This window comes from Erinaceus europaeus (genome assembly GCF_950295315.1).
Source record: "Erinaceus europaeus chromosome 6 unlocalized genomic scaffold, mEriEur2.1 SUPER_6_unloc_5, whole genome shotgun sequence".
Classification (NCBI taxonomy): Eukaryota; Metazoa; Chordata; class Mammalia; order Eulipotyphla; family Erinaceidae; genus Erinaceus; species Erinaceus europaeus.
Genome location: NW_026647158.1, coordinates 1,945,203 through 2,017,291, shown reverse-complemented (window position 1 = coordinate 2,017,291; position 72,089 = coordinate 1,945,203).

The window sequence follows — 72,089 nt, the reverse complement described above, 5'->3', positions numbered from 1 at the left end:
TTGAGAGGGAAGGGAGGGAGAGAGAGTTTGAGACACAGAGAGAGACACCTGCAGCACTTCTGCACCACTTGTAAAGATTTCCCCTGGCAGGTGGGGACCAGGGTGTTGAAGCCCAGTCCTCCTGCATTGTAACATGACTGCTTAACTGGGTGTGGCACCACCTGGTACCCTTGATGGGACACTTTTTTATAGCAATGAAAAGAAATTCTCGTGGCAAGGTAATCAATAAATGAAGATGTAAATAAAAGTGCATTTACATTAACTCAGTGGAAACACACAGAGACATATATGTCTCTGTTACCTGTATTACTTCTTCATTTATGGATTGATTGCCTCAAGGGGTTATTGCCACAGCTCAGTGCCTGCGCCATGAATATTCCACAGCTCCTGCACTCCATTTGTTCCCCTTTCGCTGCCCTTGTTGCTTGGTCACTGTGGTGGTTATTGTTGTTGTTGTTGTTACTGACCGTTCATCTGACAGACACAAAAGGAGAGAGCAGAGGAAATACAGAGCGGGAAAGAAAGATAGAGCTCCTAAAGACCTGCTTCACCCCCTGTAAAGCGACTCCCCTGCAGGTGGCGGTCTGGGGGCCAGACCCCAGATCCTTCCACCTGTCCCCTCTTTTCGTGAGTGCCACAAGCCCTTAACCCTCTGACATACCGCCAAACCTCCCTGGATTTACTTTTGAAGGCAATATGACCTGCCTCGTTTTGAATCCTCATTATCCTGAGGGTCAGTCCTGGAGACAGTGTCATGACACGACACAAGGAGATCTCTGGTATCAGAGAGCACCTGGAACAGCAGCTGGGGCTCTAGTGCCAGGGCAGGAGCAACTCCCCATCCACTCTCCACGGAGTCCACCTGCCTGCATTTTGGTCCTTTTCCCTCCAAAGAAGATTTTTCCCTTTTTTTTTTTCACTGAGAAACAGGCAGCAGACGGGTTACCCAGGCAGGGGAAAAAAAAAAAAAAAAAAGCCTTTTTTTTTTTTTTTTTTTTTACTGAAGTGAATGACCATCTTCTGGGAAGTACAGGTTTTGAACCTGAAAACTCTGTCTGTGTGTCTCCTAGTCCACAGAAAGAGCCACTAGCCCAGCCAGATCTCACGCTCAGATGGGGTGTTTTTACCAGTCAAATGTCTGCACAGCGTACTAGGGATTGGGCGGCCTGCGACCCAAATGTTACATTGTAGATGGACTGTTTTCAGTTCTTGCTCCCCAGGACATTGGACTGTCTCAACTCCCTCCCCTACAGCATGAAAAAAAAAAGACTCTTGACAACCTTGGAGCAAATGGAGTGGGGGCGAGGGGAGCTGTTTGCATGTCTGTGCTGCTCATGCCCAGGTGTCTGTGGGGGGCCGTGGCAGAGGCTGTAAGGGGACTAGGGGGCAGAAGGAGACTGTTTGAGAGGCAGGCTGCAGGCAGGGGAACCCGTGAGTGTGTGCAGGGCTGTGTGTGAGGGTGTGGTGGCAGGGGGTTAGGGCTGGTACCCCTGCTGGATGGAGAGATGGCAGCTGGGCTGGCCCTGGACCCTCAGGGCTGAAGGGCAGAAGCAGGGTGTCAGTAAAGTAGCGCAGGGAGGCACACAGTAGATGTTAGTTGGGGAGCTGGGGGACAGAGGGCAAGGGGTAAGGGGGCATCCTTGAGGAGGGGTCTGGACTAGAAAGTGGGGGGAGCTGGAGGCATGGAAGGTCCCAGGAATCAGGGACTAACAGGAACAGATTCCTGCAACCACCCACTGGATAGAAGCTGCAGCAGCCAGAGCAGCAGCCCTGGCTTGCCTAGGCCAAGGGCCCTGCGTGAGTCCCTCTGAGGATGAGGAAGAGGAGGAGGAGGAGGAGGAGGAGGAAGAAGAGAGGAAGAGGAGGAGGAAGAAGAGGAGGAGGAGGAGGGGCAGGAGGGCAGCTGTCAGTAGGCAAAGGGATTAATAGAGGTCTCCATTACGGAGGCATGTGTCCAGGCAGGCACCCACCAACCCTCAGGGGCAGCTCAGGGCACCCAGGGACCTGGGGTGGGTATCTCTGGGGCAGGGACTGTCAGTCAATCAGCAAGACTGAGTGTCAGTGCACATGGTGGGACAGGGGCCTGGCGGACCTTGGTCCCCAGCCCTGGGCTGTCAGATGCCAGCCCCATGCCCAGACACACACCTATCTGCCCATAGCCCCTTGGCCCGGCCGACAGGCACCTGCTTTGGCCTGGGGCTCTGGCTCTGGTGGCTGGCCACCACCTCTCAGGTCAAGTTCAGGGTGGAGGTCATGGCTGCTGGTCAACTGGATGGACGGTGTCCCCGTGGCCTAGCAACCACAGGAGCCCTCTGTGATGTCCTAACCCCTGGCATTCTGTGCTGGCCACACTGGCACTGGGCTGCCCAACTGCCTTGCCACTAGGTCAGGCAACAGCGCCCAGATGCCCGGGCCCTGGCACAGAGGGACGGAAGGATGGGAAGACAGTGCTGACCGACTAGGGACCTCAGGGCTGGCAGCCAAGAGAAGACAGGTGGAGGTGCGCCCGGGATCCAGGGAGCCCAGGCCAGAGCTGCCTGCATGCCTGCCTGCCTTCCTGGATGTCTGTATGCTGCCTTTGTCCAGGTAGGTTTCTCAGGTCCCCTCCACTCCTGTCCTCTCCTATCCTCTCCTGTCCTCACCATCCTCTCCCCTCTCCTCTCCTCTGCACTTTGCTTCTCTCCTTTGTCTGTCCTCTCTTCCGGGTGCCCTGCTCACCAGCTCCAGTACTTGTGATGGTTCTCCAGTGACAGCTGTTTGCAACCCCTTCCACCCCCTGCCTGCCTCTGACGTGACCCAGCTCACAGGGTCTCTGGCTCACCCCACCCACACCCACACGCCCCAACACATTCCCTGGTTCAGCCCCTCTGCCCTATTCAGCCAAACTGGCCCCTTTGCAACCTACCTGTGCATTGTTGATTGTCTTCACCATTCAAGGAGAGATCTCCTTTTGTACTTAGCTTGGGTGAATGGTGGATGGATGGATGGATGGATGGATGGATGGATGGATGGATGGATAAATGGATGGATATATAGATGGATGGGTGGATGGATGGATGGACAGGTCAATGGATTGGTTTTGTAGAGGCAGAGTACCATCTAGGAGTACTGGAGACCGCTGGTGTCAGATCCTTAGTCAGTGTCAAATGTAAAACATTAATTCATCAATAACAAAAATGAATAAGCACATAAATAAATAAATAAATATACATATAAATAAATATAAATACTGGGTTAAAAAATACATGGCGTCTTTGCCTTTCTGCATATGGAATGCTGTGAGGATCTTAACAAGGAAAGAATTGTCCTGAGTATCCCATTTGAAGTAGTGGAATATTTCCTTCTCCTTTTTCTTTTTTTACTTTCTAGTTTCTTGATTATTCACTGGAATAAATAGACAGGAATTGAGAGGGAAGGGAGGGAGAGAGAGTTTGAGACACAGAGAGAGACACCTGCAGCACTTCTGCACCACTTGTAAAGATTTCCCCTGGCAGGTGGGGACCAGGGTGTTGAAGCCCAGTCCTCCTGCATTGTAACATGACTGCTTAACTGGGTGTGGCACCACCTGGTACCCTTGATGGGACACTTTTTTATAGCAATGAAAAGAAATTCTCGTGGCAAGGTAATCAATAAATGAAGATGTAAATAAAAGTGCATTTACATTAACTCAGTGGAAACACACAGAGACATATATGTCTCTGTTACCTGTATTACTTCTTCATTTATGGATTGATTGCCTCAAGGGGTTATTGCCACAGCTCAGTGCCTGCGCCATGAATATTCCACAGCTCCTGCACTCCATTTGTTCCCCTTTCGCTGCCCTTGTTGCTTGGTCACTGTGGTGGTTATTGTTGTTGTTGTTGTTACTGACCGTTCATCTGACAGACACAAAAGGAGAGAGCAGAGGAAATACAGAGCGGGAAAGAAAGATAGAGCTCCTAAAGACCTGCTTCACCCCCTGTAAAGCGACTCCCCTGCAGGTGGCGGTCTGGGGGCCAGACCCCAGATCCTTCCACCTGTCCCCCCTTTTCGTGAGTGCCACAAGCCCTTAACCCTCTGACATACCGCCAAACCTCCCTGGATTTACTTTTGAAGGCAATATGACCTGCCTCGTTTTGAATCCTCATTATCCTGAGGGTCAGTCCTGGAGACAGTGTCATGACATGACACAAGGAGATCTCTGGTATCAGAGAGCACCTGGAACAGCAGCTGGGGCTCTAGTGCCAGGGCAGGAGCAACTCCCCATCCACTCTCCACGGAGTCCACCTGCCTGCATTTTGGTCCTTTTCCCTCCAAAGAAGATTTTTCCCTTTTTTCACTGAGAAACAGGCAGCAGACGGGTTACCCAGGCAGGGGAAAAAAAAAAAAAAAAAACCTTTTTTTTTTTTTTTTTTTTTTTACTGAAGTGAATGACCATCTTCTGGGAAGTACAGGTTTTGAACCTGAAAACTCTGTCTGTGTGTCTCCTAGTCCACAGAAAGAGCCACTAGCCCAGCCAGATCTCACGCTCAGATGGGGTGTTTTTACCAGTCAAATGTCTGCACAGCGTAGTAGGGATTGGGCGGCCTGCGACCCAAATGTTACATTGTAGATGGACTGTTTTCAGTTCTTGCTCCCCAGGACATTGGACTGTCTCAACTCCCTCCCCTACAGCATGAAAAAAAAAGACTCTTGACAACCTTGGAGCAAATGGAGTGGGGGCGAGGGGAGCTGTTTGCATGTCTGTGCTGCTCATGCCCAGGTGTCTGTGGGGGGCCGTGGAAGAGGCTGTAAGGGGACTAGGGGGCAGAAGGAGACTGTTTGAGAGGCAGGCTGCAGGCAGGGGAACCCGTGAGTGTGTGCAGGGCTGTGTGTGAGGGTGTGGTGGCAGGGGGTTAGGGCTGGTACCCCTGCTGGATGGAGAGATGGCAGCTGGGCTGGCCCTGGGCCCTCAGGGCTGAAGGGCAGAAGCAGGGTGTCAGTAAAGTAGCGCAGGGAGGCACACAGTAGATGTTAGTTGGGGAGCTGGGGGACAGAGGGCAAGGGCTAAGGGGGCATCCTTGAGGAGGGGTCTGGACTAGAGAGTGGGGGGAGCTGGAGGCATGGAAGGTCCCAGGAATCAGGGACTAACAGGAACAGATTCCTGCAACCACCCACTGGATAGAAGCTGCAGCAGCCAGAGCAGCAGCCCTGGCTTGCCTAGGCCAAGGGCCCTGCGTGAGTCCCTCTGAGGATGAGGAAGAGGAGGAGGAGGAGGAGGAGGAGGAGGAAGAGGAGAGGAAGAGGAGGAGGATGAAGAGGAGGAGGAGGAGGAGGGGCAGGAGGGCAGCTGTCAGTAGGCAAAGGGATTAATAGAGGTCTCCATTACGGAGGCATGTGTCCAGGCAGGCACCCACAAACTCTCAGGGGCAGCTCAGGGCACCCAGGGACCTGGGGTGGGTATCTCTGGGGCAGGGACTGTCAGTCAATCAGCAAGACTGAGTGTCAGTGCACATGGTGGGACAGGGGCCTGACGGACCTTGGTCCCCAGCCCTGGACTGTCAGATGCCAGCCCCATGCCCAGACACACACCTATCTGCCCATAGCCCCTTGGCCCGGCCGACAGGCACCTGCTTTGGCCTGGGGCTCTGGCTCTGGTGGCTGGCCACCACCTCTCAGGTCAAGTTCAGGGTGGAGGTCATGGCTGCTGGTCAACTGGATGGGCGGTGTCCCCGTGGCCTAGCAACCACAGGAGCCCTCTGTGATGTCCTAACCCCTGGCATTCTGTGCTGGCCACACTGGCACTGGGCTGCCCAACTGCCTTGCCACTAGGTCAGGCAACAGCGCCCAGACGCCCGGGCCCTGGCACAGAGGGACGGAAGGATGGGAAGACAGTGCTGACCGACTAGGGACCTCAGGGCTGGCAGCCAAGAGAAGACAGGTGGAGGTGCGCCCGGGATCCAGGGAGCCCAGGCCAGAGCTGCCTGCATGCCTGCCTGCCTTCCTGGATGTCTGTATGCTGCCTTTGTCCAGGTAGGTTTCTCAGGTCCCCTCCACTCCTGTCCTCTCCTATCCTCTCCTGTCCTCACCATCCTCTCCCCTCTCCTCTCCTCTGCACTTTGCTTCTCTCCTTTGTCTGTCCTCTCTTCCGGGTGCCCTGCTCACCAGCTCCAGTACTTGTGATGGTTCTCCAGTGACAGCTGTTTGCAACCCCTTCCACCCCCTGCCTGCCTCTGACGTGACCCAGCTCACAGGGTCTCTGGCTCACCCCACCCACACCCACACGCCCCAACACATTCCCTGGTTCAGCCCCTCTGCCCTATTCAGCCAAACTGGCCCCTTTGCAACCTACCTGTGCATTGTTGATTGTCTTCACCATTCAAGGAGAGATCTCCTTTTGTACTTAGCTTGGGTGAATGGTGGATGGATGGATGGATGGATGGATGGATGGATGGATGGATAAATGGATGGATGTATAGATGGATGGGTGGATGGATGGATGGACAGGTCAATGGATTGGTTTTGTAGAGGCAGAGTACCATCTAGGAGTACTGGAGACCGCTGGTGTCAGATCCTTAGTCAGTGTCAAATGTAAAACATTAATTCATCAATAACAAAAATGAATAAGCACATAAATAAATAAATAAATATACATATAAATAAATATAAATACTGGGTTAAAAAATACATGGCGTCTTTGCCTTTCTGCATATGGAATGCTGTGAGGATCTTAACAAGGAAAGAATTGTCCTGAGTATCCCATTTGAAGTAGTGGAATATTTCCTTCTCCTTTTTCTTTTTTTACTTTCTAGTTTCTTGATTATTCACTGGAATAAATAGACAGGAATTGAGAGGGAAGGGAGGGAGAGAGAGTTTGAGACACAGAGAGAGACACCTGCAGCACTTCTGCACCACTTGTAAAGATTTCCCCTGGCAGGTGGGGACCAGGGTGTTGAAGCCCAGTCCTCCTGCATTGTAACATGACTGCTTAACTGGGTGTGGCACCACCTGGTACCCTTGATGGGACACTTTTTTATAGCAATGAAAAGAAATTCTCGTGGCAAGGTAATCAATAAATGAAGATGTAAATAAAAGTGCATTTACATTAACTCAGTGGAAACACACAGAGACATATATGTCTCTGTTACCTGTATTACTTCTTCATTTATGGATTGATTGCCTCAAGGGGTTATTGCCACAGCTCAGTGCCTGCGCCATGAATATTCCACAGCTCCTGCACTCCATTTGTTCCCCTTTCGCTGCCCTTGTTGCTTGGTCACTGTGGTGGTTATTGTTGTTGTTGTTGTTACTGACCGTTCATCTGACAGACACAAAAGGAGAGAGCAGAGGAAATACAGATCGGGAAAGAAAGATAGAGCTCCTAAAGACCTGCTTCACCCCCTGTAAAGCGACTCCCCTGCAGGTGGCGGTCTGGGGGCCAGACCCCAGATCCTTCCACCTGTCCCCCCTTTTCGTGAGTGCCACAAGCCCTTAACCCTCTGACATACCGCCAAACCTCCCTGGATTTACTTTTGAAGGCAATATGACCTGCCTCGTTTTGAATCCTCATTATCCTGAGGGTCAGTCCTGGAGACAGTGTCATGACACGACACAAGGAGATCTCTGGTATCAGAGAGCACCTGGAACAGCAGCTGGGGCTCTAGTGCCAGGGCAGGAGCAACTCCCCATCCACTCTCCACGGAGTCCACCTGCCTGCATTTTGGTCCTTTTCCCTCCAAAGAAGATTTTTCCCTTTTTTCACTGAGAAACAGGCAGCAGACGGGTTACCCAGGCAGGGGAAAAAAAAAAAAAAAAGCCTTTTTTTTTTTTTTTTTTTTTTTACCGAAGTGAATGACCATCTTCTGGGAAGTACAGGTTTTGAACCTGAAAACTCTGTCTGTGTGTCTCCTAGTCCACAGAAAGAGCCACTAGCCCAGCCAGATCTCACGCTCAGATGGGGTGTTTTTACCAGTCAAATGTCTGCACAGCGTACTAGGGATTGGGCGGCCTGCGACCCAAATGTTACATTGTAGATGGACTGTTTTCAGTTCTTGCTCCCCAGGACATTGGACTGTCTCAACTCCCTCCCCTACAGCATGAAAAAAAAAAGACTCTTGACAACCTTGGAGCAAATGGAGTGGGGGCGAGGGGAGCTGTTTGCATGTCTGTGCTGCTCATGCCCAGGTGTCTGTGGGGGGCCGTGGCAGAGGCTGTAAGGGGACTAGGGGGCAGAAGGAGACTGTTAGAGAGGCAGGCTGCAGGCAGGGGAACCCGTGAGTGTGTGCAGGGCTGTGTGTGAGGGTGTGGTGGCAGGGGGTTAGGGCTGGTCCCCCTGCTGGATGGAGAGATGGCAGCTGGGCTGGCCCTGGGCCCTCAGGGCTGAAGGGCAGAAGCAGGGTGTCAGTAAAGTAGCGCAGGGAGGCACACAGTAGATGTTAGTTGGGGAGCTGGGGGACAGAGGGCAAGGGCTAAGGGGGCATCCTTGAGGAGGGGTCTGGACTAGAGAGTGGGGGGAGCTGGAGGCATGGAAGGTCCCAGGAATCAGGGACTAACAGGAACAGATTTCTGCACCCACCCACTGGATAGAAGCTGCAGCAGCCAGAGCAGCAGCCCTGGCTTGCCTAGGCCAAGGGCCCTGCGTGAGTCCCTCTGAGGATGAGGAAGAGGAGGAGGAGGAGGAGGAGGAGGAGGAGGAAGAGGAGAGGAAGAGGAGGAGGAAGAAGAGGAGGAGGAGGAGGAGGAGGGGCAGGAGGGCAGCTGTCAGTAGGCAAAGGGATTAATAGAGGTCTCCATTACGGAGGCATGTGTCCAGGCAGGCACCCACCAACCCTCAGGGGCAGCTCAGGGCACCCAGGGACCTGGGGTGGGTATCTCTGGGGCAGGGACTGTCAGTCAATCAGCAAGACTGAGTGTCAGTGCACATGGTGGGACAGGGGCCTGGCGGACCTTGGTCCCCAGCCCTGGGCTGTCAGATGCCAGCCCCATGCCCAGACACACACCTATCTGCCCATAGCCCCTTGGCCCGGCCGACAGGCACCTGCTTTGGCCTGGGGCTCTGGCTCTGGTGGCTGGCCACCACCTCTCAGGTCAAGTTCAGGGTGGAGGTCATGGCTGCTGGTCAACTGGATGGGCGGTGTCCCCGTGGCCTAGCAACCACAGGAGCCCTCTGTGATGTCCTAACCCCTGGCATTCTGTGCTGGCCACACTGGCACTGGGCTGCCCAACTGCCTTGCCACTAGGTCAGGCAACAGCGCCCAGACGCCCGGGCCCTGGCACAGAGGGACGGAAGGATGGGAAGACAGTGCTGACCGACTAGGGACCTCAGGGCTGGCAGCCAAGAGAAGACAGGTGGAGGTGCGCCCGGGATCCAGGGAGCCCAGGCCAGAGCTGCCTGCATGCCTGCCTGCCTTCCTGGATGTCTGTATGCTGCCTTTGTCCAGGTAGGTTTCTCAGGTCCCCTCCACTCCTGTCCTCTCCTATCCTCTCCTGTCCTCACCATCCTCTCCCCTCTCCTCTCCTCTGCACTTTGCTTCTCTCCTTTGTCTGTCCTCTCTTCCGGGTGCCCTGCTCACCAGCTCCAGTACTTGTGATGGTTCTCCAGTGACAGCTGTTTGCAACCCCTTCCACCCCCTGCCTGCCTCTGACGTGACCCAGCTCACAGGGTCTCTGGCTCACCCCACCCACACCCACACGCCCCAACACATTCCATGGTTCAGCCCCTCTGCCCTATTCAGCCAAACTGGCCTCTTTGCAACCTACCTGTGCATCGTTGATTGTCTTCACCATTCAAGGAGAGATCTCCTTTTGTCCTTATCTTGGGTGAATGGTGGATGGATGGATGGATGGATGGATGGATGGATGGATGGATGGATGGATAAATGGATGGATGTATAGATGGATGGGTGGATGGATGGATGGACAGGTCAATGGATTGGTTTTGTAGAGGCAGAGTACCATCTAGGAGTACTGGAGACCGCTGGTGTCAGATCCTTAGTCAGTGTCAAATGTTAAACATTAATTCATCAATAACAAAAATGAATAAGCACATAAATAAATAAATAAATATACATATAAATAAATATAAATACTGGGTTAAAAAATACATGGCGTCTTTGCCTTTCTGCATATGGAATGCTGTGAGGATCTTAACAAGGAAAGAATTGTCCTGAGTATCCCATTTGAAGTAGTGGAATATTTCCTTCTCCTTTTTCTTTTTTTACTTTCTAGTTTCTTGATTATTCACTGGAATTAATAGACAGGAATTGAGAGGGAAGGGAGGGAGAGAGAGTTTGAGACACAGAGAGAGACACCTGCAGCACTTCTGCACCACTTGTAAAGATTTCCCCTGGCAGGTGGGGACCAGGGTGTTGAAGCCCAGTCCTCCTGCATTGTAACATGACTGCTTAACTGGGTGTGGCACCACCTGGTACCCTTGATGGGACACTTTTTTATAGCAATGAAAAGAAATTCTCGTGGCAAGGTAATCAATAAATGAAGATGTAAATAAAAGTGCATTTACATTAACTCAGTGGAAACACACAGAGACATATATGTCTCTGTTACCTGTATTACTTCTTCATTTATGGATTGATTGCCTCAAGGGGTTATTGCCCCAGCTCAGTGCCTGTGCCATGAATATTCCACAGTTCCTGCACTCCATTTGTTCCCCTTTCGCTGCCCTTGTTGCTTGGTCACTGTGGTGGTTATTGTTGTTGTTGTTGTTACTGACCGTTCATCTGACAGACACAAAAGGAGAGAGCAGAGGAAATACAGAGCGGGAAAGAAAGATAGAGCTCCTAAAGACCTGCTTCACCCCCTGTAAAGCGACTCCCCTGCAGGTGGCGGTCTGGGGGCCAGACCCCAGATCCTTCCACCTGTCCCCCCTTTTCGTGAGTGCCACAAGCCCTTAACCCTCTGACATACCGCCAAACCTCCCTGGATTTACTTTTGAAGGCAATATGACCTGCCTCGTTTTGAATCCTCATTATCCTGAGGGTCAGTCCTGGAGACAGTGTCATGACACGACACAAGGAGATCTCTGGTATCAGAGAGCACCTGGAACAGCAGCTGGGGCTCTAGTGCCAGGGCAGGAGCAACTCCCCATCCACTCTCCACGGAGTCCACCTGCCTGCATTTTGGTCCTTTTCCCTCCAAAGAAGATTTTTCCCTTTTTTCACTGAGAAACAGGCAGCAGACGGGTTACCCAGGCAGGGGAAAAAAAAAAAAAAAAAGCCTTTTTTTTTTTTTTTTTTTTTTTACCGAAGTGAATGACCATCTTCTGGGAAGTACAGGTTTTGAACCTGAAAACTCTGTCTGTGTGTCTCCTAGTCCACAGAAAGAGCCACTAGCCCAGCCAGATCTCACGCTCAGATGGGGTGTTTTTACCAGTCAAATGTCTGCACAGCGTACTAGGGATTGGGCGGCCTGCGACCCTAATGTTACATTGTAGATGGACTGTTTTCAGTTCTTGCTCCCCAGGACATTGGACTGTCTCAACTCCCTCCCCTACAGCATGAAAAAAAAAGACTCTTGACAACCTTGGAGCAAATGGAGTGGGGGCGAGGGGAGCTGTTTGCATGTCTGTGTTGCTCATGCCCAGGTGTCTGTGGGGGGCCGTGGCAGAGGCTGTAAGGGGACTAGGGGGCAGAAGGAGACTGTTAGAGAGGCAGGCTGCAGGCAGGGGAACCCGTGAGTGTGTGCAGGGCTGTGTGTGAGGGTGTGGTGGCAGGGTGTTAGGGCTGGTCCCCCTGCTGGATGGAGAGATGGCAGCTGGGCTGGCCCTGGGCCCTCAGGGCTGAAGGGCAGAAGCAGGGTGTCAGTAAAGTAGCGCAGGGAGGCACACAGTAGATGTTAGTTGGGGAGCTGGGGGACAGAGGGCAAGGGGTAAGGGGGCATCCTTGAGGAGGTGTCTGGACTAGAGAGTGGGGGGAGCTGGAGGCATGGAAGGTCCCAGGAATCAGTGACTAACAGGAACAGATTCCTGCACCCACCCACTGGATAGAAGCTGCAGCAGCCCTGGCTTGCCTAGGCCAAGGGCCCTGCGTGAGTCCCTCTGAGGATGAGGAAGAGGAGGAGGAGGAGGAGGAGGAAGAGGAGAGGAAGAGGAGGAGGAAGAAGAGGAGGAGGAGGAGGAGGAGGAGGGGCAGGAGGGCAGCTGTCAGTAGGCAAAGGGATTAATAGAGGTCTCCATTACGGAGGCATGTGTCCAGGCAGGCACCCACCAACCCTCAGGGGCAGCTCAGGGCACCCAGGGACCTGGGGTGGGTATCTCTGGGGCAGGGACTGTCAGTCAATCAGCAAGACTGAGTGTCAGTGCACATGGTGGGACAGGGGCCTGGCGGACCTTGGTCCCCAGCCCTGGGCTGTCAGATGCCAGCCCCATGCCCAGACACACACCTATCTGCCCATAGCCCCTTGGCCTGGCCGACAGGCACCTGCTTTGGCCTGGGGCTCTGGCTCTGGTGGCTGGCCACCACCTCTCAGGTCAAGTTCAGGGTGGAGGTCATGGCTGCTGGTCAACTGGATGGGCGGTGTCCCCGTGGCCTAGCAACCACAGGAGCCCTCTGTGATGTCCTAACCCCTGGCATTCTGTGCTGGCCACACTGGCACTGGGCTGCCCAACTGCCTTGCCACTAGGTCAGGCAACAGCGCCCAGACGCCCGGGCCCTGGCACAGAGGGACGGAAGGATGGGAAGACAGTGCTGACCGACTAGGGACCTCAGGGCTGGCAGCCAAGAGAAGACAGGTGGAGGTGCGCCCGGGATCCAGGGAGCCCAGGCCAGAGCTGCCTGCATGCCTGCCTGCCTTCCTGGATGTCTGTATGCTGCCTTTGTCCAGGTAGGTTTCTCAGGTCCCCTCCACTCCTGTCCTCTCCTATCCTCTCCTGTCCTCACCATCCTCTCCCCTCTCCTCTCCTCTGCACTTTGCTTCTCTCCTTTGTCTGTCCTCTCTTCCGGGTGCCCTGCTCACCAGCTCCAGTACTTGTGATGGTTCTCCAGTGACAGCTGTTTGCAACCCCTTCCACCCCCTGCCTGCCTCTGACGTGACCCAGCTCACAAGGTCTCTGGCTCACCCCACCCACACCCACACGCCCCAACACATTCCCTGGTTCAGCCCCTCTGCCCTATTCAGCCAAACTGGCCCCTTTGCAACCTACCTGTGCATCGTTGATTATCTTCACCATTCAAGGAGAGATCTCCTTTTGTACTTATCTTGGGTGAATGGTGGATGGATGGATGGATGGATGGATGGATGGATGGATGGATAAATGGATGGATGTATAGATGGATGGGTGGATGGATGGATGGACAGGTCAATGGATTGGTTTTGTAGAGGCAGAGTACCATCTAGGAGTACTGGAGACCGCTGGTGTCAGATCCTTAGTCAGTGTCAAATGTTAAACATTAATTCATCAATAACAAAAATGAATAAGCACATAAATAAATAAATAAATATACATATAAATAAATATAAGTACTGGGTTAAAAAATACATGGCGTCTTTGCCTTTCTGCATATGGAATGCTGTGAGGATCTTAACAAGGAAAGAATTGTCCTGAGTATCCCATTTGAAGTAGTGGAATATTTCCTTCTCCTTTTTCTTTTTTTACTTTCTAGTTTCTTGATTATTCACTGGAATTAATAGACAGGAATTGAGAGGGAAGGGAGGGAGAGAGAGTTTGAGACACAGAGAGAGACACCTGCAGCACTTCTGCACCACTTGTAAAGATTTCCCCTGGCAGGTGGGGACCAGGGTGTTGAAGCCCAGTCCTCCTGCATTGTAACATGACTGCTTAACTGGGTGTGGCACCACCTGGTACCCTTGATGGGACACTTTTTTATAGCAATGAAAAGAAATTCTCGTGGCAAGGTAATCAATAAATGAAGATGTAAATAAAAGTGCATTTACATTAACTCAGTGGAAACACACAGAGACATATATGTCTCTGTTACCTGTATTACTTCTTCATTTATGGATTGATTGCCTCAAGGGGTTATTGCCACAGCTCAGTGCCTGCGCCATGAATAATCCACAGCTCCTGCACTCCATTTGTTCCCCTTTCGCTGCCCTTGTTGCTTGGTCACTGTGGTGGTTATTGTTGTTGTTGTTGTTACTGACCGTTCATCTGACAGACACAAAAGGAGAGAGCAGAGGAAATACAGAGCGGGAAAGAAAGATAGAGCTCCTAAAGACCTGCTTCACCCCCTGTAAAGCGACTCCCCTGCAGGTGGCGGTCTGGGGGCCAGACCCCAGATCCTTCCACCTGTCCCCTCTTTTCGTGAGTGCCACAAGCCCTTAACCCTCTGACATACCGCCAAACCTCCCTGGATTTACTTTTGAAGGCAATATGACCTGCCTCGTTTTGAATCCTCATTATCCTGAGGGTCAGTCCTGGAGACAGTGTCATGACACGACACAAGGAGATCTCTGGTATCAGAGAGCACCTGGAACAGCAGCTGGGGCTCTAGTGCCAGGGCAGGAGCAACTCCCCATCCACTCTCCACGGAGTCCACCTGCCTGCATTTTGGTCCTTTTCCCTCCAAAGAAGATTTTTCCCTTTTTTCACTGAGAAACAGGCAGCAGACGGGTTACCCAGGCAGGGGAAAAAAAAAAAAAAAAAACTTTTTTTTTTTTTTTTTTTTTTTTACTGAAGTGAATGACCATCTTCTGGGAAGTACAGGTTTTGAACCTGAAAACTCTGTCTGTGTGTCTCCTAGTCCACAGAAAGAGCCACTAGCCCAGCCAGATCTCACGCTCAGATGGGGTGTTTTTACCAGTCAAATGTCTGCACAGCGTACTAGGGATTGGGCGGCCTGCGACCCAAATGTTACATTGTAGATGGACTGTTTTCAGTTCTTGCTCCCCAGGACATTGGACTGTCTCAACTCCCTCCCCTACAGCATGAAAAAAAAAGACTCTTGACAACCTTGGAGCAAATGGAGTGGGGGCGAGGGGAGCTGTTTGCATGTCTGTGCTGCTCATGCCCAGGTGTCTGTGGGGGGGCCGTGGCAGAGGCTGTAAGGGGACTAGGGGGCAGAAGGAGACTGTTAGAGAGGCAGGCTGCAGGCAGGGGAACCCGTGAGTGTGTGCAGGGCTGTGTGTGAGGGTGTGGTGGCAGGGGGTTAGGGCTGGTCCCCCTGCTGGATGGAGAGATGGCAGCTGGGCTGGTCCTGGGCCCTCAGGGCTGAAGGGCAGAAGCAGGGTGTCAGTAAAGTAGCGCAGGGAGGCACACAGTAGATGTTAGTTGGGGACCTGGGGGACAGAGGGCAAGGGGTAAGGGGGCATCCTTGAGGAGGGGTCTGGACTAGAGAGTGGGGGGAGCTGGAGGTATGGAAGGTCCCAGGAATCAGGGACTAACAGGAACAGATTCCTGCACCCACCCACTGGATAGAAGCTGCAGCAGCCAGAGCAGCAGCCCTGGCTTGCCTAGGCCAAGGGCCCTGCGTGAGTCCCTCTGAGGATGAGGAAGAGGAGGAGGAGGAGGAGGAGATAGAGGAGAGGAAGAGGAGGAGGAAGAAGAGGAGGAGGAGGAGGAGGAGGGGCAGGAGGTCAGCTGTCAGTAGGCAAAGGGATTAATAGAGGTCTCCATTACGGAGGCATGTGTCCAGGCAGGCACCCACCAACCCTCAGGGGCAGCTCAGGGCACCCAGGGACCTGGGGTGGGTATCTCTGGGGCAGGGACTGTCAGTCAATCAGCAAGACTGAGTGTCAGTGCACATGGTGGGACAGGGGCCTGGCGGACCTTGGTCCCCAGCCCTGGGCTGTCAGATGCCAGCCCCATGCCCAGACACACACCTATCTGCCCATAGCCCCTTGGCCCGGCCGACAGGCACCTGCTTTGGCCTGGGGCTCTGGCTCTGGTGGCTGGCCACCACCTCTCAGGTCAAGTTCAGGGTGGAGGTCATGGCTGCTGGTCAACTGGATGGGCGGTGTCCCCGTGGCCTAGCAACCACAGGAGCCCTCTGTGATGTCCTAACCCCTGGCATTCTGTGCTGGCCACACTGGCACTGGGCTGCCCAACTGCCTTGCCACTAGGTCAGGCAACAGCGCCCAGACGCCCGGGCCCTGGCACAGAGGGACGGAAGGATGGGAAGACAGTGCTGACCGACTAGGGACCTCAGGGCTGGCAGCCAAGAGAAGACAGGTGGAGGTGCGCCCGGGATCCAGGGAGCCCAGGCCAGAGCTGCCTGCATGCCTGCCTGCCTTCCTGGATGTCTGTATGCTGCCTTTGTCCAGGTAGGTTTCTCAGGTCCCCTCCACTCCTGTCCTCTCCTATCCTCTCCTGTCCTCACCATCCTCTCCCCTCTCCTCTCCTCTGCACTTTGCTTCTCTCCTTTTTCTGTCCTCTCTTCCGGGTGCCCTGCTCACCAGCTCCAGTACTTGTGATGGTTCTCCAGTGACAGCTGTTTGCAACCCCTTCCACCCCCTGCCTGCCTCTGACGTGACCCAGCTCACAGGGTCTCTGGCTCACCCCACCCACACCCACACGCCCCAACACATTCCCTGGTTCAGCCCCTCTGCCCTATTCAGCCAAACTGGCCTCTTTGCAACCTACCTGTGCATCGTTGATTGTCTTCACCATTCAAGGAGAGATCTCCTTTTGTCCTTATCTTGGGTGAATGGTGGATGGATGGATGGATGGATGGATGGATGGATGGATAAATGGATGGATGTATAGATGGATGGGTGGATGGATGGATGGACAGGTCAATGGATTGGTTTTGTAGAGGCAGAGTACCATCTAGGAGTACTGGAGACCGCTGGTGTCAGATCCTTAGTCAGTGTCAAATGTTAAACATTAATTCATCAATAACAAAAATGAATAAGCACATAAATAAATAAATAAATATACATATAAATAAATATAAATACTGGGTTAAAAAATACATGGCGTCTTTGCCTTTCTGCATATGGAAAGCTGTGAGGATCTTAACAAGGAAAGAATTGTCCTGAGTATCCCATTTGAAGTAGTGGAATATTTCCTTCTCCTTTTTCTTTTTTTACTTTCTAGTTTCTTGATTATTCACTGGAATAAATAGACAGGAATTGAGAGGGAAGGGAGGGAGAGAGAGTTTGAGACACAGAGAGAGACACCTGCAGCACTTCTGCACCACTTGTAAAGATTTCCCCTGGCAGGTGGGGACCAGGGTGTTGAAGCCCAGTCCTCCTGCATTGTAACATGACTGCTTAACTGGGTGTGGCACCACCTGGTACCCTTGATGGGACACTTTTTTATAGCAATGAAAAGAAATTCTCGTGGCAAGGTAATCAATAAATGAAGATGTAAATAAAAGTGCATTTACATTAACTCAGTGGAAACACACAGAGACATATATGTCTCTGTTACCTGTATTACTTCTTCATTTATGGATTGATTGCCTCAAGGGGTTATTGCCACAGCTCAGTGCCTGCGCCATGAATATTCCACAGCTCCTGCACTCCATTTGTTCCCCTTTCGCTGCCCTTGTTGCTTGGTCACTGTGGTGGTTATTGTTGTTGTTGTTGTTACTGACCGTTCATCTGACAGACACAAAAGGAGAGAGCAGAGGAAATACAGAGCGGGAAAGAAAGATAGAGCTCCTAAAGACCTGCTTCACCCCCTGTAAAGCGACTCCCCTGCAGGTGGCGGTCTGGGGGCCAGACCCCAGATCCTTCCACCTGTCCCCTCTTTTCGTGAGTGCCACAAGCCCTTAACCCTCTGACATACCGCCAAACCTCCCTGGATTTACTTTTGAAGGCAATATGACCTGCCTCGTTTTGAATCCTCATTATCCTGAGGGTCAGTCCTGGAGACAGTGTCATGACACGACACAAGGAGATCTCTGGTATCAGAGAGCACCTGGAACAGCAGCTGGGGCTCTAGTGCCAGGGCAGGAGCAACTCCCCATCCACTCTCCACGGAGTCCACCTGCCTGCATTTTGGTCCTTTTCCCTCCAAAGAAGATTTTTCCCTTTTTTCACTGAGAAACAGGCAGCAGACGGGTTACCCAGGCAGGGGAAAAAAAAAAAAAAAAAACTTTTTTTTTTTTTTTTTTTTTTTTACTGAAGTGAATGACCATCTTCTGGGAAGTACAGGTTTTGAACCTGAAAACTCTGTCTGTGTGTCTCCTAGTCCACAGAAAGAGCCACTAGCCCAGCCAGATCTCACGCTCAGATGGGGTGTTTTTACCAGTCAAATGTCTGCACAGCGTACTAGGGATTGGGCGGCCTGCGACCCAAATGTTACATTGTAGATGGACTGTTTTCAGTTCTTGCTCCCCAGGACATTGGACTGTCTCAACTCCCTCCCCTACAGCATGAAAAAAAAAGACTCTTGACAACCTTGGAGCAAATGGAGTGGGGGCGAGGGGAGCTGTTTGCATGTCTGTGCTGCTCATGCCCAGGTGTCTGTGGGGGGGCCGTGGCAGAGGCTGTAAGGGGACTAGGGGGCAGAAGGAGACTGTTTGAGAGGCAGGCTGCAGGCAGGGGAACCCGTGAGTGTGTGCAGGGCTGTGTGTGAGGGTGTGGTGGCAGGGGGTTAGGGCTGGTCCCCCTGCTGGATGGAGAGATGGCAGCTGGGCTGGTCCTGGGCCCTCAGGGCTGAAGGGCAGAAGCAGGGTGTCAGTAAAGTAGCGCAGGGAGGCACACAGTAGATGTTAGTTGGGGACCTGGGGGACAGAGGGCAAGGGGTAAGGGGGCATCCTTGAGGAGGGGTCTGGACTAGAGAGTGGGGGTAGCTGGAGGTATGGAAGGTCCCAGGAATCAGGGACTAACAGGAACAGATTCCTGCACCCACCCACTGGATAGAAGCTGCAGCAGCCAGAGCAGCAACCCTGGCTTGCCTAGGCCAAGGGCCCTGCATGAGTCCCTCTGAGGATGAGGAAGAGGAGGAGGAGGAGGAGGAGGAAGAGGAGAGGAAGAGGAGGAGGAAGAAGAGGAGGAGGAGGAGGAGGAGGGGCAGGAGGGCAGCTGTCAGTAGGCAAAGGGATTAATAGAGGTCTCCATTACGGAGGCATGTGTCCAGGCAGGCACCCACCAACCCTCAGGGGCAGCTCAGGGCACCCAGGGACCTGGGGTGGGTATCTCTGGGGCAGGGACTGTCAGTCAATCAGCAAGACTGAGTGTCAGTGCACATGGTGGGACAGGGGCCTGGCGGACCTTGGTCCCCAGCCCTGGGCTGTCAGATGCCAGCCCCATGCCCAGACACACACCTATCTGCCCATAGCCCCTTGGCCCGGCCGACAGGCACCTGCTTTGGCCTGGGGCTCTGGCTCTGGTGGCTGGCCACCACCTCTCAGGTCAAGTTCAGGGTGGAGGTCATGGCTGCTGGTCAACTGGATGGGCGGTGTCCCCGTGGCCTAGCAACCACAGGAGCCCTCTGTGATGTCCTAACCCCTGGCATTCTGTGCTGGCCACACTGGCACTGGGCTGCCCAACTGCCTTGCCACTAGGTCAGGCAACAGCGCCCAGACGCCCGGGCCCTGGCACAGAGGGACGGAAGGATGGGAAGACAGTGCTGACCGACTAGGGACCTCAGGGCTGGCAGCCAAGAGAAGACAGGTGGAGGTGCGCCCGGGATCCAGGGAGCCCAGGCCAGAGCTGCCTGCATGCCTGCCTGCCTTCCTGGATGTCTGTATGCTGCCTTTGTCCAGGTAGGTTTCTCAGGTCCCCTCCACTCCTGTCCTCTCCTATCCTCTCCTGTCCTCACCATCCTCTCCTCTCTCCTCTCCTCTGCACTTTGCTTCTCTCCTTTGTCTGTCCTCTCTTCCGGGTGCCCTGCTCACCAGCTCCAGTACTTGTGATGGTTCTCCAGTGACAGCTGTTTGCAACCCCTTCCACCCCCTGCCTGCCTCTGACGTGACCCAGCTCACAGGGTCTCTGGCTCACCCCACCCACACCCACACGCCCCAACACATTCCCTGGTTCAGCCCCTCTGCCATATTCAGCCAAACTGGCCCCTTTGCAACCTACCTGTGCATCGTTGATTGTCTTCACCATTCAAGGAGAGATCTCCTTTTGTACTTAGCTTGGGTGAATGGTGGATGGATGGATGGATGGATGGATGGATGGATGGATGGATAAATGGATGGATGTATAGATGGATGGGTGGATGGATGGATGGACAGGTCAATGGATTGGTTTTGTAGAGGCAGAGTACCATCTAGGAGTACTGGAGACCGCTGGTGTCAGATCCTTAGTCAGTGTCAAATGTAAAACATTAATTCATCAATAACAAAAATGAATAAGCACATAAATAAATAAATAAATATACATATAAATAAATATAAATACTGGGTTAAAAAATACATGGCGTCTTTGCCTTTCTGCATATGGAATGCTGTGAGGATCTTAACAAGGAAAGCATTGTCCTGAGTATCCCATTTGAAGTAGTGGAATATTTCCTTCTCCTTTTTCTTTTTTTACTTTCTAGTTTCTTGATTATTCACTGGAATAAATAGACAGGAATTGAGAGGGAAGGGAGGGAGAGAGAGTTTGAGACACAGAGAGAGACACCTGCAGCACTTCTGCACCACTTGTAAAGATTTCCCCTGGCAGGTGGGGACCAGGGTGTTGAAGCCCAGTCCTCCTGCATTGTAACATGACTGCTTAACTGGGTGTGGCACCACCTGGTACCCTTGATGGGACACTTTTTTATAGCAATGAAAAGAAATTCTCGTGGCAAGGTAATCAATAAATGAAGATGTAAATAAAAGTGCATTTACATTAACTCAGTGGAAACACACAGAGACATATATGTCTCTGTTACCTGTATTACTTCTTCATTTATGGATTGATTGCCTCAAGGGGTTATTGCCACAGCTCAGTGCCTGCGCCATGAATATTCCACAGCTCCTGCACTCCATTTGTTCCCCTTTCGCTGCCCTTGTTGCTTGGTCACTGTGGTGGTTATTGTTGTTGTTGTTGTTACTGACAGTTCATCTGACAGACACAAAAGGAGAGAGCAGAGGAAATACAGAGCGGGAAAGAAAGATAGAGCTCCTAAAGACCTGCTTCACCCCCTGTAAAGCGACTCCCCTGCAGGTGGCGGTCTGGGGGCCAGACCCCAGATCCTTCCACCTGTCCCCTCTTTTCGTGAGTGCCACAAGCCCTTAACCCTCTGACATACCGCCAAACCTCCCTGGATTTACTTTTGAAGGCAATATGACCTGCCTCGTTTTGAATCCTCATTATCCTGAGGGTCAGTCCTGGAGACAGTGTCATGACACGACACAAGGAGATCTCTGGTATCAGAGAGCACCTGGAACAGCAGCTGGGGCTCTAGTGCCAGGGCAGGAGCAACTCCCCATCCACTCTCCACGGAGTCCACCTGCCTGAATTTTGGTCCTTTTCCCTCCAAAGAAGATTTTTCCCTTTTTTCACTGAGAAACAGGCAACAGACGGGTTACCCAGGCAGGGGAAAAAAAAAAAAAAAAAGCCTTTTTTTTTTTTTTTTTTTTTTTTTACTGAAGTGAATGACCATCTTCTGGGAAGTACAGGTTTTGAACCTGAAAACTCTGTCTGTGTGTCTCCTAGTCCACAGAAAGAGCCACTAGCCCAGCCAGATCTCACGCTCAGATGGGGTGTTTTTACCAGTCAAATGTCTGCACAGTGTACTAGGGATTGGGCGGCCTGCGACCCAAATGTTACATTGTAGATGGACTGTTTTCAGTTCTTGCTCCCCAGGACATTGGACTGTCTCAACTCCCTCCCCTACAGCATGAAAAAAAAAGACTCTTGACAACCTTGGAGCAAATGGAGTGGGGGCGAGGGGAGCTGTTTGCATGTCTGTGCTGCTCATGCCCAGGTGTCTGTGGGGGGCCGTTGCAGAGGCTGTAAGGGGACTAGGGGGCAGAAGGAGACTGTTAGAGAGGCAGGCTGAAGGCAGGGGAACCCGTGAGTGTGTGCAGGGCTGTGTGTGAGGGTGTGGTGGCAGGGGGTTAGGGCTGGTCCCCCTGCTGGATGGAGAGATGGCAGCTGGGCTGGCCCTGGGCCCTCAGGGCTGAAGGGCAGAAGCAGGGTGTCAGTAAAGTAGCGCAGGGAGGCACACAGTAGATGTTAGTTGGGAACCTGGGGGACAGAGGGCAAGGGGTAAGGGGGCATCCTTGAGGAGGGGTCTGGACTAGAGAGTGGGGGGAGCTGGAGGTATGGAAGGTCCCAGGAATCAGGGACTAACAGGAACATATTCCTGCACCCACCCACTGGATAGAAGCTGTAGCAGCCAGAGCAGCAGCCCTGGCTTGCCTAGGCCAAGGGCCCTGCGTGAGTCCCTCTGAGGATGAGGAAGAGGAGGAGGAGGAGGAGGAGGAAGAGGAGAGGAAGAGGAGGAGGAAGAAGAGGAGGAGGAGGAGGAGGAGGGGCAGGAGGGCAGCTGTCAGTAGGCAAAGGGATTAATAGAGGTCTCCATTACGGAGGCATGTGTCCAGGCAGGCACCCACCAACCCTCAGGGGCAGCTCAGGGCACCCAGGGACCTGGGGTGGGTATCTCTGGGGCAGGGACTGTCAGTCAATCAGCAAGACTGAGTGTCAGTGCACATGGTGGGACAGGGGCCTGGCGGACCTTGGTCCCCAGCCCTGGGCTGTCAGATGCCAGCCCCATGCCCAGACACACACCTATCTGCCCATAGCCCCTTGGCCCGGCCGACAGGCACCTGCTTTGGCCTGGGGCTCTGGCTCTGGTGGCTGGCCACCACCTCTCAGGTCAAGTTCAGGGTGGAGGTCATGGCTGCTGGTCAACTGGATGGGCGGTGTCCCCGTGGCCTAGCAACCACAGGAGCCCTCTGTGATGTCCTAACCCCTGGCATTCTGTGCTGGCCACACTGGCACTGGGCTGCCCAACTGCCTTGCCACTAGGTCAGGCAACAGCGCCCAGACGCCCGGGCCCTGGCACAGAGGGACGGAAGGATGGGAAGACAGTGCTGACCGACTAGGGACCTCAGGGCTGGCAGCCAAGAGAAGACAGGTGGAGGTGCGCCCGGGATCCAGGGAGCCCAGGCCAGAGCTGCCTGCATGCCTGCCTGCCTTCCTGGATGTCTGTATGCTGCCTTTGTCCAGGTAGGTTTCTCAGGTCCCCTCCACTCCTGTCCTCTCCTATCCTCTCCTGTCCTCACCATCCTCTCCCCTCTCCTCTCCTCTGCACTTTGCTTCTCTCCTTTGTCTGTCCTCTCTTCCGGGTGCCCTGCTCACCAGCTCCAGTACTTGTGATGGTTCTCCAGTGACAGCTGTTTGCAACCCCTTCCACCCCCTGCCTGCCTCTGACGTGACCCAGCTCACAGGGTCTCTGGCTCACCCCACCCACACCCACACGCCCCAACACATTCCCTGGTTCAGCCCCTCTGCCCTATTCAGCCAAACTGGCCTCTTTGCAACCTACCTGTGCATCGTTGATTGTCTTCACCATTCAAGGAGAGATCTCCTTTTGTCCTTATCTTGGGTGAATGGTGGATGGATGGATGGATGGATGGATGGATGGATGGATGGATGGATAAATGGATGGATGTATAGATGGATGGGTGGATGGATGGATGGACAGGTCAATGGATTGGTTTTGTAGAGGCAGAGTACCATCTAGGAGTACTGGAGACCGCTGGTGTCAGATCCTTAGTCAGTGTCAAATGTTAAACATTAATTCATCAATAACAAAAATGAATAAGCACATAAATAAATAAATAAATATACATATAAATAAATATAAATACTGGGTTAAAAAATACATGGCGTCTTTGCCTTTCTGCATATGGAAAGCTGTGAGGATCTTAACAAGGAAAGAATTGTCCTGAGTATCCCATTTGAAGTAGTGGAATATTTCCTTCTCCTTTTTCTTTTTTTACTTTCTAGTTTCTTGATTATTCACTGGAATAAATAGACAGGAATTGAGAGGGAAGGGAGGGAGAGAGAGTTTGAGACACAGAGAGAGACACCTGCAGCACTTCTGCACCACTTGTAAAGATTTCCCCTGGCAGGTGGGGACCAGGGTGTTGAAGCCCAGTCCTCCTGCATTGTAACATGACTGCTTAACTGGGTGTGGCACCACCTGGTACCCTTGATGGGATACTTTTTTATAGCAATGAAAAGAAATTCTCGTGGCAAGGTAATCAATAAATGAAGATGTAAATAAAAGTGCATTTACATTAACTCAGTGGAAACACACAGAGACATATATGTCTCTGTTACCTGTATTACTTCTTCATTTATGGATTGATTGCCTCAAGGGGTTATTGCCACAGCTCAGTGCCTGCGCCATGAATATTCCACAGCTCCTGCACTCCATTTGTTCCCCTTTCGCTGCCCTTGTTGCTTGGTCACTGTGGTGGATATTGTTGTTGTTGTTGTTACTGACCGTTCATCTGACAGACACAAAAGGAGAGAGCAGAGGAAATACAGAGCGGGAAAGAAAGATAGAGCTCCTAAAGACCTGCTTCACCCCCTGTAAAGCGACTCCCCTGCAGGTGGCGGTCTGGGGGCCAGACCCCAGATCCTTCCACCTGCCCCCCCTTTTCGTGAGTGCCACAAGCCCTTAACCCTCTGACATACCGCCAAACCTCCCTGGATTTACTTTTGAAGGCAATATGACCTGCCTCGTTTTGAATCCTCATTATCCTGAGGGTCAGTCCTGGAGACAGTGTCATGACACGACACAAGGAGATCTCTGGTATCAGAGAGCACCTGGAACAGCAGCTGGGGCTCTAGTGCCAGGGCAGGAGCAACTCCCCATCCACTCTCCACGGAGTCCACCTGCCTGCATTTTGGTCCTTTTCCCTCCAAAGAAGATTTTTCCCTTTTTTCACTGAGAAACAGGCAGCAGACGGGTTACCCAGGCAGGGGAAAAAAAAAAAAAAAAAGCCTTTTTTTTTTTTTTTTTTTTTTTACTGAAGTGAATGACCATCTTCTGGGAAGTACAGGTTTTGAACCTGAAAACTCTGTCTGTGTGTCTCCTAGTCCACAGAAAGAGCCACTAGCCCAGCCAGATCTCATGCTCAGATGGGGTGTTTTTACCAGTCAAATGTCTGCACAGCGTACTAGGGATTGGGCGGCCTGCGACCCAAATGTTACATTGTAGATGGACTGTTTTCAGTTCTTGCTCCCCAGGACATTGGACTGTCTCAACTCCCTCCCCTACAGCATGAAAAAAAAAGACTCTTGACAACCTTGGAGCAAATGGAGTGGGGGTGAGGGGAGCTGTTTGCATGTCTGTGCTGCTCATGCCCAGGTGTCTGTGGGGGGCCGTGGCAGAGGCTGTAAGGGGACTAGGGGGCAGAAGGAGACTGTTAGAGAGGCAGGCTGCAGGCAGGGGAGCCCGTGAGTGTGTGCAGGGCTGTGTGTGAGGGTGTGGTGGCAGGGGGTTAGGGCTGGTCCCCCTGCTGGATGGAGAGATGGCAGCTGGGCTGGTCCTGGGCCCTCAGGGCTGAAGGGCAGAAGCAGGGTGTCAGTAAAGTAGCGCAGGGAGGCACACAGTAGATGTTAGTTGGGGACCTGGGGGACAGAGGGCAAGGGGTAAGGGGGCATCCTTGAGGAGGGGTCTGGACTAGAGAGTGGGGGGAGCTGGAGGTATGGAAGGTCCCAGGAATCAGGGACTAACAGGAACAGATTCCTGCACCCACCCACTGGATAGAAGCTGCAGCAGCCAGAGCAGCAGCCCTGGCTTGCCTAGGCCAAGGGCCCTGCGTGAGTCCCTCTGAGGATGAGGAAGAGGAGGAGGAGGAGGAGGAGATAGAGGAGAGGAAGAGGAGGAGGAAGAAGAGGAGGAGGAGGAGGAGGAGGGGCAGGAGGTCAGCTGTCAGTAGGCAAAGGGATTAATAGAGGTCTCCATTACGGAGGCATGTGTCCAGGCAGGCACCCACCAACCCTCAGGGGCAGCTCAGGGCACCCAGGGACCTGGGGTGGGTATCTCTGGGGCAGGGACTGTCAGTCAATCAGCAAGACTGAGTGTCAGTGCACATGGTGGGACAGGGGCCTGGCGGACCTTGGTCCCCAGCCCTGGGCTGTCAGATGCCAGCCCCATGCCCAGACACACACCTATCTGCCCATAGCCCCTTGGCCCGGCCGACAGGCACCTGCTTTGGCCTGGGGCTCTGGCTCTGGTGGCTGGCCACCACCTCTCAGGTCAAGTTCAGGGTGGAGGTCATGGCTGCTGGTCAACTGGATGGGCGGTGTCCCCGTGGCCTAGCAACCACAGGAGCCCTCTGTGATGTCCTAACCCCTGGCATTCTGTGCTGGCCACACTGGCACTGGGCTGCCCAACTGCCTTGCCACTAGGTCAGGCAACAGCGCCCAGACGCCCGGGCCCTGGCACAGAGGGACGGAAGGATGGGAAGACAGTGCTGACCGACTAGGGACCTCAGGGCTGGCAGCCAAGAGAAGACAGGTGGAGGTGCGCCCGGGATCCAGGGAGCCCAGGCCAGAGCTGCCTGCATGCCTGCCTGCCTTCCTGGATGTCTGTATGCTGCCTTTGTCCAGGTAGGTTTCTCAGGTCCCCTCCACTCCTGTCCTCTCCTATCCTCTCCTGTCCTCACCATCCTCTCCCCTCTCCTCTCCTCTGCACTTTGCTTCTCTCCTTTGTCTGTCCTCTCTTCCGGGTGCCCTGCTCACCAGCTCCAGTACTTGTGATGGTTCTCCAGTGACAGCTGTTTGCAACCCCTTCCACCCCCTGCCTGCCTCTGACGTGACCCAGCTCACAGGGTCTCTGGCTCACCCCACCCACACCCACACGCCCCAACACATTCCCTGGTTCAGCCCCTCTGCCCTATTCAGCCAAACTGGCCTCTTTGCAACCTACCTGTGCATCGTTGATTGTCTTCACCATTCAAGGAGAGATCTCCTTTTGTCCTTATCTTGGGTGAATGGTGGATGGATGGATGGATGGATGGATGGATGGATGGATGGATGGATAAATGGATGGATGTATAGATGGATGGGTGGATGGATGGATGGACAGGTCAATGGATTGGTTTTGTAGAGGCAGAGTACCATCTAGGAGTACTGGAGACCGCTGGTGTCAGATCCTTAGTCAGTGTCAAATGTTAAACATTAATTCATCAATAACAAAAATGAATAAGCACATAAATAAATAAATAAATATACATATAAATAAATATAAATACTGGGTTAAAAAATACATGGCGTCTTTGCCTTTCTGCATATGGAAAGCTGTGAGGATCTTAACAAGGAAAGAATTGTCCTGAGTATCCCATTTGAAGTAGTGGAATATTTCCTTCTCCTTTTTCTTTTTTTACTTTCTAGTTTCTTGATTATTCACTGGAATAAATAGACAGGAATTGAGAGGGAAGGGAGGGAGAGAGAGTTTGAGACACAGAGAGAGACACCTGCAGCACTTCTGCACCACTTGTAAAGATTTCCCCTGGCAGGTGGGGACCAGGGTGTTGAAGCCCAGTCCTCCTGCATTGTAACATGACTGCTTAACTGGGTGTGGCACCACCTGGTACCCTTGATGGGACACTTTTTTATAGCAATGAAAAGAAATTCTCGTGGCAAGGTAATCAATAAATGAAGATGTAAATAAAAGTGCATTTACATTAACTCAGTGGAAACACACAGAGACATATATGTCTCTGTTACCTGTATTACTTCTTCATTTATGGATTGATTGCCTCAAGGGGTTATTGCCACAGCTCAGTGCCTGCGCCATGAATATTCCACAGCTCCTGCACTCCATTTGTTCCCCTTTCGCTGCCCTTGTTGCTTGGTCACTGTGGTGGTTATTGTTGTTGTTGTTGTTACTGACCGTTCATCTGACAGACACAAAAGGAGAGAGCAGAGGAAATACAGAGCGGGAAAGAAAGATAGAGCTCCTAAAGACCTGCTTCACCCCCTGTAAAGCGACTCCCCTGCAGGTGGCGGTCTGGGGGCCAGACCCCAGATCCTTCCACCTGTCCCCTCTTTTCGTGAGTGCCACAAGCCCTTAACCCTCTGACATACCGCCAAACCTCCCTGGATTTACTTTTGAAGGCAATATGACCTGCCTCGTTTTGAATCCTCATTATCCTGAGGGTCAGTCCTGGAGACAGTGTCATGACACGACACAAGGAGATCTCTGGTATCAGAGAGCACCTGGAACAGCAGCTGGGGCTCTAGTGCCAGGGCAGGAGCAACTCCCCATCCACTCTCCACGGAGTCCACCTGCCTGCATTTTGGTCCTTTTCCCTCCAAAGAAGATTTTTCCCTTTTTTCACTGAGAAACAGGCAGCAGACGGGTTACCCAGGCAGGGGAAAAAAAAAAAAAAAAAACTTTTTTTTTTTTTTTTTTTTTTTTACTGAAGTGAATGACCATCTTCTGGGAAGTACAGGTTTTGAACCTGAAAACTCTGTCTGTGTGTCTCCTAGTCCACAGAAAGAGCCACTAGCCCAGCCAGATCTCACGCTCAGATGGGGTGTTTTTACCAGTCAAATGTCTGCACAGCGTACTAGGGATTGGGCGGCCTGCGACCCAAATGTTACATTGTAGATGGACTGTTTTCAGTTCTTGCTCCCCAGGACATTGGACTGTCTCAACTCCCTCCCCTACAGCATGAAAAAAAAAGACTCTTGACAACCTTGGAGCAAATGGAGTGGGGGCGAGGGGAGCTGTTTGCATGTCTGTGCTGCTCATGCCCAGGTGTCTGTGGGGGGGCCGTGGCAGAGGCTGTAAGGGGACTAGGGGGCAGAAGGAGACTGTTTGAGAGGCAGGCTGCAGGCAGGGGAACCCGTGAGTGTGTGCAGGGCTGTGTGTGAGGGTGTGGTGGCAGGGGGTTAGGGCTGGTCCCCCTGCTGGATGGAGAGATGGCAGCTGGGCTGGTCCTGGGCCCTCAGGGCTGAAGGGCAGAAGCAGGGTGTCAGTAAAGTAGCGCAGGGAGGCACACAGTAGATGTTAGTTGGGGACCTGGGGGACAGAGGGCAAGGGGTAAGGGGGCATCCTTGAGGAGGGGTCTGGACTAGAGAGTGGGGGTAGCTGGAGGTATGGAAGGTCCCAGGAATCAGGGACTAACAGGAACAGATTCCTGCACCCACCCACTGGATAGAAGCTGCAGCAGCCAGAGCAGCAACCCTGGCTTGCCTAGGCCAAGGGCCCTGCGTGAGTCCCTCTGAGGATGAGGAAGAGGAGGAGGAGGAGGAGGAGGAAGAGGAGAGGAAGAGGAGGAGGAAGAAGAGGAGGAGGAGGAGGAGGAGGGGCAGGAGGGCAGCTGTCAGTAGGCAAAGGGATTAATAGAGGTCTCCATTACGGAGGCATGTGTCCAGGCAGGCACCCACCAACCCTCAGGGGCAGCTCAGGGCACCCAGGGACCTGGGGTGGGTATCTCTGGGGCAGGGACTGTCAGTCAATCAGCAAGACTGAGTGTCAGTGCACATGGTGGGACAGGGGCCTGGCGGACCTTGGTCCCCAGCCCTGGGCTGTCAGATGCCAGCCCCATGCCCAGACACACACCTATCTGCCCATAGCCCCTTGGCCCGGCCGACAGGCACCTGCTTTGGCCTGGGGCTCTGGCTCTGGTGGCTGGCCACCACCTCTCAGGTCAAGTTCAGGGTGGAGGTCATGGCTGCTGGTCAACTGGATGGGCGGTGTCCCCGTGGCCTAGCAACCACAGGAGCCCTCTGTGATGTCCTAACCCCTGGCATTCTGTGCTGGCCACACTGGCACTGGGCTGCCCAACTGCCTTGCCACTAGGTCAGGCAACAGCGCCCAGACGCCCGGGCCCTGGCACAGAGGGACGGAAGGATGGGAAGACAGTGCTGACCGACTAGGGACCTCAGGGCTGGCAGCCAAGAGAAGACAGGTGGAGGTGCGCCCGGGATCCAGGGAGCCCAGGCCAGAGCTGCCTGCATGCCTGCCTGCCTTCCTGGATGTCTGTATGCTGCCTTTGTCCAGGTAGGTTTCTCAGGTCCCCTCCACTCCTGTCCTCTCCTATCCTCTCCTGTCCTCACCATCCTCTCCTCTCTCCTCTCCTCTGCACTTTGCTTCTCTCCTTTGTCTGTCCTCTCTTCCGGGTGCCCTGCTCACCAGCTCCAGTACTTGTGATGGTTCTCCAGTGACAGCTGTTTGCAACCCCTTCCACCCCCTGCCTGCCTCTGACGTGACCCAGCTCACAGGGTCTCTGGCTCACCCCACCCACACCCACACGCCCCAACACATTCCCTGGTTCAGCCCCTCTGCCATATTCAGCCAAACTGGCCCCTTTGCAACCTACCTGTGCATCGTTGATTGTCTTCACCATTCAAGGAGAGATCTCCTTTTGTACTTAGCTTGGGTGAATGGTGGATGGATGGATGGATGGATGGATGGATGGATGGATGGATAAATGGATGGATGTATAGATGGATGGGTGGATGGATGGATGGACAGGTCAATGGATTGGTTTTGTAGAGGCAGAGTACCATCTAGGAGTACTGGAGACCGCTGGTGTCAGATCCTTAGTCAGTGTCAAATGTAAAACATTAATTCATCAATAACAAAAATGAATAAGCACATAAATAAATAAATAAATATACATATAAATAAATATAAATACTGGGTTAAAAAATACATGGCGTCTTTGCCTTTCTGCATATGGAATGCTGTGAGGATCTTAACAAGGAAAGCATTGTCCTGAGTATCCCATTTGAAGTAGTGGAATATTTCCTTCTCCTTTTTCTTTTTTTACTTTCTAGTTTCTTGATTATTCACTGGAATAAATAGACAGGAATTGAGAGGGAAGGGAGGGAGAGAGAGTTTGAGACACAGAGAGAGACACCTGCAGCACTTCTGCACCACTTGTAAAGATTTCCCCTGGCAGGTGGGGACCAGGGTGTTGAAGCCCAGTCCTCCTGCATTGTAACATGACTGCTTAACTGGGTGTGGCACCACCTGGTACCCTTGATGGGACACTTTTTTATAGCAATGAAAAGAAATTCTCGTGGCAAGGTAATCAATAAATGAAGATGTAAATAAAAGTGCATTTACATTAACTCAGTGGAAACACACAGAGACATATATGTCTCTGTTACCTGTATTACTTCTTCATTTATGGATTGATTGCCTCAAGGGGTTATTGCCACAGCTCAGTGCCTGCGCCATGAATATTCCACAGCTCCTGCACTCCATTTGTTCCCCTTTCGCTGCCCTTGTTGCTTGGTCACTGTGGTGGTTATTGTTGTTGTTGTTGTTACTGACCGTTCATCTGACAGACACAAAAGGAGAGAGCAGAGGAAATACAGAGCGGGAAAGAAAGATAGAGCTCCTAAAGACCTGCTTCACCCCCTGTAAAGCGACTCCCCTGCTGGTGGCGGTCTGGGGGCCAGACCCCAAATCCTTCCACCTGTCCCCTCTATTCGTGAGTGCCACAAGCCCTTAACCCTCTGACATACCGACAAACCTCCCTGGATTTACTTTTGAAGGCAATATGACCTGCCTCGTTTTGAATCCTCATTATCCTGAGGGTCAGTCCTGGAGACAGTGTCATGACACGACACAAGGAGATCTCTGGTATCAGAGAGCACCTGGAACAGCAGCTGGGGCTCTAGTGCCAGGGCAGGAGCAACTCCCCATCCACTCTCCACGGAGTCCACCTGCCTGCATTTTGGTCCTTTTCCCTCCAAAGAAGATTTTTCCCTTTTTTCACTGAGAAACAGGCAGCAGACGGGTTACCCAGGCAGGGGAAAAAAAAAAAAAAAACTTTTTTTTTTTTTTTCTTTTTTACCTAAGTGAACGACCATCTTCTGGGAAGTACAGGTTTTGAACCTGAAAACTCTGTCTGTGTGTCTCCTAGTCCACAGAAAGAGCCACTAGCCCAGCCAGATCTCATGCTCAGATGGGGTGTTTTTACCAGTCAAATGTCTGCACAGCGTACTAGGGATTGGGCGGCCTGCGACCCAAATGTAACATTGTAGATGGACTGTTTTCAGTTCTTGCTCCCCAGGACATTGGACTGTCTCAACTCCCTCCCCTACAGCATGAAAAAAAAAGACTCTTGACAACCTTGGAGCAAATGGAGTGGGGGCGAGGGGAGCTGTTTGCATGTCTGTGCTGCTCATGCCCAGGTGTCTGTGGGGGGCCGTGGCAGAGGCTGTAAGGGCCTAGGGGGCAGAAGGAGACTGTCTGAGAGGCAGGCTGCAGGCAGGGGAACCCGTGAGTGTGTGCAGGGCTGTGTGTGAGGGTGTGGTGGCAGGGGGTTAGGGCTGGTCCCCCTGCTGGATGGAGAGATGGCAGCTGGGCTGGCCCTGGGCCCTCAGGGCTGAAGGGCAGAAGCAGGGTGGCAGTAAAGTAGCGCAGGGAGGCACACAGTAGATGTTAGTTGGGGAGCTGGGGGACAGAGGGCAAGGGGTAAGGGGGAATCCTTGAGGATGGGTCTGGACTAGAGAGTGGGGGGAGCTGGAGGCATGGAAGGTCCCAGGAATCAGGGACTAACAGGAACAGATTCCTGCACCCACCCACTGGATAGAAGCTGCAGCAGCCAGAGCAGCAGCCCTGGCTTGCCTAGGCCAAGGGCCCTGCGTGAGTCCCTCTGAGCATGAGGAAGAGGAGGAGGAGGAGAAGGAGGAGGAAGAGGAGAGGAAGAGGAGGAGGAAGAAGAGGAGGAGGAGGAGGAGGGGCAGGAGGGCAGCTGTCAGTAGGCAAAGGGATTAATAGAGGTCTCCATTACGGAGGCATGTGTCCAGGCAGGCACCCACCAACCCTCAGGGGCAGCTCAGGGCACCCAGGGACCTGGGGTGGGTATCTCTGGGGCAGGGACTGTCAGTCAATCAGCAAGACTGAGTGTCAGTGCACATGGTGGGACAGGGGCCTGGCGGACCTTGGTCCCCAGCCCTGGGCTGTCAGATGCCAGCCCCATGCTCAGACACACACCTATCTGCCCATAGCCCCTTGTCCCGGCCGACAGGCACCTGCTTTGGCCTGGGGCTCTGGCTCTGGTGGCTGGCCACCACCTCTCAGGTCAAGTTCAGGGTGGGGGTCATGCCTGCTGGTCAACTGGATGGGCGGTGTCCCCGTGGCCTAGCAACCACAGGAGCCCTCTGTGATGTCCTAGCCCCTGGCATTCTGTGCTGGCCACACTGGCACTGGGCTGCCCAACTGCCTTGCCACTAGGTCAGGCAACAGCGCCCAGATGCCCGGGCCCTGGCACAGAGGGACGGAAGGATGGGAAGACAGTGCTGACCGACTAGGGACCTCAGGGCTGGCAGCCAAGAGAAGACAGGTATCCAGGGAGCCCAGGGATACCAGGGATCCAGGGAGCCCAGGCCAGAGCTGCCTGCATGCCTGCCTGCCTTCCTGGATATCTGTATGCTGCCTTTGTCCATGTATGTTTCTCAGGTCCCCTCCACTCCTGTCCTCTCCTATCCTCTCCTGTCCTCACCATACTCTCCCCTCACCTCTCCTCTGCACTTTGCTTCTCTCCTTTGTCTGTCCTCTCTTCCAGGTGCCCTGCTCACCAACTCCAGCACTTGTGATGGTTCTCCAGTGACAGCTGTTCGCAACCCCTTCCACCCCCTGCCTGCCTCTGACGTGACCCAGCTCACAGGGTCTCCGGCTCACCCCACCCACACCCACTCGCCCCAACACATTCCCTGGTTCAGCCCCTCTGCCCTATTCAGCCACACTGGACCATTTGCAACCTACCAGTTCATCTTGATTGTCTTCACCATTCAAGGAGAGATCTCCTTTTGTACTTAGCTAGGTTGACTGGTGGATGGATGGATGGATGGATGGATGGATAAATGGAAGGATGGATAGATGGATGGGTGGATGGATGGATGGACAGGTCAATGGATCGGTTTTGTAGAGGCAGAGTACCATCTAGGGGTACTGGAGACCGCTGGTGTCAGATCCTTAGTCAGTGTCAAATGTAAATCATTAATTCATCAATAACAAAAATGAATAAGCACATAAATAAATAAATAAATAAATAAATAAATATAAAAACTGGGTTAAAAAATAAATGGCGTCTTTGCCTTTCTGCATATGGAATGCTGTGAGGATCTTAACAAGGAAAGCATTGTCCTGAGTATCCCATTTGAAGTAGTGGAATATTTCCTTCTCCTTTTTCTTTTTTTACTTTCTATTTTCTTGATTACTCACTGGAATAAATAGACAGGAATTGAGAGGGAAGGGAGGGAGAGAGAGTTTGAGACACAGAGAGAGACACCTGCAGCACTTCTGCACCACTTGTAAAGATTTCCCCTGGCAGGTGGGGACCAGGGTGCTGAAGCCCAGTCCTCCTGCATTGTAACATGACTGCTTAACTGGGTGTGGCACCACCTGGACCCTTGATGGGACACATTTTTTTAGCAATAAAAAGAAATTCTCGTGGCAAGGTAATCAGTAAATGAAGATGTAAATAAAAGTGCATTTACATTAACTCAGTGGAAACACACAGAGACATATACGTCTCTGTTACCTGTATTACTTCTTCATTTATGGATTGATTGCCTCAAGGGGTTATTGCCACAGCTCAGTGCCTGCGCCATGAATAATCCACAGCTCCTGCACTCCATTTGTTCCCCTTTCGCTGCCCTTGTTGCTTGGTCACTGTGGTGGTTATTGTTGTTGTTGTTGTTACTGACCGTTCATCTGACAGACACAAAAGGAGAGAGCAGAGGAAATACAGAGCGGGAAAGAAAGATAGAGCTCCTAAAGACCTGCTTCACCCCCTGTAAAGCGACTCCCCTGCAGGTGGTGGTCTGGGGGCCAGACCCCAGATACTTACACCTGTCACCTCTTTTCGTGAGCGCCACAAGCCCTTAACCCTCTGACATACCGCCAAATTTCCCTGGATTTACTTTTGAAGGCAATATGACCTGCCTCGTTTTGAATCCTCATTATCCTGAGGGTCAGTCCTGGAGACAGTGTCATGACACGACACAAGGAGATCTCTGGTATCAGAGAGCACCTGGAACAGCAGCTGGGGCTCTAGTGCCAGAGCAGGAGCAACTCCCCATCCACCCTCCACGGAGTCCACCTGCCTGCATTTTGGTCCTTTTCCCTCCAAAGAAGATTTTTCCCCTTTTTCACTGAGAAACAGGCAGCAGATGGGTTACCAAGGCAGGGAAAAAAAAAAAAAAGCCTTTTTTTTTTTTTTTTTTTACCAAAGTGAATGACCATCTTCTGGGAAGTACAGGTTTTGAACCTGAAAACTCTGTCTGTGTGTCTCCTAGTCCACAGAAAGAGCCACTAGCCCAGCCAGATCTCACGCTCAGATGGGGTGTTTTTGCCAGTCAAAAGTCTGCACAGCGTACTAGGGATTGGGCGGACTGCGACCCAAATGTTACATTGTAGATGGACTGTTTTCAGTTCTTGCTCCCCAGGACATTGGACGGTCTCAACTCCCTCCCTTACAGCATGAAAAAAGACTCTTGACAACCTTGGAGCAAATGGAGTGGGGGCGAGGGGAGCTGTTTGCATGTCTGTGCTGCTCATGCCCAGTTGTCTGTGGGGGGCCTTGGCAGAGGCTGTAAGGGGGCTCGGGGGCAGTAGGAGACTGTTTGAGAGGCAAGCTGAAGGCAGGGGAACCCGTGAGTGTGTGCAGGGCTGTGTGTGAGGGTGTGGTGGCAGGGGGTTAGGGCTGGTCCCCCTGCTGGATGGTGAGATGGCAGCTGGGCTGGCCCTGGGCCCTCAGGGCTGAAGGGCAGAAGCAGGGTGGCAGTAAAGTAGCCATGGATGCACACAGTAGATGTTAGTTGGGGAGCTGGGGGACAGAGGGCAAGGGGAAAGGTAGCATCCTTGAGGAGGGGTCTGGACTAGAGAGTGGGGGGTTGGTGGAGGCATTGAAGGTCCCAGGAACCAGGGACTGACAGGAACAGATTCCGGCCCCCACCCACTAGATAGAAGCTACAGCAGCCAGAGCACCAGCCCTGGCTTGCCTAAGCCAAGGGCCCTGAGTGAGTCCCTCTGAGTATGCGGAAGTGGAGGAGGAGGTGGAGAAGGAGGAGTAGGAGGAGGAGGAGGAGGAAGAGGTGGAGGAAGAAGAGGGGGAGGAAGAGGACGAGGAGAAGGAGGAAAAGGAGGGCAGCTGTCAGTAGGCAAACGGGATTAATAGAGGCCTCAATTAAGGAGGCATTTGTCCAGGCAGGCACCCACCAACTCTCAGGGGCAGCTCAGGGCACCCAGGGACCTGGTGTGGGTATCTCTGGGGCGGGGACTGTCAGTCAGTCAGCAAGACTGTGTGTTAGTGCACATGGTGGGACAGGGGCCTGGCGGAACTTGGTCCCCAGCCCTGGGCTGTCAGATGCCAGCCCCTTGCCCAGACACACACCAATCTGCCCATAGCCCCTTGGCCAGGCCGACCTGCACCTGCTTTGGCCTGGGGCTCTGGCTCTGGTGGCTGGCCACCAAACCTCAGGTCAAGTTCAGGGTGGGGGTCATGGCTGCTGATCAACTGGATGGGCGGGATCCCCATCGCCTAGCAACCACAGGAGCCATCTGTGATGAATTAGCCCCTGGCGTTCTATGCTGGCCACAGTGGCACTGGGCAGCCCAAATGCCATGCCAGTAGGTCAGCCAGCAGCGCCCGGACGCCTGGGCCCTGGTACAGAGGGACAGATGGATGGGAAGACAGTGCTGATCGACGGGGGACCTCAGGGACCTCTGGCAGCCAAGAGAAGACAGGTGGAGTTGTGTCCGGGATCCAGGGAACCCAGGCCAGAGCTGCCTGCATGCCTGCCTGCCTTGCTGGATGTCTATATGCTTCCTTTATCCAGGTAGGTTTCTCAGGTCCCCTCCACTCCTGTCCTCTCCTGTCCTCTCCTGTCCTCACCATCCACTCCCCTGTCCTCTCCTCTGCACTTTGCTTCTCTCCTTTGTCTGTCCTCTCTTCCGGGTGTCCTGCTCAACAGCTCCAGAACTTGTGATGGTTCTCCAGTGACAGCTGTTCGCAACCCCTTCCACCCCCTCCCTGCCCCTGAAGTGACCCAGCTCACAGGGTCTCCGGCTCACCCTACCCACTCCCACACCCCCCAACACATTCCCTGGTTCAGCCCCTCTGCCCTATTCAGCCGAACTGGCCCCTTTGCAACCTACCTATGCATCATTGTTTCTCTTCACCGTTCAAGGAGAGATCTCCTTTTGTACTTAGCTTGGTTGACTGGTGGATGATGGATAGATGGATGGATGCATGGATGGATAGATAGCTGGATGGATAGCTGGATGGATGGACAGGTCAATGGATTGGTTTTGTAGAGGCAGAGTACCATCTATGGGTACTTGAGACCGTTGGTGTCAGAGACCTAGTCTATGTCAAATGGAAAACATGAATTCATCTATAACAAAAATGAATAACCACCTAAATGAATAAATAAATATAAAAACTGGGTTAAAAAATACATGGCGTCTTTGCCTTTCTGCATATGGTATGCTGTGAGGATATTAACAAGGATAGCATTGTCCTGAATAGCCCCTTTGAAGTAGTGGAATATTTCATTTTCCTTTTTCTTTCTTGACTTTCTATTTTCTTGATTATTTACTTGAATAGATAGACAGGAATTGAGAGGGAAGGGAGGGATAGAGAGTTTGAGACACAGAGAAAGACACCTGTATCACTTCTGCACCACTTGTAAAGCTTTCCCCCGGCAGGTGGGGACCATGGTCTTGAAGCCCAGTCATCCTGCATTGTAACATGATTGCTTAACTGGGTGTGGCACTACAGAGAAAGGAGAAATCTAAATTGCCAGGGTGGGGATAAATAGCATAACGGTTATTGAAAGAGACTCTTATGTCTGAGGTTTCAAAAGTCTCAGGTTCAATCACTCGACACCATGTCCCCCCCCAACCACCATCTGGTGACAGAGAGAGATTGAGAGAGAGAGAGAGAGAGAGAGAGAGAGAGAAATCTACACACAGAGACCAACCAGAGCACTACTCAGCTCTGGTTTGTGGCCTGATGTGGAATGAATCTGGCTGGCACTTTGAGGCCTCAGGGGGAAAAAGTGAAGGTCTTTTGTATAACCAAAGGTTATACAACTTCTTTTGTATAAACCAAACCCCCCCCTGTCCTCCCTTAACTTCTCCCCCCCATCAGGGTCTTGTTTTTTCCATAAAACAACAAGAGCTGAGACAGCATTGACAAGAATAACATTAACAACAACAACAACAACGGTAACAACAAGGGCAAAAAAATGGGTAAAACAACCTCCAGGAGCAGTGGATTTGTAGTGCAAGCAGGCACTGAGCACCAGCCATAATACAAACAAACAGGCAAAAAAAGAAGAAAGAGAAAAGTAAAGAAAACAAGAGCTGAGCAGTGCTCTGGTAAAAATTAAAACATAACATCACTGGGAGTCCGGCAATAGCGCAGCAAGTTAAGCGCGCTTGATGCAAAGCTCAAGGACAGGAGGAAGGATCCCGGTTCGAGCCCCCGGATCCCCACCTGCAGGGGAGTCGCTTCACAGGAGGTGAACACCCTCCTAGAATGGCAATAACAGCAACAGCAACAGTAAAAGCATTGCAGGGGGAGTGTTCTAGGAAAGGAAAAGTAAACCTAAGCATCCTTCCTCTCCCCCCCCCCCGGCACCCACCCAGGTTTATGTCTGTGGTTCAGTGCCTACAGTATGAATCCACTGCTCCTAGAGGCCATCCCCGCCCCCCTGCTTTGTATGGCCCTGGTTGTTCATCATTACCGTTGTTATTATTGCTGTCGTTGTTGTTGGATAGGACAGAGAGAAATCCGGAGAGGAGGGGAAGACAGAGAGGGGGAGAGAAAGATAGACACCTTGGGGTGTGGGTTGGGAGGGGGCTTGACTGTAGCGCTGCGGTTTGGGAGCACATGGTACAAAGTGCAAGGATCAGGGTGGGCATGCCAGGTCGAGAGCCTCTCGAATGGCGGTGGGCGTGGGGGGCAGCTCGAAGAAGCGGTGAAGAGGGTCTCAGGTCTGCTCCCTGCCATGTGTACTTAACCCTCTGCACTACCACCCGGGCCTCCCCAGTCGCTCCATTCTTTCCAGAGAGAGAGAGACAGAGACAGAGAGACAGAGAGAGACAGAGACAGAGTACAGGGTGTGAGAAAGACATGAAAACAACACACCACTGCCTTTGGAGTTCCATCTCTTTTCTTTTTTTTTAATATTTATTTTATTTATTTATTCCCTTTTGTTTCCCTTGTTGTTTTATTGTTGTAGTTATTATTGTTGTTGGATAGGACAGAGAGAAATGGAGAGACGAGGGGAAGACAGAGAGGAGAGAAAGATAGACTCCTGAAGACCTGCTTCACAGCCTGTGAAGCGACTCCCCTGCAGGTGGGGAGCTTTGGTTCGAAACAGGATCCTTATGCTGGTCCTTGTGCTTTGTGCCACCTGCGCTTAACCCACTGCGCTACAGCCCGACTCCCAGTTCCATCTCTTTTCATCCTCAGTGGTTCTCACTGTGGTTTCTTAGATTTCTTCCTATGAAATGAAAAGTTACATTGTGGTGGTCCAGAAGGTTGTGCGGTGGATAAATAAAGTATTGGACCTTCAAGGACGAGGAGGTCCTGAGTTCGACCCCTGGCAGCACAGTACCAGAGTGATGTCTGGCTCTTTCTCTGTCTCCTGTCGTATCTTTCTGCTTCAGAAATAAGTACAATCTTAAATAAAATAAAATTAAATGAAAATAAAGTGACAAACCTTTGTGTCCTGAACCCTATCACCATGTAAATGGATAGTTTTAGTGATGCCTCCATCAGAGGGGCATGTGTCACGTGGTGAGGGGACTCAAGGCAAGAAGGGAGAGAGTGAGAAAATAAATAATTTAAAAAGGGATGGTAGTGGTGGTCTTACAGCAGGAGGAGGAGGAGGAAGGGGGGGCCCAGTCAATAAATTAAAGTGAGGCAGTCAATTAATTACTCAAAAATCAATTTTTTTCCGGGCTCGGGGTAGGTGTATTTAGGAAACTATATACCACTCCCAAAGGGGAGAGGGGTGAATTCTTATAAAAGAAAGGAGAGGCCTAATCCCTCCACCTTTTCTGTGTGTGTATGCCTGTGTGTGTGTGGGGGATGCGTAAATGGCCTTTATACACACATGCACACACACGCGCGCGCACACACGCACCAACATCTGTGGAGTTCCACCTATTTTCATCTTTGTTGCTGTCTCGTACACTCTTAGATGTTCTCATTTTAAATGTAAAATGATGTTTTAGTCTGAACCTTTTCTGATCACATGCAAAGAAATGGCATTTTTCCGGGTTACTCTCATCCATCTCTCTCTCTCTCCCTCCCTCCCTCCCTCCCTGCCCCCCCAAAGTATTTTATTAGAGATGGGACTTAGAACAAAAAAGTGTGTGTGAGAGAGAGAGAGAGAGAGAGAGAAGAGAGAGTTGTGTATATGCCTGTCTTCCACACTTTTCACCATTAACAAAGGAATAGGTTTATCACAGAGACTCTCATGCATGAGTCTCCCAAGTACCAGGTTCGATTCTTCACCCCACCAACATAAAGGAGAGTTGAACAGTGCTGGGGTGGGGGGCAAGAAGGAGGATAAACAAGGGCAACAAAAGGGGGAAAAATGGACCCCGGGAGCAGAGATTCATGGTGCTGGCACGGAGCCCAGCAATAACCCTGGAGGGATAAGAAGGAGAAGGAGAAGGAGAAGGAGGAGAAGGAGAAGGAGAAGGAGAAGGAGGAGAAAGATAAATAGATATAATTTATATATATATATATATATATATATATATTTCATTTCAATCATAGGAACGGAGGCATTGAAATAGGCAGATGGGAACACTGGTCTTTTCTGGTTTGACAGTGGTGTGCTTTGCCTTGGGACATCTGGGGCCTCTAGCCAGAAAAGGCATGGTGGTATGCAGCAGGATCACAGGAGACCTTTCTCTCTCTCTCTCTCTCTTTCTCTGTTTCCTTCCTTCCTCCCTTCCTTCCTTCCTTCATGGGGGGTGTTGTTAATGGTTTACAGTCCACAGAAAAATACAACAGTTTGTACATGTACAACATGTCTCATCTTTCCACATAACTCTTCAACCCCCTCTAGGTTCTCCTCTCCCATCATGTCCCAAGAGCTGAACACTCCCCCCCACCCCGACCCCGACCCCCACCCCAGAGTCTGTTACTTCCATTCCATAGATGACAGACTGACATCTTTCTCTCATTAGTATTTCAACGCTGGAAGCAAAGAGCTTGTTCATGGCTCAGCCTCCTCCGCCTCCGCCTCCGCCTGCATCTGTAGCCTCAGGTTCCCCCTCCCCCGCGGAAGAAATTTCTTTTATTCATTTATTTTATTTTTCATGGGGAAATGACCACTGACCACAAGTTGGGGAGATGGAGAGCAGGAGGTGTGTCCTTTCTAGAAACAGATAGTGTTTTTGTAAGGAGAATGAATGAGTGAAGGAAGGAAGGAACTGGATCTTGCCAGTGTGGACCATCCTTTCAAAGGCTTCATTCAGATGCAGATAGTCCCAGCTTTGGGGCGGGATGGTCTTTTTTATCTTCCCTCAACACTCAATGGTTATTATTGTTGTTGTTGTTGTTTCCAAGCTGCAGAGAGAGGGGGGAGGGGGGAAATGAAATGTGCTTTCTTTTTTCTTTTCTTTTCTTTCGTTCTTTTTTTTTGTTTTTTTGTTTTTTGTTTGTTTTGTTGTTGCTTTCAAGTTGAGGTAGCTCGAACTGTTTTCCTGAGGCCAAAGTAGTCCAGCATGAAATTTAGTGGGGGGGTGGGTGTTTGTAGAGGGAGGAGAAGGAAAAATTAAAAGGGAAAGCAAGCAAGCAAGCAAGCAAGCAAAGAAAGGGTGAGTGAAAGAGCATAATGTTTATGCAAACAGACTCAAGCACTGAGACTCCAAGGTCCCAGGTTCCAGCCCCCACACCACCATAAGCCACAGCTGAGCAGTGCTGTTGGGAGAAGGAGAAGGAGGAGGATGAGGAGGAGGAGGAGGAGGAGGAGGAGAAGGACACACCCTGCTTTCTGTATTCTTTCCTCTTCTTTCACAAGTAGTGAAGCAGGGCTGCAGGTGTCTCTCTTTCTCTCCCCCACTCCCCCCACCCCTTCCCTCTCAATTTCTGGCTATCTCTATCCAAGACGTAAAGATAATTTAGTGATCCGGGAGGTGGCCTGATGGATAGAGCATGAGGCCCCCGAGTTCAACCCCCCAGTAACATATGTACCCGGGTGATGTCTGGTTCTTTCTGTCTCCTCCTGTCATTCTCATAAATAAATAAATAAATAAATAAATAAGGGAGTCAGTCAGGCATGAGCACAGCAGGTCAAGCGTGCACGTGGCACAAAGGGCAAGGACCACCGGTGTGAGGATCCTGGTTCAAGCACCTGGCTCCCTACCTGCAGGGGAGTTAGTTGCTTCACAAGCAAGCAGTGGTGAAGCAGGTCTGTCTGCAGATGTCTATCTTTCTCTCTCTGTCTTTCCCTCCTCTCTGTCCTATCCAACAATGGCGACGAAAATAAACCAAAGACAACAAAAGGGAATAAATAAGTAAATAAATAAAATATTTTGAAAAGATAATTTGTTTATCTTGAGAGAGAGAGATGCACAGCCTTCTCTTCTCCTCTGAAGCCCCACCCCCCAACACACACACACACACACACACACACACACAATCTGTTAAGCTCTCTCAGGCATGTAATAGACAATGAATATACTAAAATAGAATCAGACACGAGAGAAAGGGACCCCGGTGATACCAAGATTATGCAAAAGACTTTCATGTATTGGACTCCTCTGAGGTTACAACTTCAGTCAGTCCCTGGTGCCTTCACAAAACCTGTACGTGCAAGACAGGGAATCCTGTTCCTCAGTAGCTCTTGAGATGAACAACAGCAGAAATAAGGCTTTGTGACACACAACCCCCAGCTTTATTCATTCATACATTCAGCAAGCAAGCAAGCAAGCAATGTGTGTTGTTCCCCTCCCCCAGTTTTATTTTCTAAAGGAATGTGTGTGTGGTCTTGGACAGACATGATACATATTATATACAGACATTTATTTTCTGCTCATATATAAAAATATATAGATATATAAATCCAGTGAATAAAAATGGCGGGGGGTGAGGCAAAGGAAATTGGGGGCGGTGGCTACCTACCAGGTACCCTTTCTCTGAGGAATCCCCAACACTCTGCTCACCACCACCCTTCACCCTTCACTTCAGTCCACTCCACTCCACTCCACCCCAACCCACCCACTCATTTACAATGCAAATTTCTGGCCAGAATGATACAAAGTGTTGCCGAGCAGGGGTAGAGAGGATAATAGTTATGCTAAGAGACCCTCATTCCTGAGGCTCCACAACCATGGCCAGGAAGCCTGTGGCGATTCAAGGAGCCAGAGTGCAACATCATTCAGACTTCCATTCCAACTCGCAAATTCTTCTGCCAGAGACTAAGTCCCAGGGGAGTGCTGGTCGACCCGCCTGCTCCACAAGGCGGCAGTCCAGGAAACGGGTGGCGGGGTGGCGGGGTGGCGGGTGGCGCGGTGGCGGGATCCTGGGATCCTAAGGCCGACTTCATCCAGCGATTAAGTCCCAAGGGAGTTCTGGTCGACCCGTCAGCTCCACAACGAAGGCAGTCTGAGATTCGGGATCCGGGGGTGCCATGGCGGACTTCATCCAGACGCACAGTCGACCCTCGAGCCACTGCGTCAGCGACCAAGTCCCAAGGGACTGCTGGTCGACCCTCGAGCCGCTCCGCCAGCGACCAAGTCCCAAGGGACTGCTGGTTGACCCGCCGCCTCCACAACCGCGGCCCTATGATCCATCCAGTGGCCGCGCTGTGACAGCGGACTCTGCCGCCATCCGGAGTCGGGAGCGGGCTGCTGGTCGACCCCACGGCCGGTCTGGGAGGACGGGCGCGAGCACCGCGCCGACGCCTCGAGGCGCTTTGCCACCCCCCCCACACCCGCCTCCCGGGCAGCGGGTGGGCGGGTGGGCAAGAGCGCCCGCGAGGGCCCGGCGGCGGGCTGGGCGTTTGCGCGAACGCGCCGCCGCACTCGCGGAGTGCGCCGCATCCCCCCCCCTCCTCCTGAGCCCGGACACCCAGGCGGAGATGGATGGGAGAAGGCAGGGCAGGGCAGGGGCCGGACGGGATGGATGGATGGACCGACCCCGCCCCTCCACCTCCCCCCCCCCGAGAGTGTGGGAGAGAGCGAGACAAACACTTGTGTCAAGGGCTGACTTTCAATAGATCGCAGCGAGGGAGCTGCTCTGCTACATAAGAAACCCTGACCCAGAAGCAGGTCGTCTACGAATGGTTTAGCACCAGGTTCCCCACGAACGTGCGGTGCGTGACGGGCGAGGGGGCGGCCGCCTTTCCGGCCGCGCCCCGCTTCCCAGGACGAGCGGCTCTCCGCACCGGTCCCCGGTCCCGAACGCGCGGCGGCGGCGGCGACGACCGGCCGGTCCGACTGGCTGGCCTCAAGCCGCCCGCCGAACGCCTGCCCGGGCAGCGCCGCGGCGGTGTCGCCAGGCTGGCAACACTCACTCCCCTAGTAAACTGCAGCTACGGCATGCGTCCAGAGAGTGGTATGCGCACAGGCCACCAGGGGTGCGACAGACCGGCTCGACAGCCGGGCTCCTGTAACTCTCGCGGATCAAGCTCAGCCAGATCTCTCCCCTCTGCCTCTGCAGCCGGAACTCGGGAGGAGGCGGCGGCAATATAGAAGCGGCCGCCAGGGGGCACCCTACACTCATCCCCTTGAGCCGAGAAAGTGAAAGTCAGGCCGCCCGCGGCAGTGGCGGCGGCGGCGGACCCTGGCAGGATCAGGGCGCGCGCGCGCGCGCGCACACACACACACACACACACACACACACACACACACACACACACACACACACACACACGGCCAAGCCGGACATGCATTCCTCAGTGCGTGACTAAGTGACAGAGGGAGGGAGTGCATGGAGGGCAGGGAAACGGGGGAGGAACTCCCAGTTCCATCTCTTTTCATCCTCAGTGGTTCTCACTGTGGTTTCTTAGATTTCTTCCTATGAAATGAAAAGTTACATTGTGGCGGTTCAGAAGGTTGCGAGGTGGATAAATAAAGTATTGGACTTTCAATGACGAGGAGGTCCTGAGTTTGACCCCTGGCAGCACATGTACCAGAGTGATGTCTGGCTCTTTCTCTGTCTCCCGTCATATCTTTCTGCTTCAAAAATAAGTACAATCTTAAATAAAATAAAATTAAATGAAAATAAAGTGACAAACCTTTGTGTCCTGAACCCTATCACCATGTAAATGGATAGTTTTAGTGATGCCTCCATCAGAGGGCATGTGTCACATGGTGAGGGGACTCAAGGCAAGAAGGGAGAGAGTGAGAAAATAAATAATTTAAAAAGGGATGTTAGTGGTGGTGGTAGAGGAGGAGGAGGAGGAGGAGCAGGGGGAGGAAGGGGGGCACAGTCAATGAATTAAAGTGAGGCAGTCAATTAATTAATTACTCAAAAATCAATTTTTTTCCGAGCTCGGGGTAGGTGTATTTAGGAAACTATATACCCCTCCCAAAGGGGAGAGGTGTGAATTCTTAGAAAAGAAAGGAGAGGCCTAATCCCTCCACCTTTTCTGTGTGTGTATGCCTGTGTGGGGGGAGATGCGTAAATGGCCTTTATACACAAATGCACACACACGCGCACGCACACACGCACCAACATCTGTGGAGTTCCACCTATTTTCATCTTTGTTGCTGTCTCGTACACTCTTAGATGTTCTCATTTTAAATGTAAAATGATGTTTTAGTCTGAACCTTTTCTGATCACATGCAAAGAAATGGCATTTTTTCCGGGTTACTCTCATCCATCTCTCTCCCTCCCTCCCTCCCTGCCCCCCCAAAGTATTTTATTAGAGATGGGACTTAGAACAAAAAAGTGTGTGTGTGTGTGTGTGTGTGTGTGTGTGTGTGTGTGAGAGAGAGAGAGAGAGGAGAGAGAGTTGTGTATATGCCTGTCTTTTGGTAGGTCACCCTCTTCCACACTTTTCACCATTAACAAAGGAATAGGTTTATCACAGAGACTCTCATGCCTGAGTCTCCCAAGTACCAGGTTTGATTCTCCACCCCCCCAACATAAAGGAGAGTTGAGCAGTGCTGGGGTGGGGGGCAAGAAGGAGGATAAACAAGGGCAACAAAAGGGGGAAAAATGGACACTGGGAGCAGTGGATACATGGTGCAGTCATGGAGTCCAGCAATAACCCTGGAGGGATAAGAAGGAGAAGGAGAAGGAGAAGGAGGAGAAAGATAGATATAATATATATATATTTCATTTCAATCATAGGAACGGAGGCACTGAAATAGGCAGATGGGAACACTGGTCTTTTCTGGTTTGACAGAAAAATACGACAGTTTGTACATGTACAACATGTCTCATCTTTCCACATAACTCTTCAACCCCCTCTAGGTTCTCCTCTCCCATCATGTCCCAAGAGCTGAAAACTCCCCCCGCCCTGACCCCGACCCCCACCCCAGAGTCTGTTACTTCAGTGCCATAGATGACAGACTGACATCTTTCTCTCATTAGTATTTCAATGCTGGAAGCAAAGAGCTTGTTCATGACTCCGCCTCCTCCACCTCCACCTCAGCCTGTGTCTGTAGCCTCGGGTTCCCCCTCCCCCGCGGAAGAAATTTATTTTATTCATTTATTTTATTTTTCATGGGGAAATGACCACTGACCACAAGTTGGGGAGATGGAGAGCAGGAGGTGTGTGCTTTCTAGAAACAGATAGTGTTTTTGTAAGGAAAATGAATGAATGAATGAATGGATGGATGAATGAATCAACTGGATCTCACCAGTGTGGACCATCCTTTTAAAGGCTTCATTCAGATGCAGATATTCCCAGCTTTGGGGCGGGATGGTCTTTTTTATCTTCCCTCAACACTCAACTGTTGTTGTTGTTGTTTCCAAGCTGCAGAGAGAGGGGGAGGGGGGGAATGAAATGCGCTTTCTTTTTTCTTTTCTTTCTTTTTTTTTGTTTTTTGGTTTTTTTTTGTTTGTTTGTTTTGTTGTTGTTTTCAAGTTGAGGTAGCTCGAACTGTTTTCCTGAGGCCAAAGTAGTCCAGCATGAAATTTAGTGGCGGGAGGGTGTTTGTAGAGGGAGGAGAAGGAAAAATTAAAAGAGAAAGCAAGTAAGCAAGCAAGCAAAGAAAGGGTGAGTGAAAGAGCATAATGTTTATGCAAACAGACTCAAGCACTGAGACTCCAAGGTCCCAGGTTCCAGCCCCCCACAACACCATAAGCCACAGCTGAGCAGTGCAGTTGGGAGAAGGAGAAGGAGAAGGAGGAGGAAGAGAAGGACACACCCTGCTTTCTGTATTCTTTCCTCTTCTTTCACAAGTAGTGAAGCAGGGCTGCAGGTGTCTCTCTTTCTCTCCCCCACTCCCCCCACCCCTTCCCTCTCAATCTCTGTCTATCTCTATCCAAGACATAAAAATAATTTAGTGATCCGGGAGGTGGCGTGATGGATAGAGCACTGAACTCTCAAGCATGAGGCCCCCAAGTTCAACCCCTGGTAACATATGTACCGGTGTGATGTCTGGTTCTTTCTGTCTCCTCCTGTCATTCTCATAAATAAATAAATAAATAAGGGAGTCAGTCAGGCCTGAGCACAGCAGGTCAAGTGTGCACGTGGCACAAAGGGCAAGGACCACCAGTGTGAGGATCCCGGTTCAAGCACCCAGCTCCCCACCTGCAGGGGAGTTAGTTGCTTCACAAGCAAGCAGTGGTGAAGCAGGTCTGTCTGCAGATGTCTATCTTTCTCTCTGTCTTCCCCTCCTCTCTGTCCTATCCAACAATGGTGACGAAAATAAACCAAAGACTACAAAAGGGAATAAATAAGTAAATAAATAAAATATTTTTAAAAGATAATTTGTTTATCGAGAGAGAGAGATGCACAGCCTTCTCTTGTCCCCTGACGCCCCACCCCCCCCAACACACACACACACACACACACAATCCGTTAAGCTCTCTCAGGCATGTAATAGACAATGAATATACTAAAATAGAATCAGACACGAGAGAAAGGGACCCCGGTGATACCAAGATTATGCAAAAGACTTTCATGTATTGGACTCCTCTGAGGTTACAACTTCAGTCAGTCCCTGGTGCCTCCACAAAACCTGTAGGTGCAAGACAGGGAATCCTGTTCCTCAGTAGCTCTTGAGATGAACAACAGCAGAAATAAGGCTTTGTGACACACAACCCCCAGCTTTATTCATTCATACATTCAGGAAGCAAGCAAGCAAGCAAGCAAGCAATGTGTGTTCTTCCCCTCCCCCAGTTTTATTTTCTAAAGGAATGTGTGTGTGGTCTTGGACAGACATGATACATATTATATACAGACATTTCTTTTCTGCTCATATATAAAAATATATAGATATATAAATCCAGTCAATAAAAAATGGCAGGGGCGTGAGGGAAAGGAAATTGGGGGCGGTGGCTACCTACCAGGTACCCTTTCTCTGAGGAATCCCCAACACTCTGCTCACCACCACCCTTCACCCTTCACTTCACTCCACTCCACTCCACCCCAACCCATCCACTCATTTACAATGCAAATTTCTGGCCAGAAAGATACAAAGTGTTGCCAAGCAGGGGTAGAGAAGATAATGGTTATGCTAAGAGACCCTCATTCCTGAGGCTCCACAACCATGGCCAGGAAGCCTGTGGTGATTCAAGGAGCCAGAGTGCAACATCATTCAGACTTCCTTTCCAACTTGCAAATTCTTCTGCCAGAGACTAAGTCCCAGGGGAGTGCTGGTCGACCCTCCTGCTCCACAAGGCGGCGGTCCAGGAAATGGGTGGCTGGCTGGCAGGGTGGCGGGGTGGCGTGGTGGTGGGATCCTGGGATCCTAAGGCTGACTTCATCCAGAGATTAAGTCCCAAGGGAGTTCTGGTCAAGCCGCCGGCTCCACAATGAAGGCAGTCTGAGATTCGGGATCCGGGGTCCAGGGGTGCCAAGGCGGACTTCATCCAGACGCCCGGTTGATTCGCGAGCCACTCCTCCAGCGACCAACCCACTGGCTCCACAACGAAGGCGGTCCTGGGTCCGGGGTCCGGGGTCCAGGGGTGCCACGGCTGACTTCATCCAGAAGTCAGTAAAATAAGTATATAAGTAAAATATTAATGATTGAAGACAGAGTGTGTGAGAGCATGTGAGAGTTAGAGACAGAGAAGGCGAGAAGAGAAATAGATGAGTTGGAAAGACACCAGAATTCAAAAACCTCCTACACTGTGTTCACTGATGACAAATTCAAAGCTGGCTTGTAGAGATTGTAAGGCAGCAGCTCTCATGCCCACAGACCCCAGACAGCCCCAGCCTTCACCAATGATGTACTACCAGACCTGACAGTAATGTGTGTGTGTGTGTGTGTGTCTGTCTGTCTGTCTGTCTGCGTCTGTGTGTGCTCAGAGCTCACCTATAGTAGTCTCAGAGCATGGGTGGGAAGGTAGCCAGCCTCAACTGCAACTTATGTACCAAGAACCTAGCTGGTCAGGGCAAGCCAGCAAGCCCAGATTTTGGCTAAGCAAGAATGCAAATGCAAAGCGACCCTCATGTCTCCCTTTCCTGAGTTCCCGATTCAATACCATGCCTCACTATCATCCAAACACTGCCAATGGAGGAAGGTGGGGCACCCCTCAGAATTCAGGGGCAGGAGCCAGTCCAGTCACGTTTGGCTGCCTACTCAGCCTCCAGACTCTCAGTCCACTGCTCAGGGCTGCAGATTACAAGCCCAGAATGAACCCAGAAAGAGCTGTGTTTCACCATTGATGGGAATGGTTTTTGACCAAACAATAGTGGATGAACCCGGCCCCTCACACCTACCCAGTGGGTCCAGCTAAGGCAATTGCTCCTGTGGCCTCACAATCCCTGATCACGGTGTCCTGGTGTCCACACATCACACTCAGAGAGATTCCCAGAAGTAGGCATGCATGAGTGTCCCATACAAAGTCCCTCTGCTTGCAGGAAGCACAAACTCCCTGGGCCCTTGCTATGGAGAGACAAAAGGAAGATGGATGCCTCCATTGGCTGAATTAGGTGTTTCCAGTGGAGATCGCAGCCCCGCCCCTCACCTGAGGGCCTGGCTGCTGCTAATAAAGGCAATTGAAAGCACCTGTTACCACTTGGGGCCAGAGGACATACTCAGGAATCCCTCCAGGAGCTAGCAGGCTGGCAGACCTACTGAACCCTGGAAAGCTGTGCTCCTAGTTGGGAGGGCCTTCGGGCCAGAGATGAGAATATTCCCTAGATACAAGAACGAACTTCAGGTTTCAAAAGGATTTGAAACCCCAGGAGGCACTTGGAAAAGACATTTCACAGCCATCAAAACACCCTCTTTCAGAACCCTGGAAGCTTCCGTTTTGCGTGGAAAATCTGAACACCGGTTTGGCCATCAGTACCACAGATCCTTTACATTAGGCCCAATAGAGGGAAAGCACAATGTGTGTGCCAGGGGGATAGAATTTCACTTCTCTTGACCTGGGCTCTCATGGAATAAGGACAAGGATGCATTGCAGGAAATTGAGGATAGTTGCATTTAGTGTGAGTGCCAGCCACAGGGCCCTGGAGAATGGGAGTCAAGCACAGAGGGCCTGGACAGCTGCAGCTGGAGATGGACATATGCCTGTTACCTGCAGCAGGAACGCTGTCTCCTCAGTTCCCCAGTGTACTACGCCATATGCAGGAGACGGAATAATCCAAAGGGCAAAGAAAGGAAAATTTCAACACCAGGAAGTCTGAGTTAACGATGCATGCACTGAATTCCAGTAAGGGCCCAGTGAAGAAGGCACGTAGAGACAGTCAGAGAGACAGGATGACAGAGACAGAAAAGGACTGAAATTCTGGCCCTGTGTTGATCAGTGCCAGAGCACTGAAGACAAACCCTCCATGCCCATGCATACTTCTAACAAGTGGCATTGTTATTTTATGTTTGTGAGGAAAGGTTACACTTAGAACATCTAGTTCTTAGCCCACTCTGAGAAGCAACAATTGGCCTGTAGCCCACTCTCCAAAACTGCCCTCGCCTCACCAATTTGGAAGTAGTCTTAGTGATGCTCCAGCCAAGATGCAGGCTGGCTTATTGCATCTCCCTGCTCCAGCCTCAGACTGTCCTGTGTGCAGAGAACTGCACTATGTCTATTTCTTCTTTGATTTACAGTGTTGGTATAGGACTCGGTGGACAAAAAGAGCAAGAGGGAAGTAGATGATTTGGCAGCTGTAGTTTTTGCTGATTGAGATTTGTAGAGTGATAAGAGGTATACGAATGGCTCTGTGAGATGTCTCTCATGACTGTGGCTCAGAAGGGCGAGGTGTATCCTCATTACTACCCTAATCCAGAGCTGTGCAGGTCTCTAGCAAAAAAAAATATTTTCAGATCTCTACAGGATATATATATATATATATATATATATATATATATATACATATATATATAGAGAGAGAGAGACAGTGAGACACTGATGTAGTCAACTTCTACAATGGATTCGATATGACATTCAGACAATTGATTGCTAAAACCTGTATAGAAACTGTGCATCAGGAAAAGAATTGTCCAAAGGAGTAAACTCTCAAAATCATTAGCTATATGCAGCTCCAACGGGACTGAGTGAAAAAGCTTGAGAAGGAACTCATCAAGGAGACTCTCCACATGGACAGGCACCACAAGGTTCCTAGTCTGGCAACAGACACAGGGCAGCTGGTAGTTCCCAGTGCAAGACTCAGGGCAAAAACCTCTCCCTCTTCAGTGTTTTTACATCTGAAATGAAGAAAAGTGACCATGGCCAAAGAGAGCTACAATGGTGTCAATATTGAGCTGTAAATCACAATGTACCAAGTGTTTTGCAAAAAAATCACTTTATTATAAACTCTGAGTGATACTAGCATGGAAATGAGGAGACAGAATATGGATTGTGTCAGAAAGACTAACAAACTGAGGATCCTGTAGCCTAGGTGAAATCGCCAACACAACAAGCCAGAGCTCAGCAGTGTTCTGGTAACTCTCTTTGTATATCTGGACCTGTCAGTAAAATAAGTATATAAGTAAAATATTAATGAGTGAAGACAGCATGTGTGAGAGCATGTGAGAGTTAGAGACAGAGAAGGCGAGAAGAGAAATAGATGAGTTGGAAAGAGACCAGAATTCAAAAACCTCCACACTGTGTTCATTGATGACAGGTTCAAACCTGGCTTGTAGAGATTGTAAGGCAGCAGCTCTCATGCTCACAGACCCCAGACAGCCCCAGCCTTCACCATATGCTGTACTACCAGACCTGACAGTAATGTGTGTGTGTGTCTGTCTGTCTGTCTGTCAGTGTGTGTCTGTGTGTGCTCAGAACTCACCTATAGTAGTCTCAGAGCATGGGTGTCAAGGTAGCCAGCCTCACAAGCAACTTATGTACAGAGAACCTAGCTGGCTAGGGAAAGCCAGCTAGCCCAGATTCTGGCAAAGCAAGAATGCATATGCAAAGGGACTCTCATGTCTCCCTCTCCTGATTTCCCAATTCAATCTCATGCCTCACTATCATCCAAACACTGCCAACGGGGGAAGCTGGGGTACCCTTCAGAATTCAGGGGCAGGACCCTGTCTATTCACGTTTGGCTGCATACTCAGCCTCCAGGCTCCCAGTCCACTTCTCAGGGCAGCAGATTACAAGCCCAGAAAGAACCCAGGAAGAGTTCCAACACAGATGGGAACTGAGTTTGACCAAACAATAGTGGATGAACCCGGCCACTTACACCTCCCCTTTGGGTCCAGCTAAGTCAATTTCACCTATTTCCTCACAATCCCTGATCATGGTGTCCTGGTGACCAAAATCACACTCAGAGAGATTCCCAGAAGTAGGCATCCATGAGTGTCCCCTACAAAATTGCTCTGCTTGCAGGAAGCTCAAACTCCCTGGACCCTTGCTATGCAGAGACAAAAGGAAGATGGATGACTTTAGGAGTTTCCAGTGGAGATCACAGCCCTGCCCCTCACCTGAGGGCCTGGCTGCTGCTAATAAAGGCTATTGGAAACACCTGTTACCACTTGGGCCCTGAGGACATACTCAGGAATCCCTCCAGGAGCTATCAGGCTGTCAGACCTCCTGACCCCGGGATAGCTGTGCTCCTAGTTGAGAGGGCCTTCTGGCCAGAGGTGAGAATATTCCCTAGATACAAGAAAGAACTTCAGGTTTCAAAAGGATTTGAAACCCCATAAGGCACTTGGAAAAGACATTTCACAGCCATCAAAACACCCTCTTTCAGAACCCTGGAAGCTTCTGTTTTGCGTGGAAAATCTGGACACTGGTGTGGCCATCAGTACCACAGATCCTTTACATTTAGCCCAATAGAGGGAAAGCACAATGTGTGTTCCAGGGGGATAGAGTTTCACTTCTCTTGACCTGGGCTCTCATGGAATAAGGACAAGGATTCGGTGCAGGAAATTGAGGAGGGCTGCATATAGACTGAGTGTCAGCCTCAGGGCCCTGGAGAATGGGAGTCAAGCACAGAGGGCCTGGACAGCTGCAGTTGGAGATGGACATATGCTTGTTACGTGCAGCAGGGTCGCTGTATCCTCAGTTCCCCAATGTACTACGCCATATGCAGGAGACTAAATAATCCAAAGGGCAAAGAAAGGAAAATTTCAACACCAGGAAGCCCGAGTTCTCGATGCATGTACTGATTTCCAGTAAGGGCCCAGTGAAGAAGAGACAGTCAGAGAGACAGAATGACAGTGACAGAAAAGGACTGAAATGCTGGCCCTGTGTTTATCAGTGCCAGAGCACTGAAGACAAACCCTCCATGCCCATGCATATTCTTACAAGTGGCATTGCTATTTTATGTTTGTGAGGAAAGGTAACACTTAGAACATCTAGGTCTTTGCCCACTCTGAGAAGCAACACTTGGCCTGCATCCCACTCTACAAAACTACCCTCGCCTCACCAATTTGGAAGTAGTCTTAGTGATGCTCCAGCCAAGATGCAGGCTGGCATATTGCATCTCCCTGGCCCAACCTCAGACTGTCCTGTGTGCAGGGAACTCCATTATGTCTATTTTCATTGATTTACAGTTTTGGGATAGGACTTGGTGGACAACAAGAGCAAGAGGGATGTAGATGATTTGGCAGCGGTAGTTTGTGCTGAGAGAGATGTATAGAGTGATAAGAGGTATACACATGACTCTGTGAGATGTCTCTCATGACTGTGGCTCAGAAGGGCCAGGTGTATCCACATTACTACCCTAATCCAGAGCTGTTCAGGTCTCTAGCTAAAAAAATATTTTCAGACCTCTACATGTTACATATATATATATATATGTATATATATGTGTGTATATATATATATATATATATATATATATATATATATATATAGAGAGAGAGAGAGAGAGAGAGAGGGAGAGAGACACTGATGTAATCATTTTATACAATGGATTCGATATGACATTCAAACAATTGATTGCTAAAACCTGGAGAGGAGCTGTGCATCAGGGAAATAATTGTCCAAAGGAGTAAAATCTCCAAATCATTAGCTATATGTAGCTCCAACGGGACCGAGCGAAAAAGGCTCGAGAAGGAACTCACCCAGGAGACTCTCCACATGGACAGGCACCACAAGTTTCCTAGTCAGGCAACACACACAGGGTATCTGCTAGTTCCCAGTAAAAGCCTCAGGGCAAAAACATCTCCCTCTTCAGTGTCTTTAGATCTGAAAAGAAGAAAAGCGACCAAGGGCCAAGGAGGGCTACAATGGTGTCAATATTGTCAATGGTGTCTGGCTTTTGCCAGACAGACTTACAAACTTAGGCTCAAGAAACCTAGGCGAAATCGCCAACAAAACAAGAGCTCAGCAGTGGCCTGGTGACTCACTTTGTATATCTGGGCCTGTCAGTAAAATAATATATAAGTAAAATATTAATGAGTGCAGACAGAGTGAGGTAGAGCCTGTGATAGTCAGAGACAGAAAAGGGAAGAAGAGAAATAGAAGAGTTGGAAAGAGACCAGAAGTCAAAAACCTCCCGCACTGTATTCATACATGACAGTTTCAATCCTGGGTTGTAGAGACTGTAAGGCAGCAGTCTCATGTCCACAGACCCCAGACAACCCCAGCCTTCACCATATGTGTGTAGTATTTATGACAGGAAATGTATTGTGAGTGTAAACTTCCCTTCAATTATAAGAGAAAAATCTATCAAACAGAAGAAATGACCTCTCATGGAATATAGGAGTAAATAAATAAATATGCAAATAAATGGGGATGATCGAGGAGGATTTGAAAAAAATAATAATAAATAAAGCACAAGAAGACCTGATTACAGCAGAAACATAGAAACCATCTGCTTAGAAACAGAGGGCTGCTTCAAAAATTCTGAGACACTTCAGAGTCCAGGGAAATTAAGATGTCAGGAGAATGAAAAGAAACACATATGTATTCAAGCTTACACTAGAGAAAGGAGGCAAGTTCTGTACTTTGATAATTTCAATAAGGATGCTGATAGAAATGCTAATAGAAGTGCTACTGGAAAGTTCTATTATATATAATTGTATTGAATCCTGCTCCAACTATGTGGCCAATTATTCATAAAAAAAGAAGCTGTTATAAATGTGTTAATTTGGATTAAGACCAATTACATAGTTTGGCAATTCCAAAAATGACAGATATATATATATATATATGTATATTTATATATGTATATTTATATATGTATATGGATGTATATCTTTATTATAAAGTCTGAGAGATACTGCCATGGATATGAGGTGACAGAATATGGCTTGAGTCAAAGAGACTTACAAAGCTGAGGCTCAAGTAGCCTAGGTGAAAACACCAACAAAAAAGCCAGAACTCAGCAGTGCTCTGGCAACTCTCTTTGTATATCTGGGACTGTCAATAAAATAAGGATATCAGTAAGATACTACTGAGTGCAGACAGAGTGAGTGAGAGCCTGTGAGAGTCAGAGACAGAGAATGCAAGAAGAGAAATAGAAGAGATGAAAAGAGACCAGAATTCAAAAACCTCCTACACTGTGTTCATTAATGATAGGCTCAAACCTGGCTTGTAGAGATTGTAAGGTAGCAGCTCTCATGCCCACAGACCCCAGACAGCCCCAGCCTTCACCATATGCAGTACTATCAGACCTGACACTAATGTGTGTGTGTGTGTGTGTGTCTGTCTGTCTGTCTGTGTGTGTCTGTGTGTGCTCAGAGCTCACATGTAGTAGTCTCAGAGCATGGGTGTCAAGGTAGCCAGCCTCACCTGCAACTTATGTACAGAGAACCGATCTGGTCAGGGCAAGCCAGTTAGCCCAGATTCTGGCTAAGCAAGAATGCCAGAGAAATATGTGGAAGCCCAGGACCCCATTTTGAGCCCCTGGTCACCACTTACCCAGCTAGGGAAAAGCTGGGCTAGTGGCAAATCAGAGCTGCAGCTGTCTCTCTTTCTCTCTTCCTGCTTGGGCCCTGCTCTCTCAATTTATGACTGTTTCCTTCTTCTCAATAAGAAAGTTACAAATGATGTACAGAAATACAGGGAAATTGGGAAAAATCACCCCCGTAGCCTCTATTACATGTAACTGTGGACTGTAAACCATTCATCCCCCAAGAAAGAACAGAATAAATATTTGTGAGGTTAAAAACACTGTAGGTTAAATAGGGAACATTTATTAGAGCCATGCAATACTAATCCATTGTGCATTGGATGTCACTGTCAAAAACAGTGCAGTAGTAGTTGTAGTAGTGTGTAGTATCTGCAAAAGGAAATGTATTGTGTGTCCAAAGTTCCCTTCAGTTATAAGAGAAAATCTATCAGGCAGAAGAAATGACCCCTCATGTGATATCGGAATAAATATATAAATAAATATGAAAATATATGGGGATGATCTAGGAGGATTTGAAAAAAATAAAAAATAAAAACAAAAACCACAGGAAGACCTGATTACAGCAGAAATATAGAAAATGTCTGCTGAGAAACAGAGGGCTGCTTCAAAAATTCCCTGACAATTCAGGGTCCAGGCAAATTAAGAATTCCCATGAATGAAAAAAACACATACATATTGAAATTTACACTAGAAATTGGAGGCAAGTTCTGTGCTATGATAATTACAATAAGGATACTGATAGAAAGGCTATTGGAAATGCTCCTGGAGGTTTATAATTTATATCTGTATTGAAACCTGCTCCAACTATGTGACCAATTATTTATGAATAAAAGGCTGTTATAAATGTGGTAATTCTGTATTAAGATCAAATAAAAAGGTCAACAATTCTAAAAATGACTGATTGATATATATATATATATATATATATATGTGTGTGTGTGTGTGTGTGTGTGTGTGTGTGTGTATGTACATATATGTATGTGTTTCTTTATTAAAACTATGAGGTATACTGGCATGGCTATGAGGAGACAGAGTATGGCTTGTGCCAGAGAGACTTACAAAGCTGAGACTCCAGAAACCTAGGTGAAATCGCCAACAAAACAAGCCAGAGCTCATCAGTGCCCTGGTGACTCTCTTTGTATATCTGGGCCTGTCAGTAAAATAATGTATAAGTAAAATATTAATGAGTGCAGACAGAGTGAGTGAGAGCCTGTAAGAGTCAGAGACAGAGAAGGCAAGAAGAGAAGTAGAAGAGTTGGAAAGAGACCAGAAGTCCAATACCTCCCACACTGTGTTCATACACGACAGGTTCAAACCTGGGTTGTAGAGATTGTAAGGCAGCAGCTCTAATGCCCACAGACCCCAGAAAACCCATGCCTTCACCATATGTATGTAATATTTTCCCCAGGAAATGTAATGGGCGTCAAAACTTCCCTTCAATTATAAGAGAAAATCTATCAAGCAGAAGAAATGACCCCTCATGTGATACTGACCAAATAAATAAATATGCAAATAAATGGGGATGATCTAGGAGGACTTCAAAAAATAAAAAAAATGAAAACAAAAACCACAAGAAGACCTGGTTACAGCAGAAACATAGAAACCATCTGTTGAGAAACAGAGGGCTGCTTCAAAAATTCCCTAACACTTCAGGATCCAGGGAAATTAAGATTTCCAGAAAAAGAAAACAAACACATAAGTATTGAGGCTTACACTAGAAAAAGAAGGGAATTTCTGGGCTATGATAATTACAATAAGGATGCTGATAGAAACACGATTAGAAATGCTACTGGAAGGTTCTATTATTTATATTTGTATTGAATGCTGCTCCAACTGTATGGCCAATTATTTCTGAAAAACTAGGCTGTTATAAATGTGGTATTTCTGAATTAAGGTCAAATACATATGTCAACAATTCTAAAAATGACAGATATATAAATATATATGTATATATATTTATATATGTATATATATCTTTAATATAAACTCTGAGTGATACTGGCATGGAAATGAGGAGACAGAATATGGCTTGTGTCAGAAATACTTACAAACTGAGGCTCCAGTAGCCAAGGTGAAATCGCCAACACAACAAGCCAGAGCTCAGCAGTGCTCTGGTAACTCTCTTTGTATATCTTGGCCTGTCAGTAAAATAAGTATATAAGTAAAATATTAATGAGAGAAGACAGAGTGTGTGAGAGCATGTGAGAGTTAAAGACAGAGAAGGCGAAAAGAGGAATAGATGTGTTGGAAAGAGATCAGAATTCAAAAACCTCCTACATTGTGTTCAGTGATGACAGGTTCAAACTTGGCTTGTAGAGATTGTAAGGTAGCAGCTCTCATGTCCATAGAACCCAGATGACCAATCCTTCACCATATGCTGTACTACCAGACCTGACAGTAATGTGTGTGTGTGTGTGTGTGTGTGTGTGTGTGTGTGTGTGTGTGTGTGTGTGTCTGTCTGTGTGTGTCTGTGTGTGCTCAGAACTCACGAATAGTAGTCGTGGAAAATCTGGACACTGGTGTGGCCATCAGTACCACAGTTTCTTTACATTTGGCCCAATAGAGGGAAAGCACAATGTGTGTGCCAGGGGGATAGAATTTCACTTCTCTTGACCTGGGCTCTCATGGAATAAGGACAAGGATGCAGTGCAGGAAATTGAGGAGGGCTGCATTTAGGCTGAGTGTCAGCCTCAGGGCCCTGGAGAATGGGAGTCAAGCACAGAGGGCCTGGACAGCTGCAGCTGGAGATGGACATATGCCTGTTACCTGCGGCAGGATTGCTGTCTCCTCAGTTCCCCAATGTACTACACCATATGCAGGAGACTGAATAATCCAAAGGGCAAAGAAAGGAAAATTTCAACACCAGGAAGTCCAAGATCATGATGCATGCACTGACTTCCAATAAGGGCCCAGTGAAGAAGGCACATAGAGACAGTCAGAGAGACAGAATGACAGTGACAGAAAAGGACTGAAATTCTGGCCCTGTGTTGATCAGTGCCAGAGCACTGTAGACAAACCCTCCATGCCCATGCATACTTCTTATAGGTGGCATTGCTATTTTATGTTTTTGAGGAAAGGTTACACTTAGAACATCTAGGTCTTAGCCCACTCTGAGAAGCAACACTTGACCTGCAGCCCAGTCTCCAAAATTGCCCTCACCTCTCCATTTGGAAATAGTCTTAGTGATGCTCCAGCCAAGATGCAGGCTGGTGTATTGCATCTCCCTGGTCCAGCCTCAGACTGTGCTGTGTGCATGGAACTGCACTCTGTCTATTTCTTCTTTGATTTACAGTTTTGGGATTGGACTCGGTGGACAAAAAGAGCAAGAGGGCAGTAGATGATTTGGCAGTGGTAGTTTGTGCTGAGAGAGATTTGTAGAGTGATAAGAGGTATATGAATGGCTCTGTGAGATGTCTCCCATGACTGTGGCTCAGAAGGGCCAAATGTATCTGCATTCTTACCCTAATCCAGAGTCGTGTAGGTCTCTAGCTAAAAAATATTTTCAGACCTGTACATGTTACATATATATATATATATATATATATATATATATGAGAGAGAGAGACACTGATGTAGTCATTTTCTACAATGGATTCGATATGACATTCAGACAATTGATTGCTAAAAACTGGAGAGAAACTGTGCATCAAGAAAAGAATTGTCCAAAGGAGTAAAATCTCAAAATCATTAGCTAGATGCAGCTCCAACGAGACAGAGCGAAAAAGGCATGAGAAGGAACTCATCAAGGAGACTCTCCACATGGTCAGGCACCACAAGGTTCCTAGTCTGGCAACACACACAGGGCAGCTGTTAGTTCCCATTGCAAGCCTCAGGGCAAAAACCTGTCCCTCTTCAGTGTTTTTACATCTGAAAAGATGCAAAGTGACCAAGGGCCAAAGAGAGCTACAGTGGTGTCAATATTGATCTGTAAATCAGAATGTACCAAGTGTTTCGCAAAAAAATCACTTTATTATAAACTGTGAGTGATACTGGCATGGAAATGAGGAGACAGAATATGGCTTGTATCAGAAAGACTTAAAAACTGAGGCTTCAGTAGCCTAGGTGAAATCGCCAACACAACAAGCCAGAGATCAGCAGTGCTCTGGTAACTCTCTTTGTATATATGGGCCTGTCAGTAAAATAAGTATATAAGTAAAATATTAATGAGTGAAGACAGAGTGTGTGAGAGTTAGAGACAGAGAAGTCGAGAAGAGAAATAGATGAGTTGGAAAGAGACCAGAATTCAAAAACCTCCACACTGTGTTCATTGATGACAGGTTCAAACCTGGCTTGTAGAGATTTTAAGGCAGCAGCTCTCATGCCCACAGACCCCAGACATCCCCAGCCTTCACCATATGCTGTACTACCAGACCTGGTACTAATGTGTGTGTGTGTGTCTGTCTGTCAGTGTGTTTCTGTGTGTGCTCAGAACTCACCTATAGTAATCTCAGAGCATGGGTGGCAAGGTAGCCAGCCTCACCTGCAATTTATGTACAGAGAACCTAGCTGTTTAGGGAAAGCCAGCTAGCCCAGATTCTGGCTAAGCAAGAATGCATATGGAAAGGGACTCTCATGTCTTGCTCTCCTGAGTTCCCGATTCAATCTCATGCCTCACTATCATCCAAACACAGCCAACGGGGTAAGCTGGGGCACCCCTCAGAATTCAGGGGCAGGACGCTGTCCAGTCAAATTTGACTGCATACTCAGCCTCCAGGCTGCCAGTCCACTTCTCAGGGCAGCAGATTACAAGCCCAGAAAGAACCCAGAAAGAGTTCCAACATAGATGGGAACTGTGTTTGACAAAACAATAGTGGATGAACCCGGCCCCTTATGCCTCCCCTTTGGGTCCTGCTAAGGCAATTGCTCCTGTGGTCTCACAATCCCTGATCATGGTGTCCTGGTGTCCAAACATCACTCTCAGAGAGATTCCCAGAAGTAAGCATCTATGAGTGTCCCATACAAAGTCGCTCTGCTTGCAGGAAGCACAAACTCCCCGGGCCCTTGCTATGGAGAGACAAAAGGAAGATGGATGCCTCCATTGGCTGAATTAGGAGTTTCCAGTGGAGATCACAGCCCTGCCATCACCTGAGGGCCTGGCTGCTGCTAATAAAGGCTATTGGAAACACCTGTTACCACTTGGGCTCTGAGGACATACTCAGGAATCCCTCCAGGAGCTAGCAGGCTGGCAGACCTCCTGACACTGGAATAGCTGTGCTCCTAGTTGGGAGGTCCTTCTGGCCAGAGGTGAGAATATTCCCTAGATACAAGAAAGAACTTCAGGTTTCAAAAGGATTTGAAACCCCATGAGGCACTTGGAAAAGACATTTCACAGCCATCAAAACACCCTCTTTCAGAATCCTGGAAACTTCCGTTTTGCGTGGAAAATCTGGACACTGGTGTGGCCAACAGTACCACAGATCCTTTACATTCGGCCCAACAGAGGGAAATCACAATGTGTGTGCCAGGGGGATAGAGTTTCCTTCTCTTGACCTGGGCTCTCATGGAATAAGGACTAGGATGCTGTGCAGGAAGGTGAGGAGGGCTGCATTTAGGCTGAGTGTCAACCTCAGGGCCCTGGATAATGGGAGTCAAGCACAGAGGGCCTGGACAGCTGCAGCTGGAGATGGACATATGCCTGTTACCTGCAGTAGGAATTGCTGCCTCCTCAGCTCCACACTGTACCACGCCATATGCACGAGATTAAATAATCCAAAGGGCAAAGAAAGAAAATTTCAACACCAGGAAGACCGAGTTAACTATGTATGCACTGACTTCCAATAAGGGCCCAGTGAAGAAGGCATGTAGCAACAGTCAGAGAGACAGAATCACAGTGACAGAAAGTACAGAAATTCTGGCCCTGTGTTGATCAGTGCCAGAGCACTGAAGACAAACCCTCCATGCCCATGCATACTTCTTACAAGTGGCATTGTTATTTTATGTTTGTGAGGAAAGGTTACACTTAGAGCATCTAGGTCTTAGCCCACTGTGAGAAGCAACACCTGGCCTGCAGCCCACTCTCCAAAACTGCCCTCGCCTCTCCAATTTGGAAGTAGTCTTAGTGATGCTCCAGCCAAGATGCAGGCTGGCGTATTGCATCTCCCTGGTTCAGCCTCAGACTGTCCTGTGTGCAGGGAACTGCACTATGTTTATTTCTTCTTTGATTTACAGTTTTGGGATAGAACTCGGTGGAAAAAAGAGCAAGAGGGAAGTAGATCATTTGGCAGCAGTAGTTTGTGCTGAGAGAGATTTGTAGACTGATAAGAGGTATAGGAATGCTGTTTTGATGATGATGGCTTTATAATATTGTTTAAGGTCTGGGAGTGTGATGCCTCCATTTCTGTTTCTTTTCCTTAAGTTGGTTTTGGCAATTCTAGGTGTTTTCAGGTTCCAGATAAATGATTGTAGTGTTTGTTCTATTCTCTTAAAGAAGCTTGTTGCAACTTAGATGGATATTGCATTAAATTTGTATATGGCTCTGGGGAGAATATTCATTTTGATGATATTTATTCTTCCAATCCATGAGCATGGGATATCTTTCCATTTCTTGGTATCAGTTTCTATTTCCTTGAGTAGTGAATCATAGTTTTCAGTATACAAGTCTTTCACTTCTTTGGTCAACTTTATTCGTAGGTATTTGATTGATTTTGCTGAAACAGTTAATGGGAGTGATTTCTGGATGTCTTCTTATTCAGATTTAGTGTTTGCATAAAGAAATGCCACTGATTTTTGTACATTGATCTTGTAGCCTGATACCTTGCTATATTGCCTAATAACTTCCAGTAATTTTCTACTGGATTCTTTAGGTCTTTCTATGTATACTATCATATCATCTGCAAATAGTGAGAGCTTGACTTCTTCCCTTCCAATCTGTATCCCTTTGATTTCTTTCTCTTGCTTGATTGCTATGGCAAGAACTTCCAATACTATGTTGAAGAGTAACGGTGACAGTGGACAGCCCTGTCTAGTCCCTGATCTGAGGGGGAATGATTTCAGCTTCTGTCCATTGAGTATGATGTTGGCTGTAGGTTTGCTATATATAGACTCCACTATCTTGATGAATTTCCCATCTCTTCCCATTTTTTGTAGAGTTTTGAGCATGAATGGGTGTTGGATTTTGTCAAAGGCTTTCTCTGCATCTATTGAGATAATCATGTGGTTTTTGGCTTTGCTTTTAATGATGTGGTGAATGACATTGATTGACTTACCGATGTTGAACCAGCCTTGCATTCCTGGGATGAATCCCACTTGGTCATTATGAACAATCTTTTTGATGTGTTGCTGTATCCGGTTGGACAAGATCTTGCTAAAACCCAGTGGTGAGGGCTAGACATGTAGCTTCCTGGGCCAGTGGGGGGTGGGAGTGGGCGGGAGGGATGGGTCACAGCCCTTTGGTGGTGGGAATGGTGTGATGATTAATAATTAAGTGATGATAATATTAACTATCGATTGTCTTTTTGAACCCTAAGACAGCAGGAACCTCACATCTTCACTATAGAGCCCCTACTTCCCCAGTCTTGGAACCCTTGGATAGGGCCCACTTTCCTGTATGCATCTCCCAATCCAAACCAAGTAATAGTGCATCCGCTGATCACAACCTAACCAAAGCAACGATTGCCACCTCAATATGCTTCACCTCAGACTGTATCCAGAGACTTCACGTGTGGAATGACAACCCTTCAACTTCATTACTCGGGTGAGACCTTTCCTTTTATAGTACACTCTAATTTCATCTCAGGTAGTTCACTTTCTAACAAAGTCCCATAATCTAGATATACACCAGTTTCTGTGAGAGAGAGCTTATGTGCACACGTATCCATAAACTACTGCAAAATATATACCTGAAAGCAGAAGTACACTAGGGTTTTCAGTGAGTACCTCCCTAAAACTTCCTATCCACTATTCCAAACTTGGGATCCATGATTGCTCAACAAACTGTTTGGCCTCATGTTAACTCTCTTTTCAGTCACCAGGTTCCAGATGCCACCAGACTGCTGGCTAGGCTTCCCTGTATTGAAGACCCCACCAATGTGTCCTGGAGCTCAGTTTCCCCAGAGACACACCTTACTAGGGAAAGAGAGAGGCAGAATGGGAGTATGGACCGACCAATCAACGCCCATGTTCAGCGGGGAAGCAATTACAGAAGCCAGACCTTCTACCTTCTGCAACCCTCAATGACCCTGGGTCCATGCTCCCAGAGGGCTAGAGAATGGGAAAGCTACCATGGGATGGGGGTATTATGGGGATTGGGTGGTGGGAATTGTGTGGAGTTGTACCCCTTCTACCTTATGTTTTTGTTCACTAATCCTTTCTTAAATAAAAAATTTTAAAAAAGAGGTATAGGAATGGCTCTGTGAGATGTCTCTCATGTCTGTGGCTCAGAAGGGCCAGGTGTATCCGCATTACTACAATAATCCAGCGCTGTGCAGGTCTCTAGCTAAAAATATTTTCAGACCTCTAAATGTTACATACATACATATATATATATATATATGTATATATATATATATATATGTGTATATATATATATATATATATAGAGAGAGAGAGAGAGAGAGAGACACTGATGTAGTCATTTTCTACAATGGATTCGATATGACATTCAAACAATTGATTGCTAAAACCTGGAGAGAAACTGTGCATCAGGAAAAGAATTGTCCAAAGGAGTAAAATCTCCAAATCATTAGCTAGATGCAGATCCAAAGGTACCAAGCAAAATAGGCTCGAGAAGGAACTCATCCAGGAGACTCTCCACATGGACAGGCACCACAACTTTCCTAGTCTGGCAACACACACAGGGCAGCTGCTAGTTCCCAGTGCAAGCCTCAGGGCAAAAACCTCTCCCTCTTCAGTGTCATTACATCTGAAAAGAAGAAAAGTGACCAAGAGCCAAGGAGAGCTACAATGTTGTCAATATTGAGCTGTAAATCAGAATGTGCCAAGAGTTTTGCACAAAATCACCTGTGCCACAGTGATTCTGTTGTTCTCTCTGTCTCTCCCTCACACACACACACACACACACACACACAAACACATACTCTCACAGTCACACACTCACACATCCACAGAGGCACAGGCACAAACGGAGTTATACACATGCGCACTGGACATCTTCTGCAAGGCAGGGCCCTGGGCTGAACCCTGCTTCTCACTTCCTGGAAGCACGCCCAGCCTTTTAAGGACAGCTCTGAGCTCTCAAAGTCAGGCTTCCTTCAAATGGCCTGCTCACACGGCGCCAGCCATGCTCTGATAGGCCAGAGGCCTAGGCCAAGTCCAGAACCCCTGCCAGCAATCTCATTGGCCAGTGTGCTTTGACACGCCCAGGAGGGTCTGCGCTCCTAGTGAGTGATTGGCCAGCAGCCTTGAGCGCCACCAACACGGCATTGGAGAACGCTCATTGGGCAGCCTCTGGAAGGCCTGCTGACCAGCCACATCAGCTCGACTCTGATTGGCCTGTTGTTCCAGGGACACGCCCCCAGCCAGCCAGAGAATGTGAGAGTTAGAGAAGGCGAGAAGAGAAATAGATGAGTTGGAAAGAGACCAGAATTAAAAAACCTCCTACACTGTGTTCATTGATGACAGGTTTAAAGCTGTCTTGTAGAGATTGTAAGGCAGCAGCTTTCATGCCCACAGACCCCAGACAGCCCCAGTCTTCACCATATGCTGTACAACCAGACCTGACAGTAATGTGTGTTGTTTGTGTGTCTGTCTGTCTGTGTGTGTCTTGTGTGCTCAGAGCTCACCTGTAGTAGTCTCAGAGCATGGGTGTCAAGGTAGCCAGTCTCACCTGCAACTTATGTACAGAGAACATAGATGGTCAGGGCAAGCCAGCTAGCCCAGATTCTGCCTAAGCAAGAATGCCAGAGAACTATGTGGAAAGCCAAGACCCCATTTTGAGACCCTGGTCACCAGTTACCCAGCTAGGGAAAAGCTGGGCTAGTGGCAAATCAGAGCTGCAGCTGTCACTCTGTCACTCTTCCTGCTTTGGCCCTGCTCTCTCAATTTATGACAGTTTCCTTCTCCTCAATAGGAAAGTTACAAATGATGTACAGAAATACAGGGAAAGTGGGAAAAATTACCCCCATAGCCACTATTACATGTAACTGTTGACTGTAAACCATTCATTCCCCATGAAAGAACAGAATAAATATTTTTGAGGTTAAAAACTTTGTAGGTTAAATAGGAAACATTCTTTTGAGCCATGCAATACTAATCCATTGTGCATTGGATGTCACTGTCAAAAACAGTGCAGTAGTAGTTGTAGTAGTGTGTAGTATCTGCAAAAGGAAATGTATTGTGTGTCCAAAGTTCCCTTCAATTATAAGAGAAAATCTATCAGGCAGAAGAAATGACCCCTCACGTGATATCGGAATAAATATATAAATAAATATGAAAATATATGGGGATGATCTAGGAGGACTTGAAAACATAAAAAAATAATAAAAACCACAGGACTACATCAAATTGAAAAGCTTCTGCACATCCAAAGAAACTATTAAACAAACAGAGAGATCCCTCACAGAATGGGAGAAGATCTTCACATGCCAGACATGAGACAAGAAACTAATCACCAAAATATATAAAGAGCTCAGCAAACTTAGCACCAAAAAAGCAAATGACCCCATCCAAAAAAAGGCAGAGGAAATGAACAAAACATTCACCTCAGAGGAGATCCAAAAGGCTAACAAACATATGAAAAACTGCTCTAGGTCACTGATTGTCAGAGAAATGCAAATTAAGACAACACTAAGATACCACCTCACTCCTGTAAGAATGGCATACATCAAAAAGGACAGCAGCAACAAATGCTGGAGAGGATGTGGGGACAGAGGAACCCTTTTACATTGCTGGTGGGAATGTAAATTGGTACAACCTCTGTGGAGAGCAGTCTGGAAAACTCTCAGAAGGCTAGACATGGACCTTCCATATGATCCAGTAATTCCTCTCCTGGGGTTATACCCCAAGGACTCCATAACACCCAACCTAAAAGAGGTGTGTACTCCTATGTTCATAGCAGCACAATTCATAATAGCTAAATCCTGGAAGCAACCCAGGTGCCCAAGAACAGATGAGTGGCTGAGAAAGCTGTGGTATATATACACAATGGAATACTATGCAGCTATCAAGAACAATGAACCCACCTTCTCTGACCCATCTTGGACAGAGCTAGAAGGAATTATGTTAAGTGAACTAAGTCAGAAAGATAAAGATGAGTATGGGATGATCCCACTCGTCAACAGGAGCTGACTAAGAAGATCTGAAAGGGAAACTAAAAGCAGGTCAATATCAAATTGTAAGTAGGGCACCAAAGTAAAACCCAGTGCTGAGGGGTAGACATGCAGCTTCCTGGGCCAGTAGGGGGTGGGAGTGGGCGGGGGGGATGGGTCACAGTCCTTTGGTGGTGGGAATGGTGTTTATGTACACTCCTAGCAAAATGTAGACATATAAATCAGTAGTTAATTAATATGAGAGGGAGGAAATCAATTGTATGTCTCAAAGTTTCTCAGAAGACAAACTGAATCTTTTTAATATATAGGCTATGTATTTGATTTGCTGACTCTCTCAAAAGCCTAGACCAAGTAGATTAGAAGCATCCAATAGCACAGCTATATACAAGATACTGGATATTGTACAGCAAACCATAACAAATGGACTTTTCAAAGTTAACCCAATTAACAAATAATGTGATGATAATATTAACTATCGATTATCTGTTTGAACCCTAAGACAGCAGGAACCTCACATCTCCACTATAGAGCCCCTAATTCCCCCAGTCCTGGAACCCTTGGATAGGGCCCACTTTCCCGTATGCATCTCCCAATCCAAACCAAATAATATTGCATCCACTGATCACAACCTAACCAAAGCAACGATTGCCACCTAAACATGCTTCACCTCAGACTGTATCCAGAGACTTCACGTGTGGAATGACAACCCTTCAGCTTCATTACTCGGGTGAGACCTTTCCTTTTATAGTACACTCTAATTTCATCTCAGGTAGTTCACTTTCTAACAAAGTCCCATAACCTAGATATACACCAGTTTCTGAAAGAGAGAGCTTATGTGCACACGTATCCATAAACTACTGCAAAATATATACCTGAAAGCAGAAGTACACTAGGGTTTGCAGTGAGTACCTCCCTAACACTTCCTCTCCACTATTCCAAGCTTGGAATCCATGATTGCTCAACAAATTGTTTGGCTTCATATGTTAACTCTCTTTTCAATCACCAGGTTCCAGATGCCACCAGGATGCTGGCCAGGCTTCCCTGGATTGAAGACCCCACCAATGTTTCCGGGAGCTCTGCTTCCCCAGAGACACACCTTACTAGGGAAAGAGAAAGGCAGACTGGGAGTATGGACTGACCAGTCAACGCCCATGTTCAGTGGGGAAGCAATTACAGAAGCCAGACCTTCTACCTTCTGCAACCCTCAATGACCCTGGGTCCATGCTCCCAGAGGGCTAGAGAATGGGAAAGCTATCATGGGTGGAGGTGGGTTATGGGGATTGGGTGGTGGGAATTGTGTGGAGTTGTAACCCACCTACCTTATGTTTTTGTTCATTAATCCTTTCTTAAATAAAAAATTTAAAAAAGAAATGCTACTGAAAGGTTCTATTATTTATATTTGTATTTAATGCTGCTCCAACTATATGGCCAATTATTTCTGAAAAACTAGGCTGTTATAAATGTGGTAATTCTGAATTAAGGTCAAATACATAGGTTGACTATTCTAAAAATGACAGATAAATAAATATATATGTGTATATATATATATATATATATATATATGTATATCTTTATTATAAACTCTGAGTGATACTGGCATAGAAATGAGGAGACAGAATACGGTTTGTGTCAGAAAGACTTACAAACTGAAGCTCCATTAGCCTAGGTGAAATCACCAACACAACAAGCCAGAGCTCAGCAGTGCTCTGGTAACTCTCTTTGTATATCTGGGCCTGTCAGTAAAATAAGTATATGAGTAAAATATTAATGAGTGAAGACAGAGTGCGTGAGAGCATGTGAGAGTTAGGGACAGAGAAGGCAAGAAGAGAAATAGACGAGTTGGAAAGAGAATAGAATTCAAAAACCTCCTACACTGTGTTCATTGATGACAGGTTCTAATCTGGCTTGTAGAGATTGTAAGGGAGCAGCTCTCATGCCCACAGACCCCAGACAGCCCCAGCCTTCACCATATGCTGTACTACCAGACCTGACAGTAATGTGTGTGTGTGTGTGTGTGTCTGTCTGTCTGTGTGTGTCTCTGTGTGCTCAGAGCTCACCTGTAGTAGTCTCAGAGCATGGGTGTCAAGGTAGCCAGCCTCACAAGCAACTTATGTACAGAGAACCTAGCTGGTCAGGGCAAGACAGCTAGCCCAGATTCTGGCCAAGCAAGAATGCATATCCAAAGGTACTCTCATGTCTTGCTCTCTTGAGTTCCCGATTCAATCCCATGCCTCACTATCATCCAAACACTGCCAAGGGGGGAAGCTGGGCACCCATCATAATTCAGGCGCATGAACCTGTCCAGTCACATTTGGCTGCCTACTCAGCCTCCAGGTTCTCAGTTCACTGCTCAGGGAAGAAGACTACATGCCCAGAAAGTACCCAGAGCTGTGTTTCAACATAGATGGGAACTGTGTTCGACCAAACATTAGTGAATGAACCCGACCCCTTACAACTACCCTTTGGGTCCAGCTAAGGCAATTGCTCCTGTTGCCTCACATCCCTGATCATGGTGTCCTGGTTTCCACACATCACACTCAGAGAGATTCCCAGAAGTATGCATCCATGATTGTCCCATACAAAGTTGCTCTGCTTGCAGGAAGCAGAAACTCCTGGGCCCTTGCTATGCAGAGACAAAAGGAAGATGGATGCCTCCATTGGCTGAATTAGGAGCTTCCAGTGGAGATCACAGCCCTGCCCCTCACCTGAGGGCCTGGATGCTGCTAATAAAGGCAATTGGAGACACCTATTACCACTTGGGCCCTGAGGACATACTCAGGAATTCCTCCAGGAGCTAGCAGGCTGGCAGACCTCCAGACACCGGGATAGATGTGCTCCTAGTTGGGCGGCCCTTCTGGTTAGAGATGAGAATATTCCCTAGATACAAGAAAGAACCTCAGGTTTCAAAAGGATTTGAAACCCCATGAGTCACTTGGAAAAGACATTTCACAGCCATCAAAAAAACCTTTTTCTGAACCCTGGTAGCTTCCATTTTGTGTGGAAAATCTGGACACTGGCGTGGCCATCAGTACCACAGATCCTTTACATTTGGCCCAATAGAGGGAAAGCACAATGTGTGTGCCAGGGGGATAGAGTTTCACTTCTCTTGACCTGGGCTCTCATGGGATAAGGACAAGGATGCGGTGCAGGAAATTGAGGAGGGCTGCATTTAGGTGGAATGTCAGCCTCAGGGCCCAGGAGAATGGGAGTCAAGCACAGAGGGCCTGGACAGCTGCAGCTGGAGATGGAAATATGCCTGGAACCTGCGGCTGGAATGCTGTCTCCACATTTCCCCAATGTACTACACCATACACATGAGACTAAATAATCCAAAGTGCAAAGAAAGGAAAATTTCAACACCAGGAAGTCCAAGTTCACGATGCATGCACTGACTTCCAGTAAGGGTCCAGTGAAGAAGGCACGTAGAGACAGTCAGAGAGACAGGATGACAGAGACAGAAAAGGACTGAAATTCTGGCCCTGTGTTGATCAGTGCCAGAGCACTAAAGACAAACCCTCCATGACCATATATACTTCTTACAAGTGGCATTGCTATTTTATGTTTGTGAGGAAAGATAACACTTAGGACATCTAGGATTTAGCCACTCTGAGAAGCAACACTTGACTGGCAGCCCACTCTCCAAAACTTCCCTCGCCTCTCCAAATTGGAAGTAGTCTTAGTGATGCTCCAGCCAAGATGCAGGCTGGCGTATTGCATCTCCCTGGTCCACCCTTAGCCTGTCCTATCTGCAGGGAACTACACTATTTCTATACTTCTTTGATTTACAGATTTGGGATAGGACTCGGTGGACAAAAAGAGCAAGAGGGAAGTAGATGATTTAGCAGCGGTAGTTTGTGCTGAGAGAGATTTTTAGAGTGATAAGAGGTATATGAATGGCTCTGCGAGATGTCTCACATGACAGTGGCTCAGAAGGGCCAGGTGTATCCACATTACTACCCTAATCCAGATTTGTGCAGGTCTCTAGATCAAAAATATTTTCAGACCTCTACATGTTACATATATATATAGAGAGAGTGCGAGACACTGATGTAGTCATTTTCTACAATGGATTCTATAGGACACTCAAAGAATTGATTGCTAAAACCTGCAGAGAAACTGTGCATCAGGAAAAGATTGTCCAAAGGAGTAAAATCTCCAAATCATTAGCTATATGCAGCTCCTATGGGACAGAGCGAAAAAGGCTTGAGAAGTAACTCATCAAGGAGACTCTCCACATGGACAGGCACCACAAGTTTCCTAGTCTGGAAACACACACAGGGCAGCTGCTAGTTCCCAGTGCAAGCCTCAGGGCAAAAACCTCTCCCTCTTCAGTATTTTTACATCTGAAAAGAATAAAAGTGACCAAGGGCCAAAGAGAGCTACAATGGTGTCAATATTGATGTGTAAATCAGAATGTACCAAGTGTTTTGCAAAAAAATCACTTTATTATTAAACTCTGAGTGATACTGGCATGGAAATGAGGAGACAGAATATGGCTTGTGTCAGAAAGACTTAAAAACTGAGGCTGCAGTAGCCTAGGTGAAATCGCCAACACAACAAGCCAGAGCCCAGCAGTGCTCTGGTAACTCTCTTTGTATATCTGGGCCTGTCAGTAAAATAAGTATATAAGTAAAATATTAATGAGTGAAGACAGAGTGTGTGAGAGCATGTGAGAGTTAGAGATAAAGAAGGATAGAAGAG